The 71,031-nt window shown below is 47.9% G+C and overlaps 2 protein-coding genes across 3 annotated transcripts in view; one reads left to right on the forward strand and one right to left on the reverse strand.

Annotated features, from left to right (window-relative positions):
* The window catches only part of Aifm2 (apoptosis inducing factor mitochondria associated 2), a 20,310-nt gene extending 10,065 nt beyond the window's left edge, over positions 1-10,245 (forward strand). The window contains exons 2-9 of one of the 2 annotated variants that reach the window (XM_028776863.1): positions 1-142; positions 466-581; positions 1,673-1,792; positions 2,167-2,259; positions 6,073-6,181; positions 7,713-7,865; positions 9,102-9,302; positions 9,880-10,245. The exon at positions 1-142 is cut by the window's left edge and continues 57 nt beyond it. In XM_028776863.1, coding sequence (XP_028632696.1) covers positions 1-142; positions 466-581; positions 1,673-1,792; positions 2,167-2,259; positions 6,073-6,181; positions 7,713-7,865; positions 9,102-9,302; positions 9,880-10,031 — 1,086 coding nt within the window. In that variant the 3' untranslated portion in view covers positions 10,032-10,245. Of the gene's footprint in view, positions 143-465; positions 582-1,672; positions 1,793-2,166; positions 2,260-6,072; positions 6,182-7,712; positions 7,866-9,098; positions 9,303-9,879 lie in introns of both variants that reach the window. The other variant, XM_028776862.1, reaches the window with a different exon arrangement.
* A 2,116-nt stretch (positions 10,246-12,361) lies between these two features.
* LOC114628888 (core histone macro-H2A.2) lies at positions 12,362-55,656 on the reverse strand. Its single transcript, XM_028776864.1, has 10 exons — positions 55,505-55,656; positions 31,030-31,260; positions 26,407-26,513; positions 25,035-25,232; positions 23,082-23,192; positions 21,329-21,428; positions 20,351-20,440; positions 15,530-15,704; positions 13,031-13,210; positions 12,362-12,987 (listed from the first exon to the last, which is right to left on the reverse strand). The coding sequence occupies exons 2-9, from the start codon at positions 31,199-31,201 to the stop codon at positions 13,045-13,047; spliced, it is 1,119 nt and encodes a 372-aa protein (XP_028632697.1). The 5' UTR covers positions 31,202-31,260; positions 55,505-55,656; the 3' UTR covers positions 12,362-12,987; positions 13,031-13,044.
* Between the last annotated feature and the right edge of the window lie 15,375 nt (positions 55,657-71,031).

Raw genomic sequence — 71,031 nt, forward strand, 5'->3', positions numbered from 1 at the left:
CATGTGGTGATCGTGGGCGGGGGCTTTGGAGGGATAGCGGCCGCCAGCCAGCTGCAGGCGCTGAATGTCCCCTTCATGCTGGTGGACATGAAGGACTCCTTCCATCACAATGTGGCAGCCCTCCGGGCTTCCGTGGAGAGCGGTGAGTTGCTCCTTTGCAAGCATAGTCTGGTCTGTGATGGGTATGATGTCAGGGCTGGGGCCATTTTCTCTGTATTAGGGCAAGTTCCTCCAGGCTTTGGATTCATTCCGGAGAAGCTCAAGCCACCAGTCTTAAGTGTCTCCTATAATGAGGCTTTAGAGAAAGCCTGGGTTCTTCTGAGGACCAGACGGGCACTTCAGGACAGAGTGGACTCCTGGGTATACCCACTGGCCTGGCTGTGGCCAAGAGCACCCTTGTGGGTATATGGCTGGGGAATTCTTCAATCCTGTTCTACTCCTGACATCTTCTGTGCCCATTCCCAGGGTTTGCCAAAAAGACATTCATTTCTTACTCGGTGACCTTCAAGGACAACTTTCGCCAGGGCAAAGTGATTGGCATAGACTTGAAGAACCGGATGGTATTGCTCCAGGGTGGCGAGGTGAGTATGTGGGGGTCGCTCTGGTGGGATTGGGTCCTCTCAGGGTGCAAGAGGAGTTATCCGTGGGCTCCAGGCCTGCTCGCCACTCAAAAGTACATTCTTTATCATGTTGGTCACAGCAGACCTAAGAAGATGGTGGCTGGGGCTGCCTGAGTCTTTCCTACATGCCAGCAGGCACTGTCCTGAGCGTTTACATAAGTGCTATTGTCTCCTCTTTGACATGATAGAGGGAAGGTTCTAAACGATCAGAGAGAGGAATTGGGATGGGGCTCCATTAGCAGAGTTCTTGCTAGCGTGCATGAAGCCCTGGGGTTGGTCCTCAGCATGGAGCACGGTGCATGCCATGTAATTCCGTGTTACATGGGAGCCGGAGGCAGGAGGTTAGATAGTCAAGGTCACATCCTTAGCTACACAGCCTGGGCTACACAAGACCCTGTCTCAAAAACAAAAGACCAGGGCTGGAGAGATGGCTCAGTGGTTAAGAGCATTGGCTGCTCTTCCAGAGGTCCTGAGTTCAATTCCCAGCAACCACATGGTGGCTCACAACCATCTGTAATGGGATCCGATGCCCTCTTCTGGTGTGTCTGAAGATAGCTACAGTGTACTCATATGCATAAAATAAATACGTGAATCTTAAAAAAAGTCCAGAAGATTCCAAATTGGAGGTGTAAGTCCTGCTTATTGGCCCCTCCCCAGGCATTCTGCTGGGGGGGGGCTCTCTCATCCCACACTGGCTAGCTATCCACCCCATGTTTCCTTAGGTGTTTCTTAGCTTCTGGTACCTTACACGACCCCCATCAGTGTGGTATTTTCTTGTCTTCTAACAGAACTGGCCAGAGCCTCGTCTCTGCAATGCTTCCTGACCACCGGTGTCCTGAGGGTGGAGGAGAGGCCCGGTCACTCCTTCCTGAGGACCGGTGTCCTGAGGGTGGAGGAGAGGCCCGGTCACTCCTTCCTGACCACCGGTGTCCTGAGGGTGGAGGAGAGGCCCGGTCACTCCTTCCTGGCCACCGGTGTCCTGAGGGTGGAGGAGAGGCCCGGTCACTCCTTCCTGGCTTACTCTCACATTTCTTTTTCCTTATCTCCTCCAGGCCTTGCCCTTCTCACATCTTATTCTGGCCACAGGCAGCACTGGGCCCTTCCCAGGCAAGTTTAACGAGGTGTCCTGTCAGCAGGCAGCCATCCAGGCCTATGAGGACATGGTGAAGCAGGTATGTCATACTAACAGATGTGAGGCAGGGTGGGCAGGCTGGAGCGCAGTGGGCCACAGCCAGGGCTCGGTTCGGGAGACTGTGGGAAGACATTGCTGCTGGATAAACAGCCTTGGAGGAAGCCCAGTTGCAGGGAGATTCTCCCAGAATTCCTGTGTGTGATGTGCTGGTACGTCACCAGCTTGTCTCACCTGCTACCCCCTTGTATAGGCATGTCTCCCACCTCACCTGCTTTGTGTGGCTCCATGCGACCTGGTTCCCCAGTGATCTTTTGAGGTGGGGAGAAGGTCCACCTGGAGCCCAAATATGGAGAGAGTTCAGCCCTTCTTTGGCCACGAAGGTGTGTCGGTGTTTCACGGTCCCTCCTTCTGCAGATCCAGCGCTCACAGTTCATCGTGGTGGTGGGAGGCGGCTCTGCTGGAGTAGAGATGGCAGCGGAGATTAAAACCGAATATCCTGAGAAGGAGGTGAGGCTAGACCCCTTGGCTATAAACTCTTAGCAGACAGCTGCTTTGCTTGCTTTCTTTTTATTTTTAGAGAAAAAAAACCCTATGTATTATGTATGTTTGTTTGTTTATTTATTTAGTGTTGTGTGAGTGTATGTATGTGTACATGCACAAGTGCCATTGTGAGTGTGGCAGTCAGAGGATAACTTGCTCAAGTCGGTTTTCTCCTTCCGCCTGGTGTACCCTGGGGATCGAACTCATGCAGTCAGGCTTGGGGGCAAGCACCTTTACCCGACCAGCCATCTCGCCACCCCAGCAGGACCAGGACTTTGCCAAGGCCCTGGGAGACTGTAGCTCTGCTTGCATAAGCAGAATATGTTTCCCATCTTGTACAAAAAGCAATTCTGCGAGCCATTTTCCCACGCAGTGAGGGAGAGCCTCCTGCTTAGACTCTTGGCTGTGGAGAGCCCTGACTGTGGGGAGAGGAGGGCCAGGGAGATGTCCCATAGGCCCAAGCTCCCACGTCTCCCTTAGGATGATGCCTGGATGTTCTTTGATAACCTCTTTTTGCTGTGAGGCTTCTTGGTGTGTTTGATTGACAGCCCTCACCCTGGACAGCCATGTGGAGGTCCATGCTCAGGGCATTGGGAGAGCTACCCACACCAGGGAAGGACTCAGTCTCAGTTTCTTCTACCCATGGAACGGTGGCAACAGCTTCCCCTGACTCTTAATGCTGGAGAGATAGGAACCAAGCTGGCACCTTAGAGAGAGAAGGGTCTAAGCTTCTTAAATGGTAAAGGTTAAATGATAGATGTACTTCTGCAGGCCAGGGCCTCCTGGTACCTCATGTGGGTCAGCCTCAGCTCATGTGGGTCAGCCTTGGCTCATGTGGGTTAGCCTTGGCTCATGTGGGTCAGCCTTGGCTCCTGTGGGTTAGCCTTGGCTCCTGTGGGTTAGCCTTGGCTCATGAGGGTCAGCCTTTTCGAGCCACACAGAGCCCATGAACAGCACTCTCCTCCCTCAAGAGAGCCGGTTGGCTTTGAAAAGGAAAATCAATCCGGGGTAATTGAATTATATGCTTACTCTCTGACAAATGGCTGGAAATTATGGTGACTGATGGATGTAGTTAAAGTATTCATTTTGATGCATGAGTGTTGTGTAGGGGAAACGCGCCGTCTGCTGCTTGTTCTCAGTGCTTCTCTGGTGAGAAGAGCAGGTCTCTCCCAATACTGACCAGTCCTCCTAACACCAGTGGGTTATCCCACAATGCTCTTCAACTCCAACTCCCTGGGATCAGCACATACCATAGATCAAGCCCCACAAGGCTGTTTGCACCGCAGATGACTGTGGAGTGGTAGGTCCCAGGCTTACCAGCACTGCCGCCTGACCCAGCCATAAATGGGAAGTTCCTCCCAGCGGGCTTTACAGTGGCCAGAGTGTCTTATAGACCCCAGAGATGCAGCTTGCTTACTGTCTTCGGGTGTCATTACTGTGAAGAGACATATGGCCATAACAGCTTTTGTGTTAAGAGATTTTTTTTATTTGTATTTTATGTGTATGGGTGCTTTGCCTACATGTATGTCTGTGCACCATGAGAATGCAGTACATGTGGAAGCCAGAGGCGGGCCTAGGATCCCCTTAAACTGGAGTAATAGACAGTTGTGAGCTGCCATGTGGGTTGTGGGGGAATCTAACCCAGGTCCTCTATAAGAACAGCAAATGTTCTTAACCACCGAGCCATCCAGTGAGCCTCTCCAGACCTGACCACGACAACTCTTATAAAGGAAAACATTTAACTGAGGCTGGCTTACAGTTCAGAGGTTCAGTCCATTGTCATCATGGCGGGAAGCATGGCAGCATCCCAGGCAGACATGGCGCTGGAGAAGGAGAGCTGAGAGTTCTACATCTGGATCTGCAGGATGAGATAGTGAGACACACTTGGCCTGCCTTGTGTTTCTGAAACTTCAAGACCCACCCCCAGTGACATACTTCCTCCAATAATGCCACACCTCCTAATAGCGTGAGTCCCTGAGTTTATGGGGCCATTTTTTATTCAAACTACCACACTTAGCATTGCTGACTTACCTACCACAAAGGATGTTTTAAAGGACACAGATGGGGCTGGAGAGACGACTCAGTGGTTAAGAGCTCATTGCTTATGCAGGGGACCCAGGTTTGGTTCTCAGCACCCACATCTGAGGCTCACACTGCCCGTCACTCCAGCTCCAAAGGATCTGATGCCCTCTTCTGGACTCAACAGGCACTGCACTCAGGTGCACATATCCGCAACCAGACACCTATACATGTAACTAAAAATTAATAAAGTAAGCCTTTAAGAACATAAATGAACAGCCAGATAAAGAAGACCCAAGCACAGGGGCTTCTTTCTCCCTCAAATTGGGGTGTGCCACCTGGCCACGGTCATGCATGTAGAGGCCCTCTAAGCCCTGAAGGCCTAATTGGGAAGCCATGATGGACCGTGGATCTCCCAGATCTAGCTCCCTTCTGTCTCCTGGGGGATTGGGGTAGGGACTGGAAACTCCCATCATGGTTTGAGTCTGAGGCTGTTGTCTCATCAGAATGAAGGATGAGTCTGTCACTCTGGAAGTTCCAAGGCATTCAGCAGTTTTATCATTCAGAGAATCACAAAGAGCTCAGAAGTTCTGAGTTGGGAATTGCAGCCAAATATCAGAACACACGGCGTTCCCAGCACCAGCAGGGCTTAAGAGCTCTGTGCCAGCGGCCAGGGACAGATGGGGTTATTCTTGCCAAGCCTCAGGGGCAAAGACTGAAGTAGTACATTTCAGCTAACTCGGTATGAGATCTGTGTTGCATAGGTAGGCATGGAAGAGCCCTATAGACCCACCCACTGTTGTGGGGTTGGCGTGTACCAAGCTACCTTCTTTATCATATTTTTATTTAGAGCCACGCACAGTGGCACACACCTTTAATTTCAGCACCTGTGAGGCACAGTCAGGAGGATCTCTGAGTTTGAGGCCAATCTGGTCTACCTAGCTAGTTCTGGGACAGCCCGGGCTACATAGAGCAGTGGTTCTCGACATTCCTGATGTTACAACCCTTTAATATATTTCCTCATGGTGTGCTGACACCCAACCATAAAATTATTTTCGTTGCTACTTCCTAACTGTACTTTCGCTATTGTTATGAATCATCATGTAAATTAAATATCTGATATTTCTGATGGACTTAGGTGACCCCTAAGAGTTGTGATCCACAGGTTGAACCACTAACACAGAGAGATCCTGTCTCAAAAAAAAAAAACAAAATAAAATAATTTAAAAGTTTTACTTAGCTGGGCGGTGGTGGTGAACACCTTTAATCCCAGCACTCAGGAAGCAGATTCAGGCAGATCTCTGAGTTCGAGGCCGGTCTGGTCTACAGAGTGAATTCCAGGACAGCCAGGGCTATACAGAGAAACCCTGTCTTTAAATAAATAAATAAATAAATAAATAAATAAATAAATAAATAAGATAAGCAAGCAAACAAATCAATAGATAGAACTTGGTTAGTGTTGCTATCAGGCTGGTACTCACATTGGAATGCCAGCAGCTTATGTGGTGATTATACATTTGTATATCCTGAAAGAACTGTCCCTTTGCCTTAGGTGAGGTGTGGGTTTGTACAGGGACACATGGCTGATCCTCTGCTTTAGGGGCACTGAGTAATGGGTACTGAGGTGGGCTGGGGCCCTGAACCCAGCAGAGTTCCTAGCTGATGCTCGGTCTCCTCAGTATTACGTGGGAAGTAGAAGAGGAGACGCAGAGGCTTCCCTCTGAAGCCCTGTGGGTTGTTTTTTTTTTTTTTTGGTCCCAGGTCACTCTTATCCACTCCAGAGTACCCCTGGCTGACAAGGAGCTCCTGCCCTGTGTGCGGCAGGAAGTGAAGGAGATCCTCCTCCGGAAGGGTGTTCAGCTGCTGCTGAGTACGTGAGACTTTGCCCCTCTTGCCCAGCTCCCCCACCCCCAGCCCCCTTCTCCAACTGCTGATACATTGCCCAGAGCCCCAGCCATGGCTGCTGGTAGGGGTGGTACATCCACACAGGCTCCGTCTTTCCCACTGTATCTGGAGAGCAGCAGGCATCTCAAGCATCAGAGTCTGCTTGAGCTGTGTCCACCTGGAGTCACAGGGTGCAGCAGTTCCCCGCTGTTACTTAGGACAGGGACAGGTGGATGCTATTTACTGACTGAGTTATGTTCTTCTAAAGCATTGGCCCATGTTTTCATTTTTGATGTCTCTGTGTAAGAGAGAACAGACTTGTAATCTGAGGCATTGCGTGTGTCTTAATTCCTTCCTTCCTTCCTTCTTTCCTTCCTTCCTTCCTTCCTTCCTTCCTTCAAGGTTTCTCTGTGTAGCCCTGGCTGTCCTGGAACTCACTCTGTAGATCAGGCTGGCCTCAAACTCAGAGATCCGCCTGCCTCTGCCCTCTTAAGTGCTGGGACTAGAGGTATGCACCACCACTGCCCTTCTTGAGTGTGGCTTTATGTCCAGAGCTGGAAAAGACAGAACTTCCCAGCGTTTGGAGTGGGATGACACCTGGGTGTCACCTTCATGTCCTCTCTGAAGGCTGTGAGGCGGTTGCCGTGGAAACCCCTCTCAGCTATCACAGCCTCCATTGGTAACTGGTCATGGAGGACTGGAAGCACTTTACTTTCAGACAGGTTTCCTCACTTTCTCTGCTGTTTGCCATCCATCCATCCATCCATCCATCCATCCATCCATCCATCCATCCATCCTTTAGTAATTTTTTTATGTTTTGTCTGTGTACCATGAGTGTTCCTGGTGCCTATGGAGACCAGAGGAAGGGATCAGATCCCCTTGAACCGGAGTTACAGATGGTTTTTAGCTTCTGTTTGGATGGTGGGAATCAAATCTGGATCTCCTGGAAGAGTACCAGTGTTCTTAACCACTGAGCCCTCTCTCCAGCCCCGCCATATATATGTCTATATTTAATTTTGAGAAAGAATATCTCGTGTAGACCACTGTCTGGCCTTATGGCCTTAAACTGTGTAGCCAAGGAGACCTTTGAGCGTCCAATCCTCCTCCCTCCATTTCCAGAGTACTGGCATACACTATGCTTAGTTTATGTCGTGCTGGAAATAGACACAGGGCTCTCTGCATGTTCTTCAAGCCCAATACCAACTGAGTCCTTTCTCTGCTTTCTGGTGTATGTTGTACTGAGAGGCCTTCTGCTTAGGATGGGCAAGCTGTCGTTCCGAGAAGGAAGGGGCCTTCCGTTGAGTGGTGTTTCCTCGAACGTGGGAAGCTTGGCTTTGCTTCCCTCTCACAGCTTCCTGGAACTTTCCTTCAGAAGGATCCCTTGGGGACATATGTCCAGATCCTCCTGCTCAGGAGAGTGGATGGAGGGAGAGTCATGAGGGAGTACTCTCTTTCCCCTTGGTCTACCGGGGTGTGTGCTGGCTTCTGCCAGCTTCCTGTCACGGAACCCTCCACAGGTGAGCGGGTGAGCAACCTGGAGGAACTGCCTCGCAATGAGTATCGGGAGTACATCAAGGTGGAGACGGACAAGGGCACGGAGGTGGCCACCAACCTGGTGATTGTGTGCACCGGGATCAAGATCAACAGCTCTGCCTACCGCAGTGCCTTCGGTGAGTGAGTGGCCCAGCGGTTGCTCTCTAAGCTGCTCTGGCATTTGCAGTCCTTGCTACCTGAACCAGCACCCCGTGTCTCTTCCTTTTATCCTAGAAGTTCATTAGACCTAGAACTTTAAATTCAGGTGAGCCAAGCCCAGCTGCCCCTCACCCCCAGCTTGGAGGCCAGAATCCCCCGAGATGAGTGCTTCCCCCTAGTGGGGAGAGATGGGAACAGGCTTCAGAGAGGTGAGAACAGCCTCTCTTTTCCTGTTGCTTTCGTTGAGGAAGCCCAGGAAGTCCCAGGTCAGGCTTTTCTCCAGCCACAGGTACCCTGCCCTCTCCAAATCCAGATCCAGGCCTTGGGCCACTTCATTCTGAACCTTCGTTTGGAGGAGTCAGGACCTTAATGTGGCCTCATCTCTTAAAGTTCAGTAGTTAGACAGTGGACTGATGCATATTTAAGTATCTACACAGGAGAGTAAGACTCGGGGGCCAAGCTCCATGGTCGCTCGGCATCTCAGGTACCTGTCATTCACTGCCAACATCCTTCCCTGATCAGTCTCTGCCACATCCAACAGGAAGTTAGTTCTCAATCCAGAAGGAAGCCAGTCCACAGGGGTAGTGGACAAAAAACCCAGGGTTTAGCATCTCATTATTCTGTTGTATTTCCAAAGCTAAGTTCTTTTCAGTCCCTTTAAGGGAAGCTGTTTGTCGTTTAGGAAAGGGTTATGTGTGTTCTGAAATTGTGATGGATGTTCCAAAGGCAGTTAAAGACTTAGGAAGCCGGGGGACTTGCAGAGTTTTGTGGTTTGTATTGTTTTGTATGAGGGGGTTTTCCAGTGCTCTGTCTCTGTTCTTGTGGGTTAGGCTTGCTTCGGCAGGCAGGGTCTTGGGTGCGGACTTCAGGCTGGATAACAGCAGGTGGGGGTGTTACTTCTTCTTCTTCTTCTTCTTCTTCTTCTTCTTCTTCTTCTTCTTCTTTTTTTTTTTTTTTTTTTGGATTTTTCAAGACAGGGTTTCTCTGTGTAGCCCTGGGTATACTGGAACTCACTCTGTAGACCAGGGTAGCCTCAAACTCAGAAATCCGCCTGCCTTCTGCCTCCCAAGTGCTGGGATTACAGGCGTGTGCCACCACCACCTGGCTGGGGGGTGTTTCTTCTTACCATATATTTCCGAGGTGACTGGACCCACTCCCTACACTCATCCCTCTATTTCGGAGGCGACTTAACATGGCATCATTTTGTCCAGCAGAGAGTAAGCTGGCCAGCAACGGTGCTCTGAGAGTGAATGAGTTCCTCCAGGTGGAAGGTTACAGCAATATTTATGCCATTGGTGATTGTGCTGATATCAAGGAGCCCAAGATGGCCTATCATGCTGGCCTGCACGCCAACATTGCCGTGGCCAACATTGTCAACTCCATGAAGCAGAGGCCCCTCAAAGCCTACAAGCCAGGTGAGGAAAGCGTGGGTACCTTAAGGTTGCTGAAGTTTGGGATTAGATATGCAGAGGGTTTTGGGGTCTGTCGGGTGAATGACCACTGGATTGCAGGCCTCGGTACAAAGTCTCTTTAAAACCAAACATGCCATTGGCTGTAGCTTGGTGGTAGAATTCTTGCCTGGCACACTGAAGCCCCGGGTCTCACTGGTAGCATTGCTAACAAAAGAGGCTGGGGAGATGGCTCAGTCGGTGAAGTACCTACAGGGAGGATCCTAGTTTGATGCCTAGAACACATATTAAGAAAAAGACAAAAGACTTGGCCCTTGTGATCAGTAGAAAAATAAAATCCAGTTTTAAAGAAAACCGTGAATATCACCTGAAGAATGACAGCTCAGGTTGTCCCCTGCTCTGCACTACACAAACACACGCACCAAACATCTGATTTGCTTTCTTAAGGGCATGCATGGTTGCTGTACACACACACATACACACACACACACACACACACACGACTTGCTTTCCTAAAGGGTATTATGCATGGCTGCCTGCTGGAGTCTCAAGCATCATCTTGCTTTGTGTGTCTGCCTCCTAGGTGCACTAACATTCCTCCTGTCCATGGGCAGAAATGATGGCGTGGGCCAGATCAGTGGCTTCTATGTAGGCCGCCTCATGGTGCGGCTGGCCAAGAGCAGAGACCTTTTCATCTCCACAAGCTGGAAAACCATGCGGCAGTCTCCACCATGACGGGGAGGCTGCATGGGAGTCGAGGTACCGCTCGGAGGGGTGACAGACTGCTTGACAAAAGGACACCCTTCTGACAGGTGCCAAGGGCAGAGCTCTTTGTCTGGATCATGGTGTCAGTCATGTGCTGGCTGGAAATACAATTTGGGGTAAAGCCGGGAATGAGAGACAGAGAGTAAAGGGGGGAGGCATTAAAAAAGAAAAAATTAACCTAGAAGATTCGTTCCGGGTTTGGAAGGTCCGCCTGAAGCTGTGCTAGCTAAAGGGTCTCGGGGAGGCAGAGGGAGCTTCCCGTACTGTAGGCTTCTGTCTGTGTGTACACACAAAAGCATCGGGCTTTGGGAGAACTGTTCAGAGCTCTTGTTAGGCAGAGCTGGGCTCCTCTAGCTGGCACGGCATCTGTAGTATAGTAAAGAGAGCCCGGAGCACAGGACCAAGGAAGGAAGCTCCAACCATGGAGCTTGGCCCCTGAGTCTATGTAGTCTATGTGCTGGGGTGGGGAAGCTTGTATATCTCACAGTAAGTAGGTTTTTAACTGGGGCCTCATTTTACTCTCCCTAACTGTGGTTAGCATCTGCACTCTGTGCTCTCTCTCTCTCTCTCTCTCTCTCTCTCTCTCTCTCTCTCTTCCCCCCCCCCCGCAACAATACTCACACAGCCCCCACAGTGTCTACTACAATATTCAGATTGGCCTCAAACTCCTGAGCTCAAATAATGCTCCTGCCTCAGTCTTTTCTAGTACCTTGGGACCGTCTTTGTTTTGCTTTGTTTTTGATTTTTCAAGGCAGGGTTTCTCTGTATAGCCCTGACTGTCCTGGAACTCACTCTGTAGATCAGGCTGGCCTGGAACTCAGAAATCCGCCTGCCTCTGCCTCCCAAGTGCTGGGATTAAAGGTGTGCGCCACCACTGCCTGGCTTATTGGGACTGTCTTTAACCTTCATGAGCCTTTATCTCCATGTTCGGCTGACTGTGTCCGAGGTATACTTATGAAGAGTCAGACAAAATTCCTCTCTAGCTCACTCATCTGTTGCTGAAATCTATTTGGAAGGGGTGGGGTAGGGTGGGGACTATAAACCACATCTGTCCCTTCTCCTGAGGTCTCAGTGACAAACTGAGGCAGGGTTCTATCGAACTTTAGGAAACCAGTGAATTTATTGGGCTTCCTTACTGGCTTCTCCCAGGACAGGCCAAACTGGAAAGCTTTAACCAGCTGGGATAAGAGCCTCATCAGTCCGAGGCAGTAAAGATGGAGCGCCTCTCTCCCTAGCCTTCCCTAGACTCCATGCCCAAGCCCCTCCTTGAGGCCAGATGCAGTGTCATTAGAGCAGAGTTGTGTACCACAGATGGTAGGGAGCCGCTGGATACACAGATGAGTCTCCTGATTCTCCGCACCAGTCCACAATCAGATAAAATAGCCAGCAAGGCCCGCTGGGAGAATCCTTTTAAAAGGGAGAGCGCTGAACTGCCCAGGATGGTGGTTGCTTGACTGTGGGGACAGTCACTCAAACACCATCCTCACAGGGTGAGGTTTATAAGTCTGGAGAGGCGGAAGCCCGGCTGGCTGCAGGGATCCCAGGATGGAGACCTGTTCCTGGGGGAGGGTCTAGCCCGCTTGATCTCCAGAGACCAGAGGGGCATCTCTGGATGATTCCTAGTGATTTCCTGGTTACCAACAGGCTGCTGTTGGGGGGTGGGGGTGGGGGAGCTATGCTGCTCATTTCCTGGCCAGCTCCTGTCACTTGGGCCCTCGTTGGTCACCATGTCTGCTATAGGTCGCTCAGGTGTATGAAGTATATGAAGGACTTCTCTATCCGAGAATAGCCACTTGTGCATGTGCTAACGTGAATGCCTATAGCAGAAGAGGCTGGGAGTCCACTCCAGGGATGCAGGCATGACTCTCCCCACCCTACCTCCTCCTGCTTACTTTTTGGGCCTTGGCCTCTGGTTATGGGTGGCAAGAGTCCTTGAGATATCAGCCTCTCTGGTGCTTCCAGCCCATCCCCATTTCGGCTGTGACCAAGGTCTGTTCCAGACTGGAGTTGAGACTTGACTTTCTCTCCCAGAGACTGACCACCCGCCGGCAGCTTTGCTCCCTGGCTCCACTGTCAGCAGTCCGTGGATGCCAGCCAGCAAGCTCGCCCTCCCTGAGGGGCAGGATTAACTATCTGCAGGAAGCCTGCCATGCTGCTGTCTGGCCAGGAGCTTTACAGAGCATACCTGGACTCTTCAGTGGCAGGCCTTGTGTTATTTCTTTACCACACTCTGGATGAATCTATCTGTGGGGACACAGTTTTCCAAGAGGAGGAGAATATCGCAATAAAGGGCTATGTTATAAGAAAGACGCTGGATCTTTTATTTTTTTTCTTCTCATTTTTCTTTTTTCTTTAAAAAAACAAAAAAAATGAACAAACAAAAATCCCGAAGCAAAACCCTTTTAGGCGTAGTTACAAATATTTTAGGCATCAGGGAGGGGACCCTATAACAGGAAAGCACCCCATGATGTTTTTCTCATCTTCTCTCCACTGAAGGAGACAGCCAGTATACCTAGGTTAGACAGTCACGTCCTTTTCACTTGGAAAAAGGAGGAACCAAACACGTAGGAACTTTGAACGGATTTTGTGTGTGTGAGAGAGTGTGTAAAAGTCAAAGCTATAAATCTAAACAAGGTCTATTTTTATGTTTGTTTGTTTTAAAAAAAGTTCTAAAACAACAGGAAGAAAAACACATGAAAAGAAACCCCTGGTGGAGACCTGGTTAATTGTGGAAGAGAGGCCCTTTGTAAAGAGAATATAAAATGCACTGGGCCCCTTCCCCAGGCAGGCAGGACCTGTTCCGGCTGCCTCCGCTCTCCCTCTCAGCCACCCGCTCTGCTCCCATGCCCCGTCACCCTTCTGCAATCGTTTTTAAAAAATAAAACCCCCGCTCTAGTGACGTCACACTGATGCGCCTCCTGCCCCGCTGGAGAGAGCTACTTGTGACGTCACACTGATGCGCCTCCTGCCCCCATGGAGAGAGCTACTTGGTGTCCAGTTTGGCCATCTCCTGCACGTAGATGCCGATGCTCTCGCTGTCGAAGAGCAGGAAGTACACGTTCTTCAGCGAGGACGAGCTCGAGTCGTCGAAGTGGGCAGAGATGGCCTTGAGGGTCACCTGGGCGGCCGTCTGTTTGGGAAAGCAGTTTCTATGTCCAAGGAAAAGAAGAGCCCGCGTCATTTTGGTCCCTGCACCCACTGGGTTAATTCTCTCCTAGTCTGGGGAGAGGGAGATCAATCGGCCCCTTTTAGTTTTTGTTCTGACAGGGTCTCGCTATATAGCCGTGTCTGGCCTGGAACTCACTGTGTAGACCAGGCTGGCCTCGAACTCAGAAATCCACCTGCCTCTGCCTCCCAAGTGCTGGAATTAAAGGCGTGAGCCACCACTGCCCGGCGGAGTCCAACCTCTTCCACCGAGCTGCAGTGAGAGCCTCCACCGCTCCCGGTTCAGTTATCAAAGACCCAGGTTCTTCCCTTCCTGTCCTGAGCATTCCCTGGGGGGTCTTGAACAGGTCTGGGGTCCTGATTTATAACCAGGGGCTGCTGCTGCTGCTATTGGTGGTGGTTCAGAGACCACACTTTGATTAGCCTGTCTGTGAGCCTGGGGCTTTCTGATTGTGTGTTCTACCTGAGGGCCAAAGGTGGGGCTGTGGGGTTTGAATATAGCAGGTTTTCAGAAACAACCATGGGGCGTGCTGTGGGGATGGCTCAGTCCGGTCACATAAGCTTAGAGATCTGAGTTTGATTCTTAGAACACATATACCATGGAGATGCGTGATTGTAAAGTTTGTAGTGCTGGGGAAGTGAAGACAGGTGGAGCCCTGTGGTGGTTTGACTAGACCTGGCCCAGGGAGTGGACTACTAGGAGGTGTGGCCTTGTTGGAGGAAGTGCATCACTGTGAGGGTGGGCTTTAAGATCCTCCTAACCACATTGGTGGGGGGGGGAGGGAAGCCAGTCTTCTCCTAGCTGCCTTCAGAACAAGAGGTAGAACTCTCAGTTCTTCCAGCTCTATGCCTGCCTAGATGCTGCCATGTTTCCTACCATAATGATCATGGACTGAACCTCTGAACCTGTAAGCCAGAGCCAATTAAATGTTGTCCTTATAAGAGTTCCTGTGGTCATGGTGTCTGTTCACAGCAATGAAACCCTAAGACAATCCCTGAGACTCACTGGCCAGTTGGCCTAACCTAATTGGTTAGTTCAAAACCAACGAAAGACTCTCTCAAAAATACAAGGTGGTAAATCCAACATGGCAGCACACACCTTTAATCTCAGCACTAGAGAAGCAGTGGCAGTCAGATCTCTGTGAGTTTGAGGCCAGCCTAGTCTATATATTGAGTTCCAGGATATCAGGAAATCTCCTTTTTTTTTTTTTCAATACAGAGTTTTTCTGTGTAGTTCTGGCTATCTTGGAATTCACTCTGTAGACCATGCTGGCCTCCAATTCAGAAAGCTGCCTACCTCTGTCTCCCTAGTGCCAGGACCAAGGGTGTGTGATACCACCTCCAGGAAAGACCTTATCTCAAACAAACAAACTTCAAACTAAAATAACAGCAATAAAAAACCAAGGTAGTATACATCTTTAATCTAAGCACTCAAGAGACAGAGTCAGGCAGATCTCTCTGAGTTTAAGACTATCTTAATTTACATAGTGAGTTCTAGGTTAACCTGGACACAGCAAGTCTCTGTCTCAAAACAAAAACAAGATGGATAGCCTGGAGTCATCTGAGAAGAGAAGCCCCGAGCTGAGGAACTGCCCAGATCAGATTGGCCTGTGGCCATGTCTGGGGGAGGGGATTGTCTTGACTGATGATTGATATGGAAGGGCCCAGCCCACTGTGAGCGACACAATTCCTTAGGCAGATGATCTTGGGTTGTATAAAAAAAAAGCTATCTAAGTATGAGCCAATGAGTGAGCCAGCAAACAGCATTTGTCCAGGGTTTCTTTTAGACAAGCTCCTGCCTTTAGTTCTTGCCGAACTTCTTTCAAGGATGGACTGTGACTGTGAATACACGCTTTGCTTGCCTATAAGTTACTTTAGGACAGTATGTTCTACCACAGCATAGGAGGGCACTAGCTGAGGAATGACACTGGCCTGTACACACACATGTACATACATGACATACATGTGCACTCACAAGTACACACAAAACTAAAGTGCCACCTGGCCTTACCCATGGTGTCTACTTTTCTGTCTGGACATGGATATCATCAACACAGTGGGAAAGCTGGCCCCAGACATGGAGTCCTGCCATCCCAGACCAGGGGCCTATCTGTGTTTGGAAAGTAGGAAATTAGCTTTCTACTAAAAAATAAAGCTTTCTCTCTACTGCCTACCTAACATTCTGGCAGTGCTGGTGAACCTTGGCTGCATCTTCTAGAATGGACCAATGGAATGTGGACATGTTGGTGAGTAGCTGATTCTTAACAGAAAGGCTGGAGACCTCAGCTCAGGAACTGTCCTACCTGCCACTGGGGAATGGTGGGAAGGCGACAGATTTAAGCTTCTTGTCCTCAGCTGCAGACAGGCAGTTTTTGATGGTCTCTTCCAGCTGTTCTTCACATTTGTCGGAGCCCCACTGGGGGATGTGACAGTGGATGACAAACTTGGCTGCGAGTCCACTGGATTGGCTGACGGCAGCTGGGACACAGGAGAGAGATGCAGTAGGTTATTTCCTGAGTCCCACCTTTAAGCCAGGTGATTAGGCCAGGCCTCCCAGGTGACCCTGAGAGATCCTGGAGGACTAGGAGGTGACACATCCCTGCCACTGTGAGGCTGGTTTGGCAGAAAGCAGAGCTTTAGCCTTTAAGTGACAGCTTATTATTTTTGGTGGCTGCCAGCAGGCCCCAGGTCAGGGATATACACAAAGAGGATCCTAGGGATGGGGACACATCAAAATCACATCTGGCAACTGTGAAGATTAAGTAATGCCATTTCCAAACAACAGAGTCCCTGGGTTCTTAACTGTTCCCTGACATGGTCAAGGGCACACTATGACTGCAATTAAAGATACAGGGGATGGACTGTCAGGGTTGCCACATTGCTTACGTTTCATTGGTGGCATGCCAGAATGGTAGGATTAAAGGAGTGTGCCACAGTGCCTGGCTGGTGGCTTTCTCTCCCTCACCCCATCTCTCTGTCTTTGATTTTTTGAGACAGGGTTTTTCTGTATAGCCCTGGCTATCCTGGAACTCACTCTGTAGACCAGGCTGGCCTCAAACCTGGAGATCCACCTGCCTCTGCGTCCCAAGTGCTGGAACTAAAGGTGTATGCCACCACTACTTGGCAAGATTTAATTTAATATGTATGCAATACCCAAGGAGACCAGAAGAGGGCAGGTCCCCTGGAATTGTAATTAAATATGTCTGTGAGCTACCACATGGATGCTGGTACTTGAACCCAGGTCCTAGCGCTCTCTTTCTTGCCCCCCCCCCTCTCTCTCTCTCTTTCTCTCTCTCAGAACTGTTTATTCACCTAAACTGGCAGGGTCTTCCAACATACATCTGTTGCCCACACAGCCAGAGTGACAGTGGCAGATCTTATAAGAACATGGTTACATAGGAGTTTGAGGGAAGTCCTTGTGGCCATCAACCATCAGAGGTAGCTTTCCTGTTACTGCGCTTGGTTGTGTGCTTCACCCCCTGAGCCTTCGCCATTGAACTGGGCGGCCTGGTTAAGAGATGCACAGTGTGACCCTGGGATGCTCACTTGGCTGTACGTCTCTTCATTCAGGGCCACACCCACATCCACAGCACAGCACACATGGCAGAAGCTCAGCACGGACTGGCCCAGATTGGAGAACACGCATGGCGGCACCTGGGCTCCCAGGCACGTCTGGCAAGGATAGCGGTATAAGGGCTATTTTACCAGTTCCAAGAGGTTAATATTTTTCACAAGTTTTAGTGTCTTTGAGAAGGCACACATCTGGGGTGGGGTGGCGTGGAGGGATGGCTCAGCAGTTACAAGCAATGGTTGCTTTCCCAGAGGACTCAGGTTCAATTCTCAGGAGCCACCGGAAGACTCAGCACTGTCTGTAACTCAGTTCCAGGGGATCTGATGCTCCACTCTGGCTTTGTGGGCACCAGACGTGTTAGAAGACCTTGCTATTGAGGTAGTCGTCCATGTTGTCTGGATAGCTCCCAGAGCTCTGTGCAAAATGGAGCAAGGTTCCCCTTCTTCACTGACCTTATCTGGAGAGTTAGTGTCTCAAGCACAGGTGCCTGATCTTATCTGGAGACTGAGCTGCACAGAGCTTCCTGCAAACGCTGCACCATTCAGCACATACAGCCCAGCTCAGCCTTTCTAGAGTATGCTAATGAGGTACTGTGTTATAACCAATCAGCCCTTACCACCCACCCATATGGTAATTCGGAACCACGTTATGACCAGTCAATCCTTTCTGCCCATAACCTCCAAAACACTTATACACCCTACCCCAGGAGCCATAAGGAGAACCGTCTCACTGAAGGGTCTCCAGAAGTCCTTCCGTCATGCTCATGGCACTATGAACCCTCGCTATCACTTCTGCTTCCTCTGCCCTGGCCAACGACCCCCAGGAGAAAGGAGACCTGCAGATATGCAGGTGATACACTTACATACATGTAGGCAAAATACCCATACATATAAAATAAAAAAACAAAAGGCATATATCTCATAACTGCCCTCAGCCTGCAGGAGATGGAAGCTCTTAAAGAAATAAAATGCATGTGGTTCTCTGCCTCCTGAGGTCAGATCCCATGAGCCTCTCTGTGTGGGTCACCAGTCTTCAGAAGCGCTGGCTTGCAACTCTCGTTCGCTAGCATGACGTATTTTCCTCATCCCACTTGTGGTGGTTTGCACGAGAACAGCCTGCTACAGGCTGTATGTTCAAATGCTTGGCCTCCAGCTGGTGGAACTGTTTTGGGAAGGGTTAGGACACAGGACCTTGTTGGAAGATGGCATGTCAATGGGGACAGGCTCTGAGGTTTCAAAAGCCCACGTCATTCCTAGGTGAACATTCTCTCTGCCTCCTACGTGTGGATCAAGATGTAAGCTCTCAGCTCCTGATCTGGCACCATGCCTGCTCGCCTGCTGCCATGATGGTCAGACTTGCCTTGGAAACTGTAGGCCCTCAATAAGCTCCTTCTTCTGTAAGTTGCTCGACTGTGGTGTTTTCTCACCAAGAGCGGAACTTGCTGCTCTTCTTGTGAGGTGAGGTTGGTTACCCTCAATTTGAAAATTTAACTTTTCTCTTTCTGAGGGAAAATTATATTTGTATGTGTGTGTGCACGCACATGTGCATGTGTACATGCATGCACTAATGTATGCAGGCCACAGTACACACACATCAGAGAAAAACACAGGGCAGTCACTTTTTGCACTAAGAGGGTCCCAGGGGCTGAACTCAGGTTTTTAAGCCCACGGTGATGAGACCATTCACTAGCTGAGCTTTCTCGTCGGCTCAAGCCACCAGGTTATTACAGATTATTACAGGTTATTACACCTCTCCTCTCTGACAGCTTTAAGGACTCTTCTTGACCTCAGAACTCCTGACCAATCTCTGTGGCAGGCCAGGTTCAGGATTTACTTTCATTTGTTTTGCCCAACCTGAACTTGCATTTAATTCTGGAAAGTTCCCTGATAAGAACCCTTTAGCAGGGGCTGGAGAGATGGCTCAGTGGTTAAGAGCACTGACTGCTCTTCCAGAGGTTCTGAGTTCAATTCCCAGCAACCACATGGTGGCTCACAACCGTCTGTAATGGGATCTGAACATGCAGATAGAGCACTCATACATAAAAAGAAGAAATAATAATAGTAATAATGATAATAATAACAACAACAATAATAATAACTACTCTTTCGTTACTTCACCATTCGCTCAAAACTTCCAAATTCTGCTTAGAAACACGTCAGAGCTACTTGTCCCGTATTCAGTTGCTTTTCTCCCACATTTCCAGGCACCTCCTGGGAGCCTCCTCTGACCCTGCTCTGACCCTGCTCTGACCCTGTGACCACAGAGCCCCACAGAGGGCATCAGATCCCTTGGAACTGGAGTTACAGACTGAGCTGACTGGAGGTTGCTGGGAATTGAACCCTGGTCCTCTGGAGCCATCTCTCCAGCCCTGGCTATGGGAGTTTTACTCTGGCTTTCTCCCCTAGTGATGGGAATTGAACCTGGGGCCTCACACATGCTAGGTGAGTGCAGTACCACTGGACAGCCACCTAACTCCTCATGGGGATCGTCACTGCTTTGAGCAGTGGTCAAGCTTGGCAGCCTGTGCCTTAATCCACTGAGCTATCTGCCGGCTCATGCCACCAACTTCCTCTGCCTCACCTGAAGCCACAGAACATCCAGCCTTGGACTAAACCTTGTGAAATGGAACCCAAGATGAATCTTTCCCCTATGACATTGATTTTCTCAGACATTTGTCACGGTGATGGGATGCTGACACAAATACTATTTGGTCACAAAAAAAGAGGAGAGGGGATGTGATATTCTACAATGTACATGAAATTAAAAAAATACGATGTCACCTTCAAGATGCCACACACAGAGGGCCAGTCACTGTATGACTGCATTTACATGACATGTCCACGTAAATCCATAGGGACAGGAAGTGGTTTCCAGAACCTGGACTTTTTGGTCAGAGGTGGTAAGAAACTTCTGAAAGGAGATAGTGCATCAGGTTCTACAACACTGTAGAATTGTTTGATACCACTGAATTACATACTTTAAGAGGCTCATGGGGTAAATTTTATGTCCTGTGTATCTTGCTGCACACATGCAAAACTAACCCAAATAACCCCAGACACCATTTAGTGTTCACTCTGCTGCTCATGACCGTAAGGGATCCAAGAGTCTCCAGAGCATAGGAAACTACCTACACCCGCTGTTGAAGTTCAGAGCAGTTCTAAAGCAGGACCTGCCCCAACGCTGTGTGAGTGTGTGCATGTGTGTGTGTGAGTGTGTGTGTGTGTTTAGAGGCCAGAGAGAAGACTTAGTGTCATCTTCAAGAATACTGTCCACCTCCTCTGAGATGAACTGTTGCCGGCCCAGAATTCTCCAAATAGATTAGACTAGATTGCCAATGAGCTCCAGAGATCCTCCTGCCTCTACCACCTCAGCATTGGAGTCACAAGCCTATGACATCGAATGTGCCTGGCTTTTTTTTTTTTTTCTTTTTTTAACGTGAGTTCTAGAGATGGCTCATCCTGTTGTATACAGTGACCATGTGTGGATGTGGGACGCTGGAGGTCTCAAGGATGGGGTTGAGCCAGGCTGAGATGCAGCCCCGTCCCACACTCACCTTCAGCAACTTCCAAAGGGCCTTGGGACTTGCGAAGCTCCTTTACTGTTTCCAAGAACTCTTTTCCCCCAGCCTTTTCCAAGGCTTTACCTGCAAAGGAGAACGGTGGGGGCCGTGGTGAACGCCTACCAATAGCATCTCACTGTTGGGCATCTTAGGTCAGGAGAAGCGTAGATATTAGGAGGACATGTCTCGTTTGTAACGCTGGTTTGCCAGTGGTTGCTGGCACTGGTGGCACGGCACAGAGGTCTGTGCAGGTTTGTTAAAGGATCCCCATCCCCCACCCCACCCCCACCACTCCCACGTCTCTCTCTCCCTCTCTTGTGTTGCCGAGTATGGAACCTTAGACTTCCCTCTTGCTGAGCATATAATCTTCCACAGATCCACATCCCAGCAGGGCAGAACACCCCGATCTGAAAAACCCCAATTAAAACCTTTCCAAATACCAACACAACATGGCCGGTGCAAGATTCCACACCCGGTCTCATGTGATGAGTGGGTCACATGAGGGGACCCCCATCTCTCTTGGGAGCGTGGGGAAGGTGTCGTGTGTTGCTAAAGCACTGTTCAAATCTGTTGTAGGCACTATCAGTATTAATAATACGTTTTTCTAAAAGGCATTTTAAAAATTCACCTATTCTTTATGTGTATGGGTGTTTTGCCTACGTGTACGTCTGTGTACCCTGTGCGTGCATGGTGCTCACAGAAAGCTTCTCCCGAGGGGTGTTTTCTGCTCTATTTTTCGTAATGCAGACAGAGGGGAGGACATGAAAACGCAGCAGCAAAGGCGAAGTGACAGTAATGGCGGCAGCTGCAGAGCCGTTGGTGGGGTGAGCTGCAAAGGCTCTGATGGACAGCTAAGCTGTTTGAGGGCTAGTTGTTTCTACCTGGGACCTCAGGCAGAGAGACAACTGAGTCCGAGAGAGCTGTCTGGACACTGGGCTACACCATGTTACCTCTGCAAACCCCAGGCCTTACCTATCTCTTCCTTGAGGTCGATTTCGGCTGTGGTTGGGTGGACGATGCCCTCCACCCTCATGGAGCCAATATGGCTGATGTCACTCTGGGTCAGGGACAGCTGCGTTAGGAAGAAAAGACGGTGACGACAGGAAGGAGATCAGCTTCCTCACTGAAAATCGTCTCAGAATAACGCTCAGAGTAGCTTTTCTCAACCATCCAGGTTGAGGGTCAGCACAGGGGTTCATGATCTTTTTTATTTCTTTTTAGATTTTGTTTTATTTATATGAGTACACTGTAGCTATCTTCAGAGGGCATCAGATCCCATTACAGATGGTTGTGAGCCACCACGGACCTCTGGAAGAGCAGCCAGTGCTCTTAACCGCTGAGCCATCTCTCCAGCCCAGCACAGGGGTTCAAATTCCCAATTATTTCTTTGGTTTTGAGATAGGGCCTCAGGTAGCTTAGGCTGGTCTTGAATTCACTTAGGAAGCCAGTGTTTGCCTTCAACTCCTTTCTGCCTCTGCCTCCCAAGGCTGGGGTCACAGGCCTGGGCTTCCATGCTTTTGAGACTGGCAGCCTTCACTGCCCGGAACAGACATGGGCTCTCCCGTCCTCTTTCTCTCTGTCATTTATGTGCCTTTTGTTCCTCACCCCAGTGGCCTGGGTCACCTGTGGCACACTTCAGTAGCTGTGTGGAAAGCAGCCCATGGCTCACTCTCTCCTTAAGGAGTACAGAACTCTTGGGAAGAGGTCTGTGGTCTTGGTGGGGAGGAGTGGCTCTGAGTTCACACCCTGTCCTTACCTGTGACAACTGCCTTCCCCCAAGCCCTCTTCTGTGCTATGGACCCATTCACGGCCTTGTGTGTGCCAGGGAAACACTCTATCCTTGAGCTATATTCTCAGCCGGAGTACCACATTCTTGGGGCTGCCTTATGTGGTTTTGGCAGAGTAGAAGGAAGAGCATTTCACAGTGTCTTCCCCAGGGAGCGAGAACTTTCTGATTCTCTAGATAAGTTTGGGAGAATGTCCACAGCCCTGGAGGAGATGGATGTGCCACCTCTTTGTGTCTCAGTTATTATTATTATTATTATTTTTAATATCAGAAATGACTAAGGAACCTGCCACTCTCTGCTCCCTGGAGACCTTGCGGTCCCCAGCTGTCTGGATGGGGATACATCTCACTCGATGCTGGCTGAAACCAGGCAGCACGCAGAGATCCGCCTCACTGGCTACTTCCCCGTGTGTCTTATTTCAGCCCTGGGTTGGCTCCGTAGATAATATGTCTGCTCAGTGAATTTGACACGCATAGAAATGAATTATTTGCATGTCTGGCAGGATGCTGAGAAAATGCTGGAATACACCCTGTTAGGTTTTTATCTTTTTTTTTCCCCCTGCAGCTAAGGAAGGCAGGCAGACTGAATTATTGACAAATAATTCATTCCTAGCACCCATCAGATTCAAGAAACATATATTGCTATCTTCTCTCTCTGTTAAGTGACATTTAATCATGGAAGCTAGGCCTCTTCAAGTTTACAGTAGATTTTTCTCAGTGGGTGAAGACAGAGTTGGGGCTTGGGGATTTCCCAGGAGAATGAGGAATGCCATCTTATTGTCCAGATTCTCTAGGAAGACTAGGTTGGCCTTAGGTTGACCTGCACCCAGTAGTCTTGCTCTGGGAATATATACAATGCCTGGACGGAGGTGGCTCCGTGGCTTGTGAGCAGTGGCCTGTATACAGAGGAGCTTACTGCAGCCCAGTCTGTGTTATTACCTTCTGCCCCAGAACGAGGCTCTTCGAAGACAGGATGGTGAAGCCATCCCCTGGCCCGTCTTCGGAGGTGGAATTTGATGTTCCTTCTTTATCGCTGTCCTTCGCTTTGGACTGTGGGTGGAACCAGAGGGAAAGATGAGAACCGGTCCAGAGAGCACCCCGCCTCCTGGGATTGGGGGACAGTCCTCCCATGGCCACCACCAACGTGGGTATAAAGGGAAGTGGTCAGGCGGCAGACGCTGGATGATTTGTTCTGCAGTGAATGTGAGTGTCACGTGTACTCTGCCACCAAGTTGCATTCCTGGTCTCTCTCTGCTCCCCTCCCTCTTCCTCTCCCTCTCTCCCTTTCTTTCTTCTTCCATCTTTTCACTGGCGCACGAAGTAGAAGGTTTCAGTTTGACATTCATATACACCTATTATCATGCTTTGTTTACCCCTTTCACTATCAGAGGGTGTCTATGGGTTGAACTCAGGAGGGCGTCAGCTAATTACTTGCAGTTACTTGCTTCTGAGCCACACCCCAGGCCAAGGAAACAGTAGACAGGAAAGAAACGGCTAACACAGTATGGGTGGCGATACAGCTCAGTGGGTAGAGCGCCTGCCTCACACACAGGAAGGCCTGGGTTCAATCAATAAATGGGGTATAATGACACGGACACTGCAGGATCAGAAGTCCAAGGTCATCATCCTTGGCTACATAGACAAGTGAGGCCAATGTGGGCTACGAGAGATACTGTCTCAAACAATGAAACCAAACCAAACCACACCCCCCAGTATCATAACAATGATTACAGGAGGCCACAGGCCCCTGTAGCTGTGTTCATCCAAACCTGGATACAGATACATTATTTTTGGCTGTTATGTTAGTCTTTCGTGTCTGAGGTTTACAATAAGCACCTAAGCCAATGGTTCTCAACCTGTGAGTCTCGACCTCTTTGGGGTCAAATGACCCCTTCACATAGGGGTTGTATATCAGATATCCTGCATATCAGATATCTACACTGTGATTCGTAACAGTAGCAAAATTACAGCTATGAAGTAGCAACAAAAAATATTATGGCTGAGGGGTCACCACAACAGGAGAGTCTGTAATAAAGGGTCGCAGCATTAGTAGGATGTTTGAGAACCACTGAAGTCCAAGCCAAGCGGCTGGGTCAAGAAACTGCACTGATGCTAGGCCTCCCTCCTCCCCAGGCTTGTCCTGGGACCGGGTGGGAGTGGCGTGAACCCTTGTGTGATATTTTGTTATCATGGAGATCTGCAGAGTGTCAATCTAAGCTCCCTGTTGTTTAACCGAACAGCCCATGATGGAAATGTTTGGTATCTCTGCTGCTCAGGGATACTGAGCATGTGAAAGGTTGCTTAGGGTATCCGAGGAGCCAAGCTTTCCTTTGGAGCTATTACTATTATTATTATTATTATTATTATTATTATTATTGTCGTTGTCCGGAGAAAGCCTAGCATCTTCCCCCCACCCCCCCACATGCTGGGTGATGCTCCACACGAATCCATAGCTCCATTTTAATTTGTTGTTTGAGACAGGGTTTCTCTGTGTAGCCCTGGCTGTCCTGGAACTCACTCTGTAGACCAGGCTGGCCTCAAACTCAGAGATCCGCCTGCCTCTGCTTCCCGAGTGCTGGGAGTGAATTAAAGCAGTGTGCCACCATGCCCAGCTCCAAACTCCTGCCACCTTGACTCCCCGCTCTGTGATGGGTTATACCCTTGAACTATGAGTCAAAATAAACGCCTTCTCCCTGAAATATTTTATTACATCATTGGGGATGGGGAAACTCAGGTGGACACTAACCCTGCATGTGAAGGATATGTCTCCATGATGTCGCCACTGCTCAAAGGTTCCACCTCCCAATCACATCCCTTGGGGCTTAGGTTTCCAGAGAGAAGCGGCATGCCTCCTATGGGACTGCCTGGCTCCTGATAGGCTCCGCCACTCACCTTCTTGGACGTCCGTGGCTTGGTGGCCTTGGATTTCTTACCCCCCTTCTTGCCTGATGCAGCCTTCCTTCCTCTTTTCTCTGGGGGTGGGGAGAGGATCGTTTCTGACTTGCCTTTGGTCCCTCGCTTTTTGGCCAGCAGTTCGGGGTGAATTCTCGGCAGGACACCCCCACTGGCGATAGTCACTCCTTTCAGCAGCTGAGAGAGAAATGTAAAAAGCTGCTCAGGCCTGCACAAGCTAGCTCGGGTCTCCACATCGGCCAAATAAGGCTTGAGTCTGGCTTCTGCTCAGCTAACAGAAACTGATTATCACAGAGCTACCGGCTCGCTCATCCTACGTTTGCAAAGCGTTTCCCGGTAGGCATCAGGTTTTCTGTGGTCTTACATAGAAAGCAAAACAAGGTGGAATCAAAGGGTCAGAGAAGTCAAAACTGGCACTATGTCCAGGGCTCTGGAATTTCAGATGACAGTGGAGAGCAGAGAGCACAGCTGGTCAAACCTGAGTTCAAAGGTTAACTCAAGAATCCAGTGGCTTGTACACTCTCAAATCTGTGTCCCATTAGGGACATACACTTGGCCACGAACCTCCCAATGGACATACACTTTGATCAACCAGCCCACAGTCGTATAGTCTGCATATTCTAAACCAGAGAGTGATCTGAACCCACAGCTCATCCAGGAACCACTAGCCGTCTATCCGTTATTAGAGCGGCACAGACACCTTGAGAGTCTAGAAACATCTACAGCAAATAGACAGTTATTACAGCATTTTCTTTTGCATGCCTTTGTTTTGAATTTTTCTAGCAATCAATTTTTATCACTTTTTGGGGGGCAGAGGGGAATCGATCACTCTATAATGGCCTGGCAACTTTGAAGATTCTTTCGTTTGAGAAGACTGAGATTGGAACATAAATACAGATAGAAATTCTCATACTATTTACCCCCCAGCTTGCCTACTGATGTCCAGGAAGACATCCACTTGACTGTGGAGTCCATCAGTTCTAAAGCACAGATAAGGAGTCTCCTATTCACACCTCATTAAATCACCCACGGGCTTTGAGTTAAGCAATTGCCGGGAATAATGATATGCATGCGATGACTTGTTTTTAATAAGGTGACAAAGTCTTGAAGGCATGGCAGAGTCTGTTTTAGACGGGATTTGGTCTTGACTCTGAATGCAAAGCTATCAAGATCTGCTCGTCTTTGCCTGGGCTTCATGAGTGCGCATGCGTGCGAGCGAGCGAGCGCGCGCAGACGGGACTGAGAACCATCACTGGTATGACTGATGGCTGGCTGGCTCCACCCAGGAGCATGCCTGGCAACGCGCTCCCCCTGCCCCCGACACACACCTGAGCCTAGGGTGCGGACCTACCTGGTTGAGTTCCTCATCGTTGGCAACGGCCAGCAGGATGTGTCTGGGGGCTATCCGGGCCTTCTTGTTGTCCCTCGCAGCGTTCCCAGCCAACTCGAGGATTTCCGCTAAATACAAGAGGAGGTTAATAGACAATCGAGTTATATTATTACTGGAGAGGGTGTGTGAGTGTGTGCATTCATCCCCGTGGAGATCAGGAAACAAGTTTGTGGTGCTGGTTCTCTCCTCCCACCTTTATGCGAGTTCTGGGGATTGGGCTCAGGTCAGATTTGTACAAGTGCCTTTACCGCTGAACCATCTTGCCCATCCAAAAGCTTGCGATTTCTGCTTTGGGCTGTGTTCATAGTTATCCAGGGCTGTGTGTGTTTCAAAGGCCCCAGGTTCGATATAGCGGGTACTTTATACCATTTTTCCCCGTCATTTCTTTTTTCTTTTAAACGTGTGTATTTTGTGTAAGTGTTTTGCCTACATGGATGTATGTGCACACATTGTGTGTCTGGAGACTTGGAGAGTTCAGAAGAGGGTGCTGGATCCCTTGGAGCTGGAGTTAAGAGATGGCTGGAAGCTACCACGCAGGTGCAGGAATCAACCCCAGATCCTCTGCATGAGCGGCCAGTGTTCTAACCACTCGGCCATCATTAGCTCCTTTTTAAATTTCTCTACAAATTTGTCAGTGTGTGTATGTGGGGTGGGGGTGAGCAGGCCACAGTGCCCTCGTGGAGGGCAGAGGACAACTCTGTGGAGTCCATTGTAAAGATGAGTTGTAGGGATTGAACTTGGGTTGCCTGGCTGGCATGGCAAGCCATGCCATGCCAATATACCATCTCCTTGGCCCTTGCTTTTTCCCCTTTTTCTGTTTGTTTCTTTGTCTGAATCAGGGTCTCATTATGCAGCCTTGGATGGCCTCGAGCTCAGAGATTTGCCTGCCTCTGCCTCTTAGGTGCTGGGATTAAAGATGTGAGCTACTTTTCTTTCTTTCTTTCTTTCTTTTTTTGTTTGCTCCTTTTCTTTCTTCTTTGCTTTTATTGTTGTAAAATTTTATCTCATTTTATTTTAGATTTATTTGCTTATTTTATGTATACGAGTACACTGTAGCTGTCTTCAGACACACCAGAAGAGGGCATCTGATCCCATTACAGGTGGTTGTGAGCCATCTGAATTAAACTCAGGACCTCTGGAAGAGCAGTCAGTGCTTTTAACTGCTGAGCCATCTCTCCAGCCCTGATTTGTTTTATTTATTTATTTTTTTTTGGTTTTTCGAGACAGGGTTTCTCTGTATAGCCCGGGCTGTCCTGGAACTCACTCTGTAGACCAGGCTGGCCTCGAACTCAGAAATCCGCCTGCCTCTGCCTCCCGAGTGCTGGGATTAAAGGCGTGCGCCACCACCGCCCGGCTTGTTTTATTTTTTAATTAAAATTTTCTTTTGCTTTCTCTTTAGTTGTGGAAAGATGCTTCATTTGCTTTAAAAAGTGTGAATGAGGAGCTGGAGAGATGGCTCAGAGGTTAGGAGCACTTGCTGCTCTTCCAGGGGACCAGAGTTCAGTTCCCAGAACCCATGTCAGGCTGTTCACAATCTCCTGTAACTCCAGGATCTAGCGCCCTCTTCTGGACTCCATGGGTACCCACATACATATGGGATACGCGTGCGCGAGCGTGCGTGCATGCGTGCGTGTGTGTGTGTGTGTGTGTGTGTGTGTGGGTGTGTGGGTGGGTGTGGGTGTGTGTGTGTGTGCAAACAGACACATGCATAAATACAGTAAAAACAAGTAAAAAAAAAAAGTGTGTGACTAAGTTTGGTGTAGTGTCTGGTTATGAATGGCTGAAGCAGTAGGATTCCAAGTTCCAGGCCAGCCTGGGCTACATACACCATGGGACTTGACCAACCAAACACACACACACACACACACACACACACACAAATGAAAAAAATAAAAGAATGGTTTTAAAGAGAAAGGTATTTAGTAGAAAGCGGGATGCAGTGGCCCAACGTTTCACTGAGGAGGAGAATAAGGATGGGTGCACAAATGTTCTGTGTGGAAGTGTGCGGACAGTTGCTGGGTTTCAAAGGCATCTGCTACTACAATGGCAGTGTAAATACCCAGGCTTGAAATGAACAGGGAGGAGATGCTACATGCAGCTTCTCAGTCAACCTCATTTCAAACAGAATAGCCCATAAAGTTGCTATCATCCAGAAGATCGACAGCAGTAGTTGAAACTCAGTTCGAGTATGCCATCTTAGCCAGGAAGATGTGATTAACAAAAACATCAGGATAAAACAAACAACAGAGTTAAATATTTATATGGTGTTTCCAGAATGGAAAGCATTAACAGACCATAAATTCTTCTCAAATTCAGCCTTTCCTGGTATACCCAGCAATGGCTAGCAAGCTTACTAACAGTTCATCGACAGTGACTAGTGCATGAGTGTGTGTGTGTGTGTGTGTGTGTGTACATGCTCATGCACGCCTGTGCAAAGGCCAGAGGTTGAGGTCAGGGGTAATCCTCTATTCCTCTCTATCATACTTTTCCATAGTGTCTCACTGAAGTGGGAGCTTGCTATTTCGGCTAGACTGGCTGGCTTCAAGGATCTGCCTCCATTCCAGTGTTTGGGGTGCAGGCTATGCATGGCTTTTGCATGGGTGCTGGGATAGTAACTCAGGTCCCCATGCTTGCATAATAAAAGTACTTGCGTACTTTTATTAACTAAGCCATCTCGACAGCCCCACGACCTCATTTTCTGCATGGCTGGGGCACTGTAGTTTAAGAAATATGAACATATCCATTAGGTAGATGGGACAAATATTTTGAAATCGATGCCATGTTAGATTACCTGGCATGTGGTTTTAGGTTGATGCCCAGCTTTTGTTTCTTTTAAAAATTATATGTAGCTCTGGCTGGCCTGCAATTCAACTCTGCAGCACAGGCTAACCTCAAACTCATAGAAATCCATCAGCCTCTGCCTCCTCAGTACTTAAATTGCTGGGAGGCTTTTCAACTGGGTAGAATTCTCCAGGCACTGAACCCTGGCGTGTGGGAGCAGGAAATGACAAACTAAGACTTTGTTAGAAACATTGTTACTTGAGATAAAATGACCCAACAGGGTCTACTCTCACTTAGTTATCTAAGCTTTTGTATATTTTCCTTGCATAGATTTGTTTTGTTTGTCTGTTTTCCAGACAAGGTTTCTCCTGTGTAGCCCAGACTGTCCTGGAACTGCTCTGTAGACCAGGCTGGCCTCGAACTCACAGAGATACACCTGCCTCTGCCTCCTGAGTGCTGGAATTAAAGATGCGCACCACCACACCCAGGTGCATATGTATATATGTCTTCCTTTCTTTCTTTCTTTCTTTCTTTCTTTCTTTCTTTCTTTCTTTCTTTCTTTCTTTCTTTCTTTCTTTCGGTTTTTTTTCTCTCTTTTTTTTTTGAGACAGGGTTTCTCTGTGTAGCCCTGGCTGTCCTGGAACTCACTCTGTAGACCAGGCTGGCCTCGAACTCAGAAATCTGCCTGCCTCTGACTCCCAAGTGCTGGGATTAAAGGTGTGCGCCACCACTGCCCGGCGCATATGTATTTCTTAAAAGGCAACCATACCATTGTTGTGTTTCTGCTTAATACATGAGAACAACTTAAACGTCAAGCAGAGTTAAGTGAGAAACACACAGAGCACCTCTCCTACTGCACATCTGTGATCCCAGCACCCAGAAGGCTGAGGCAGGAGGATCAAACTGAGTGTGAGGCCAGCAAGGTGAAATAGTGAGTTCTAGGCTAGCCTGGGCAACAGAGTGAGGTCCTGGTTCAAAACCAAATAAGCCATTCTTGTCCCAGCTGGGGATATGGCTCCGTAGGTACAGTGTTCACCACACAAAGATGATGACCTGTGACTATGTTCTTGAATGTGTTTGTATGCCCCCTCCCTTCTGTGTGTAAGGTCAATCTCAGATGTCATTTCTCTGGGGCTAGCCATCTCATTTTTGAGACAGGCTCTCTCACAGGGACCTGGAACTTGCTGATTGGCAGCACTGGCTAGCCAGCAAGCCCTAGGGATACACCTGTTTACACTTCTCCAGTGCCAGGATTTCAAGTGTGTGGCACGGTGCCCAGTTTTTACATGAAGTCTGGGGATCAAATTTAGGTTCTCAGGATTGTCTGGCAAGCACTTTACCAAATGAAGCATCCCCCAGCCCTCCTACCTTAAGTATACCAAAAGCAAAACAAACAAACAAAACACACACACACACACACACACACACACACACACACACACAGGATTTAATGAACAATTTGATGCAAAGTGAATAGTGCTCTTCCTTTACCAGAATCTTCTCTGCACTTTCTTGGTGCTGAGATAGGCAAATGCAGCATTTTCTAATGTAAGCCACACTTTGCGGGGCAGATCTAGAACAGTTTAAATGTGCGTTCTCTGTTCTATGTGGACTAACTTTCCAATGTCTTCTCCCCCAAAGCCTGTAGAAGCCAACCTTGGCCAAGCAGACCAGGAAAAGCCCAGTTATTATCCAGAAGTATCCCTGGGTCAGGCATTGGGAGATTCACAGCATCCTACCCCAAAGTGAAGGACAGGAAAAGGTGAGGACCTGTCTGTGGGGTCTGTTACATGCTGGAATTACCTGCCAGGTACTCAATGACCGCGGCCATGTAGACGGGAGCACCCACGCTGATCCGGTACTTGAAGGTTCCCTTTTTCAGGTAGCGCATCAACCGCCCTACCGGAAAGATGACACCAGCCCTGGCTGACCGGGACAGCTTGGACATTTTCTTCTTCCCACTCCGGCCTGACATCTTGCCTCAGTTTTCCTCTCAGCTTGCTGACAGAGTGGTCTCTTGGCACTTACACAATACTAGAAAAGAAAGAAGGCAGGATTGAGGTTGGCTGGAGATGTCAGAGGCACATCAGTGTGGCCTTAGGACACACTGCGACATTTCTGGCTGCCCTGATGAGGCAGCTGAACCCTGGCTGCCAGCACAAGAAGATGCAGGCATGAGCTGGGCAGGGCCTCTGAAGGGCATCTTCGACCCCCACATAAACGTCCCTCCCCACGGGGCAGCCCCAAGCAGCAGAGGCCAAAGGAAACTGTCACAAGTTATACTCCTGTACCCAGCTGTGCAGTGATGGCCAGGATGTCATTTCCTTGTCCCCAGACCTTGTGAATATTGTTCTGTATGAAAAGGGGATTTTGCAGATGTGAATATTTTTTTTTTTTAAATACAGATCCTTATATACTTGGGACTGTCTGGGAATTCCTCATTCTATTGCCTCTACTTCTAAGTGCAGAGATTACAGGTGACAGCTGCCACACCTGGCTCCATGTCTTTTTGAAAGACAGAGTCTCACTGTGTAGTCTTGGGTAGTCTCACATTCACTATGTAGATCAGGCTGGCCTTGAACTCACTGAGATCTACCTGTCCCTTCGTCCCCAGTGCTGGGACTCAAGACGTGCACCACCACAGGCCGTAGCCTTAAGTGATGTAAATAAGCTTACACATGTTTCTCAAAAGGAAGCTTGTTCTAGTGTCTCTAGTAATGAAGTCTTTTTTTCTTTTAGCCTGGGTCTCAGGTAGCCCAGGCTGGCCTGTGACATAGCATGTTTTGTTACTTGGTGTTTTTTTTTCTTCCACCCTCTTTCTTCCATCCTTTCTTTCTTTCTTTTCTTTTTGTTTGTTTTTTCGAGACAGGGTTTCTCTGGGATCCCTGGCTGTCCTGGAACTCACTCTGTAGACCAGGCTGGCCTCAAACTCAGAAATCCGCCTGCCTCTGCCTCCCAAGTGCTGGGATTAAAGATGTGCACCACCACCACCCGGCTCTTCCACCCTTTCAACCCAGCACTCGATAAGAGAGACTAAAGGGTAAAGGGAAAAGGAAAGACATCCCTGCATAAAGCCAGGGGTTGGAGAGGGGACAAGGTTTGTTAGATTACTTCCTGCTGAGTGCCAAGTTCCTTGCAGCAAGTTTGATCTTTGAAGTCAGGTTATCTAATTTCTTCTTCTTTGCACTTAACAAATCATGATCAATAGTGACCAACAGCAAACAATCAACAACCAAACAACACCTCCCCCCCACCCCCAACACTGCCTCTCAGGGCACTAGCATTTATATATTCTCTGAAGAGGTCCCAGAATTCAAAATGTCACACACTCACAGAAACTATCTGCAGTGGGCAAAGTCATGCCCCCGCTAGAGCACGAGACAAATCACAGTCAGCTGCTGTGGTCAGTCCAAAGCAGCCTCATATCCCACACCTGGGATTATAATGAAAACATATTCTTAAAATACTTCTGTTTTTTTTTTAAAGAAACCAAAATTCCAAAATTATCACTGTATTGGAAGTTGATGTGTAGTTGAGGATGACCTTGACTGATCATGCGATTCTCCTGCCTCCACAACCATGACAAGTATACATGGTGCTGGGGATCAAACCCAGACCTTTATGCACACTAGGCAAGCACCCCATCAACGGGGTTACATTCCCAACCTCAGTATACCATTCTTTAAAACAGAAGCCTTCCAAAACGGGCAGTGTTAATGGATTATGTTGCTGCCTAGCAACTAGACAGCAAACAGAAGTCACAGCAGAACCGAGTTTTGCCCCTTGGGATGGGGAATCCAGGATGACTTGGTACATTTGAAGTCAGCACAGAGAGGTGGATTCTGTGTAACGTATCAAGGGACAAGGCTATAATTAACTGTCCTTTACGAAGCCATCTTCTGAGTGAATCGAAAACAACTGTAGCATCCTATACACAGTTTTGCTCATGTTCTTTTGAGACAGGGTCTTTTTATGTAGCCCTGTGCAGCCTGCGTCAGGTTGGCCCAGACACAGTCTTTCTAAGGCTAAAAATAATTGTTAACGGACTGGGTTGGTCTCAAGCTGTTAGGTAAGGGAATATTGTGACCAAAAAAAAAAATCATATACTATTTATAACTTATATAGTATAGATCATACTATGCAACAAAATTATAACAATATATAATTACGGGGCAGCATAATTCACGGTAAGTAAATTGCATAGGACAAACAGAAGGAGAGTAAAGCCATCGGCATTTCTAGGAAACAAATCAAAGCTCTCTGCTCCAGGGTGATGGCATTCCCTTGTTGATACAAACGAGAAAGTAAAAATAAACTGACATTCTTTCTGCCCTCCGAGGCGGCAGCTCACATTCCCACGAGGCTGCCTTAGCCGAAGCCCACGTGACAACGAGAAAGCCAAAGGCTCAAAGGATGATGGGAGACTACTAAATGAATGTCCAGCCGCTGGGAGGTACACAGCTCGGGTTACTGAACCAGGCACAGGTCATTTTCTTTTTATTTGTGTATGTATGTATGTACATATATGTGTTTGATGTATCTGTAGGTATGTGTGTGTTTGTGTGTATGTGTAGTGGATAGTTTTATGTCAACTTGTCATGGGCTAGAATCATCTGAGAAGAGGGAACCCCAGTTGAGAAAATGCCTCCATAAGGTTGGGCTGGAGGCAAGCCTGTAGAGCATTTTCTTAATTAGTGATAGATGGGGGAGGCCCCAGCCCTTTGTGAGTAAGGCCATCCCTGGGCTGGTGGTCCTGGGTTCTACTAGAAAACAGGTCAAGCAAGCCATAGGAAGCAAGGCAGTGAGCCTCTCCATGGCCTCTGCTTCAGCTCCTGCCTCCAGGTTCCAGCCCTAGTTTCCTTCAGTGATGGACTACAACGTGGAAGTGTAAGCTGAATTAACCCTCCCCCCCCAACTTTCTTTTGGTCATGGTGTTTCATCGAAGCAATAGAAACCCTAAGACAATATGTGTGTATCTGTGTGTGTATATATGTGTGCATGTATGTGTGTTTATGTATGCATGTGTGTATGTTTATGTATGTGTGTATATGTGTGTATGCATGTGTGTATTATGTGTGTATATATTTGTGTGTGTGTGTGTAGGGGGTGGGGAGCTTGCATGAATGGCACTCCACAGGGCACTACTGAATTCAGCTCATCAGGCTTACTGCCACTTGCCCTTACACACTGTGTCGCCTATGTGTCACCTTGTAGGCTTTAATTTCCTGTTGCACCCTAACATCTGTTAGGGTTGAGATGTTTTACACATCAACTATGGAATTAAGAGTACTCAGTCCTGAGACATTTCCTTCCTTCCCCTCTCTCCATTTCTTTTTATTCTGATTTTATGTGTAGGGGAGTTATTTATTCGTTTGTTTGCGTGGCTGTTTATCTTTTTTTTTTTTTTTTTGGTTTTTCGAGACAGGGTTTCTCTGTGTAGTCCTTCCTGACTGTCCTGGAACTCACTCTGTAGACCAGGCTGGCCTCGAACTCAGAAATCTGCCTGCCTCTGCCTCCCAAGTGCTGGGATTAAAGGCGTGTGCCACCATCGCCTGGCTTGTAAAACAGATCTTACTGTGAAGTCTTACGCTAGCCTAGAACTCACTGCGTAGCTCAGATTGGCCTTGAATTTGAGATAATCCTCCTGTTTCAGCTTTCCAAATGATAGGATTAGAGGTGTAAATCACCACACACACAAACCTCACACACTCTACGGAGAACTGGTTCATTTATTGGGTGGAGAAAGGGGTACTTATACCCTTGGGGAGGTGGCCATGGTCTCTGGGGCAAGCTTTGTGTGGCTGTGCACCACTGGCCAGGGCAGAGGTGTTGGAAGATGCTTCATGTCCATATTCAGGGGCTGTAGGGTCTGAGGAGGGGATAGGAATGGGACACTGGGGGTGGGGGAACCTTATAAGGTCAAACAAGGACTGAAGGTTGGTAACTGTCAGGGTAATACATTTTTACTAGGGTTGATGGAAGAACAGCTTTCTGGTGCCAGATTGGGAGTGGGGAGAGAGCCAACTCCTGCCGTCCTCATGTTTAAAGTATCTGGGATTAAAGCTCCCTCGATCCTTCCTCCATAACCCTGGGTCATCATGGTCCCACAGAGGGTTCCTTCAGGGTTTTTTCTTTTGCTTTTTTTTTTTTTTTAAAAAGAATTACTTATTTTATGTGTATGAATTGTCTGCATATGTGTGTGAATACCATGTGAATGCCTGAACTTGTGGAGGTTGGAAGAGGACATCATATCTCCTAGGAATGGTGTCTCAAATGCTTGTGAGCCAGCATGTAGGTGCTGGAAGTTGAACCCAAGTCCTCTGCAAAAGCAACAAGTGCTCCTAACCACTGAACCATCCCTCCAAGCCCTTCAGGTTTTGACACCAGCAAGGAAACTTCAAGTGTTTCCCTAGAAAAAAGGCACAGCGGCATTAAGAATGGGTCTTCAGGCCGGGCGGTGGTGGCACACACCTTTAATCCCAGCACTTGGGAGGCAGAGGCAGGCGGATTTCTGAGTTCAAGGCCAGCCTGGTCCAGCCTGGTCCACAGAGTGAGTTCCAGGACAGCCAGGGCTACACAGAGAAACCCTGTCTCAAAAAAAAAAAAAAAGAAAAGAAAAAAAAAAAAAGAAAAGAGGACATGGGGGTTTGCGGATCATTTCAAGTTAGTTCTGGGAGCTGGAGGAAAGGTCTGGTGGTTAAGGGCATGTACTTCTCTTCCAAAGGACCTGAGTCCAGTTACCAACACCAATATCAGGTGACTCACAATTGCCTGTGACTGCAGCTCCAGGGAATCCAGTGTCTTTGGCTTCCATAGGCAAGAGTACAAGCTCACACTCAAGACACACATAATTAAAAAGAAAACTTTTTTAAAAGATGACTGCATCGAGGCTCTACCTCTGTGACAGAATATTTGCCTAGTGTCCAAAAGGGCCTGGAATAGTTACTACCCGCTCCTCCCCACCTTGAGACAGGGTCTCACTGTGTAGCTTTGAGGAGTTTGGAACGCAGTTATGTAGTCAGACTGGCCTTGAACTTACATAGGTCTGCTTACCTGTCTCCAGAGTGCTAGGATTAAAGGGATTCCTGGCATAAAGGCCCTGAAATGGATCCCTAGCTCCACAAAATAGAGTTGGCATGATTAACAGATTGTAGTGAAGGAAGCGGGGGGTGTCCACAGATTGCTGGGGTCACGATCCTAGAAAGATGAGTATGAAGCTAAGTGTGGTGATGTAAGCCTGTAATCTCAGCACTCAGGGCAAAGGGAGGAGGATTCTGGGAAGGTTCCTGGGCTACATAGTAAGACCCTGTTCAAAAAAAGAAGTAGGAAAAGAAGAAGAGGAGGAGGAGGAGGAAGAGGAAGAAGAAGAGGAGGAGGAGGAAGAAGGGAGGAGGAAGAAGAGGAGGAGGAGGAAGAAGAATAAAAAATAGCAAGGCATCAAAGAATGAGACCAGGAAGACAAATCAGGCACACAGTGAGATAGATCTTTAAGAAGATCTGGAAGGCCACACCCAGGCAGAAGGAACAGAAAATGTCAATGTGTTGGTGAGTGAGTTTGTTGTAGAGTGGGGACAGTGGGTTCAACACAGGCGGTGACATCATTGCTCTGAAGACAGCAAATCTTGGGGCCCTCGAGGTGAAAAGAAGAGAACCCAGGAAAGCTATGATTAGGAAGCAGTCCAGGTAGACAGAGGCCAGGTCGAGTGGGTAAGGTAAGATCTGGTGGACAGAATGACTCCTCTGAGGGGACATCTGGCCATTGGGCAGCTTTAAGCAAGACAGGAGTGAACTCCTGGCCAAGGGGAGGAACCTGATGGGGAGGCTGATCTGTGGTAGACTCTGGCCGTGAAGGATTCTTTGGAACAAGAAGTCTGGGCTTCTGGAACTGGATGCTCCCTGATAGAGTCGGTACCTCTCTCAGGTCAGGCCTGAGAATCTGCACACGACGGACTGGAGTTAATTCACAAAGCGGCTCCTGCAGTTCTCGTGGAAGCTGAGAAGCATCCTGGCTGAGGTTGCAGGCTGAGGTGCCCGGCACTGGGCTGGCTAGAAGACAGCCTCGCAGCCCGGACAGCTCCCCACAGACTCCACGTTTTGTTTTTTTTAAGTTGCTGGATGGAGGAATGTATCAGTGGTTAAGAGCACTGGCTGCTCTTCCATGGGACCTAGGTTCCATTTCTAGCAGTTAAAGGTGGCTAGCTCCAATTCCAGGGGATCTAACGTCCTCCTCTGGCCTTCATGGGACACACACACACACCCTATAGGGTGGCCGGGAATTTCCTACCGAGTCCAAGCTGACCTGAAACTCATCATCCTCCTGTCCTCCTGCTTTGGCCTCCTCGTGCCCGGGATGATAGGCATGTGGTATTATGCTAAACTCACACCCACCATCCCTGAGATGAATGAAGTAGGTTTGGGGTATTTTATCACATAGTTCACCTACATTATTTTAAAACCCTTCTACGTCATTAATGCGTTCCTGTTTCACGTGTCACTTTCCCACTAAGTATCTAGGTATTCCTCAGAGGAACGAAAGCAGGGACGGCCCCAGGGTACCGTCTCGGATGGTGACACAAGATGATGTTGAATACTGAAAATGTCCATGATTTCTGCATCCGTGCTGGCTGAAGCTGCTGACCTCACACACGTCTTGCGAGTGCGCTCTGAGCCCGTGGAAACCAGAACTGCAGGTTGGAAGTGTGAACATCTGACAAGTTGAGTAGGAGGGGTCAGGGGCCGGGACATGCAGGGAGCACCAGCTGTCACTGGCACTGTCCTAGGAGCTGGGCACTCAGGACAATATTAAATGTCCCGGCCATCTCACTGTGGTTGTGTAAGTCAGCGGGTGGTGCTCAAATGCACAAGCAGGAGGCTTTGCGCACCCCTATGTTGTTGGCTTCAACCCCTGGAACCTCTTTGTACAGCAGGGAAGGTGGGTCATGGCTAATGGCGTTTCGCTCATACATTCTAATTTTTTTTTTTAATAAAATACACTTTCATATAGTTTTGGTCAAGAAGTTTAACCTCTAAATGAAGTCAGTTCTAAACTATTCAGAGAGGCTGATGGTGGAGGTGTCCACCTGTAATCCCAGCTCTCCTCAGGTGGAAGCAGGAGGATTAGGAATTTAAGCCCAGTTTCACTCATGTATGTATGTATGTATGTATATATGCATATATGTATGTATACATATGCATGCATATGTATACATTATATATGTATGTATATATGCATTTGTATATATGTATGTGTATATGTATATATGTATGAATGTATATATGCATGTATGTATATCTGTGCATATATATATATGTATTTTATATATATGTGTATACACACACACACACGGAGTTCAAAGCTGCTCTGCATTACATGAGACCATGTCTCAAACAAACCAACCCTCCAAACAAACACATAAACAAAACACCAAACAAAACTATACCCCCTCAATCAGTTCAGGGTCAGTTCAGGTTTACAAAGATGCACAGTGAACCCACTAAGCCAATTACACACTTTTTCAGTCACTGTTACATGAACCTCCTGCCCCGCCCCCAAGGGTTAGTAAGTCTGGTTGCCGAGGAAACCAACTGAAAGGCCAACTGTAGAATAAAACATATCCTGTGGATATGCTGTGTGCCAAATGGACAGAAACACCCCACATACAAACACACCTATACCCCCCCCACACACACACATCTTTCTAACACAAACCAGAATAGTTAGGCTTGTAAGATAACACTACCTCGGGACTCCCCAGGATGAATCAAGACAAGTCAGGCCCTGCCCTAAAAGGAGAAATTAGGATTGGTAATAGCAGAAAAACAAGTGACTTTAGGGGGACTTTAGGATGCTTAAAATACTCATGAGGACAAATTAGCCGAGTAGGGAAACTGGAGGTGAGACGCCACAGGGAAGTTGGTTCTAGACTGCGAATGGCTGCTAACTGCAAGACTCCCGCCAGCAGCTACAGACTTCCTGTTAGTCACAGCTTGGCACAGAGCAGGGGGAAGCAGGGCAAGGTGAGATCTGTCTGTGAGAGGCCCTCCTTATAGGCTTTACCTAGGACCAGAGGGTTCTTGGTGTTAGGGAACATACCTTCTTAGACGGGCTGCTACCTCTAAGCAGCCCGATGCCTCTGAGCAGTTGGAATTTGAGGGCTGAGACAACTTGCCTATTGCTAGAACCTACAGGTAAAGTAAGGGGCAGGGGGCTTCTGGGAGTTGGCAGGGTCCCAAATTCACCAGGAAAGAGAACCTCTCAATTCCTGACCTCTGGAAAGCCCCTGCATCTTGGGATCACCCCTCCCCTGTGCTTATTCCCACCCTGGAGAAATCACCCTAACTTCTGCCTTTGCCAGGATTCCTCACTCCACTCTTGGAAAGAGTGAGGAGTTCAAAGTTTGAGTGAGCTTGTACCCACAGCTTGTGAAATTAAGTCTGGGGTGGGTGGGTCTACCGTCTACAGCAATGGTTCTCAATCTGTGGGCTGCAGACCCAAGGACCATCAGAAAACATAGCTATTACATTATGATTTGTAACAGTAGCAAAATTAACAGCTACAAAGTAGCAATGAAACTAATTTTATGGTTGGGGCTCAGCACAACAGGAGGAATTGTAGGAAGTCTTGAGAACCACTAAGCTAGAAAGAAAGAGCCATTAGTGGGAAGATCCATTGCTATCTGACTAATAATAGTTAAAAGTTTACACTTGTTTACGGTCCGCTCTCAAACAATCTGGCTCCTGCCTGGCATGGCTTTTGGATGACAATCTACTCTGTTTGTTTATGTATTTGAAGAAAACCCTGGGTTGACTAAGAGCTCAATGTGAAATGAAATTGACCTCCCAGGGTCCCCTGGGGCTCCCATTCTCCAGGCTACACATGGGGGGTCCCTTAATGAACTTCAAGAAAGTCCTGATGTAAAAACACATCTGGTTTGTCCATAGCTGAAAGACCAGCGGCACTGACTCTTATCACAAAGGGGCACTTTGACCAGGATAGTTGTAAGCATACCCGCGGGCAACCAGGAAAACTCAAAGAACGTCACTTGGGAGTATGCTGGGAAGGGAACCTGAAAGTCTATTGTTCTGGTATTGGGTCCATAAGGGCACTTATTAGATTTTGTAGATAATTCAGGACAAATAATAAGTTATAGCCCTCCCTCAATCACAGGCAATAGACTCGATGGGCCTAGTCCAGTAACTACTGTATTTCACGGACTTTATGGTGAACCTTTGTTTTGAATGTATTTGCTGTGTGTGGGTGGAAACAATGTGTCATCACGGTATCAATGAGACACAGTACTTCTGGGTTATTTGTTATTGTGCAGGAAACTGTATAGATGTTGTGAAATTTATACCTCCCTGTCCTTAAATGTTTTCCATGGTATCATAATAAAGATAGTAACTTCAGGGACACAGTGGAAGCTTCTAGAAGCACTCTGGGAAAGCTGAGGGAGTTTCTGGTGTCAGCTGGGTGTGGTCACTTTTAGCTCATCATGGCGGGGGTCTTCAGATGATCTTTTCTTTCAATTTTTCTTCCTTTCTTTGTGTGTGTGTGTGTGTGTGTGTGTGTGTGTGTGTAAGGGTTTATTTGTGTACAAGTGTGTGTGTGTGTGTGTGTGTGTGTGTGTGTGCATGTGGAGAACAGAGGTCAACACTGGTCATCTTCCTCAATTACTCTCTATCATACTTTTTGAGACAGGGTCTGTCACTTAACCCAGAGCTCCCCAGACCAGGCCAGGCTGGCTAGTGGATGAGCTCCACAGATCCTCTGTCTTCACTCCCCCAGTTCTGAGATTACAGGCATACATTACTGCGCCTGGCTTTTTACATGGGTGCCGGGGCCATAACGCAGGTTCTCATGCTTGGTAGTTAAGGATGTTACTGAGTGAGCCATCTCTCCCTCCCGCCCCAAGTGTCTTCCTTTCCTGCCTGTGGCAAAGTGGGGTTCTTGAATTGTAGCTGTCAATCAGTGGTTCTCAGTCTGTGAGTTGCTACCCCCTGAGGGTTTCGTATCAGATACTCTGGACATCAGATGATGAACATTATGGTTCAGAACAGTAGCGATGTTACAGTTACGAAGTAATTTTGTGGTTGGGCGTCACCACTGTGTGAGGAACTGTATTAACGGGTTGTAGCATTAGGAAGGTTGAAAACCATTGCTATAAATCAAACTGCCAGGTAAAGGTTAATACAGAAGGAGAAGGAGGCTGGCAGCATCCAATCCAATTCTACAGCTTGAGAGTGTGTAGAGCACCCAACAAGTGCATGTGTCTTATTCATCACTCACTGTGGTTACGGCATACATGCTTATTAAATTCTTGGGGCTTAACCATGTACTAAATGGAGCAAACATGCCTTTCTTTTTATAGCAGCCTCCCTGGGGCCCCTGGGAGCTATGGAAGTCTTGGGTTTCTGTGTCAGGCTCAGCATCCACCAGCATAAACATGTCTAGACAAGCCTCGGCTTACAATGGCTCTTTGATTTATTTTATTTTTATTTTTTTTTGACTTGACAGATATGTGACAATTTCATTTGGAAATTGAATCTTGCATGCAGGCAATAATACAGTTCGACGCTCTCTTGTGTTGCCGGGCTATAGTGAGCTACAGTTCCCAGTTTGCCATGTGGTCACAGGGGCGAAGAAACCAGTTCTGCGAAGTGTACTGTGCGGCTGAGCTGGGGCTCTGGGGAGGGCAGGCGACTACAGTACCTTTCCACATGGGCTATCTCCAACTCGCTATAGGACTACTGGAACCTAACTCTACTGTAAGATGACAGACACCTGTAGTTATGTCTTGTTCAAGGTGCTAAGTAAGGATGGAAGCCAGGGTACCACGTGTACTAAGCAAGTACCCTACCACTGAGTAGCACCCCAGCCCCATGGCTCTGTTGCCTGTGGGCTTCTGTATTAAAGACGCCCTTTTAAAATACATACTATGTCATTAGTACTGACCTCATTGTCTGGAGTCCTGTAAGTCAATAAGGCATTGGGTAATCAGTGTGGAGAATCCTCCAAGAGCTCATTAAGGAGTCACCTCTTGGTAACAGACAGAGACCATGACAGGAAACAACAGCCAATCAAAGTACATATAGACTGTGGATCCCAGTCCCAGCGAATATACCTATAATACAATTCCTGCACCTAAGGCTCGGGTGGGAATTGTTGCGGGAGTGGGCAGAGAGACTGTAAGAGCCACAGTCGTGCCTCCTATGGCTAGCAGAAGTCACAACCATGACGTCTCATCAGTATGATTACGTTAACACAGCCGGAACAAGGACAACACCAAGAGACATTCGAAGTGGGAGGCGGGAAGATGGAGAGGCCTCAACCCTACACAAAGGACCACAGGCCTCTAAGGGATGCTGAGGGCAGAAGAAATGGTCTTCCCTAGGGAAGTTATCCAGTACCAAATGGAAAGCCCTGGAAGTCCTAAAAAGACACATATAATAGCCATTATACAGACTAAGTAGGTTGTATTTCTGCATTTAGGACGACATATGCACGCACACACGTATCAACAATAATAGAAGCGAGGCCATGAATTTGAAAGAGAACACGGTGAAGGGCAAACAGGAGGGTGTAGAAGAAGGAAAGGGAAGAGGAAATGATGTAATTATATCATAGTCACATAAAAAAATTAGGGCTGGAGAGGTGGCTCGGTGGTTAAGAGCACTGGCTGCTCTTCCAGAGGTCCTGAGTTCAATTCCCAGCAACCACACGGTAGCTCACAACCATCTGTAACAGGGTTTGGTGCCCTTTTCTAGTGTGCAGGCACACATGTTGGCAGAACATGGTATACATAATAAATAGATAAACCTTTAAAAAATTAATAGGAACGATCTCACTCTCTTCCCATTCTTAAATGAAAATGACACTTTTGAGCTGGGTACACCAGCTGGTATACAAGTGGGTGAAAGGTGGACATCACTGGCTCCAAAGTGAGTTCCAGGCCAACCTGGGCTACTTGATAGCTTGCTTCTACAAAACTGGGGGTCTGCGAGATAGCTCAGTGGCTGGAGGTGCTTGCCACAAAGTTTGACAATCAGAGTTCAAGCTCTCATTTCCAGCATGCAAATAAACAAGTACACAAATAAATGTGATAAACAGTTGTTAAAAACAGAAGAAAAAAGAAAAAATCTTGCCAGGCAGTGGCGGCCGCACACCTTTAATCCCAGCAATCAGGAGGCAGAGGCAGGGGGATCTCTATAATTGAAGCCAACACGGTCTACAAAGCTCCAGCCAAGGATTATAGAGAGAAATCCTGTCTCAAAAAAAAAAAAAAAAAGAAAAAGAAAAAAAAAAGACAATTTTCAAAGCAGTTACACTTCTTCCAAAAGGTATTTATTTTTTTCTATGTTACTTCTTTAAACAAAAAAGAATTTTTTTATGAGTATGAGTGCTTTGTCTATATGTGTGTGTGTGAACCATGTGTATGCAGTCCCTACAGAGGCCAGAAGAGAATGTTAGATACCCTGGGACTGGAATTACAGACACTTTTGTGAGCTGCCATGTGGGTGCTGGCGATTGGACCAAGGTCCTCTGGAAGACCACCTCGTGCTCTTTGCCACTGAGCCATCTCCCCAACCCTCTTATTTTGCTCTATTTGCGACGGGGTTTTGGTGTGTGTGTGTGTGATTGTGTGTGTATACCGAACCCAGGCACTCAGTAATGCTAGACAAATATTCCACCAATGAGCTACACCCTCAGCATCCTCAGCTGGTGGCTATTAAAAAAAGACTAGAGTCAGGAAAGAGAAAGGATGGTGCTAGCTGTAATTGCTGCTGCCATCAAATCCCAGGTCATGTCTGTTCATGTGTCTTGCAAAAGAACCTAAGATCCTAATGCTGTTTAAAGTATTCTTTTGGGATCCTTTGCTTCAGAACCATACAAGTCAAAATTCCCCTGTGCTATCTGAAAGCAGGAAATAAAAAAAACAAAACAACCTTTAAATACTGTTTTCTGAGACATTTTCCAACATGAAAATGAAGCACTGTCCCTGGTGGGTCAGTGGACTGTGTTACATTGCGCTGGCACCTGTGGCATTTCCCACCTCCGCGCTCCAGAAGAGTGTAGATTGTAAATATTTATGGAAAAAAAAAAACCGAAGCAGACGCCACTGGGATGTAGCTGTCTCTGTCAGTCCATAGCTGTCCTCTGAGAGAGTCAGATGAGATAAAATGGAGCTAAATGGGACATAAATGAACTCGATATAAAAATATTAACTATATGCAACACTGTGTTTTAGAGGGTATGAAATAGGAAACGGCGCCTCGTGACAGCTCCCCGCCTAATAGAGTGCTAACATATTTTGGTGTCTTACTCTTGGGTGCTGTATTGAGATAATAATAGTTGGTTAGCATTATTCTGTAGCTGTGAAACCCATTTTCAGTGATACCAGCTAAATCACTAGCTCTATTACACTTCCATTTAGGGACTCCAAGGGCAAGCGATTACGGCACAAGTAATACTTTCCACGACATTTCGTCTTTTGAGTGACTGAGAACAGTCAATAATTTCACCATCCCATACGTTAAACCACGGTAACCATTTATCACGTAAAGAGCAACACCAAATGCAGTTTTATCAAACGACACGAGGGTCAAATTAACCACATTAACCAACCATGCACATGAAAACCCAGCATTAGCCCAATTGATTCAAATTATACTATTGGAAAACAAATCACTCCCCTTTTTTTAAAAAAACTGCATTTCCATTCATGCAGTGGAGTGGGAAGCTCACGTGCTCTTTGTAATTCAGAAGCAGAGAAGGTGGGCCACCTGGGTCATTCCAGCGGATGTCAAAAGAGATGAGGCCCACGCGAGTGGATTTAAGAGTTCTTCAAGAGTTGAGGGCATTGTAACTCGCGCTAGCTATGTATATTTATATGTAACTTATACTGTGGGTGCGTGCGTGCGTGCGTGCGTGCGTGCGTGCGTGCGTGTGTATGCACCTCGAGTGCGCAAACACGAATGTAAGTTTGTGGGTATGTGTGCACAAAAATACACATGGAAGGCAGAGGTCACTTCCAAGTCTCTTATCAGGAGCCAAGTGTCTTGTTTTTTGAGACATATGTGGTCTCCTGGTCTGGAGCTCACCTATGTGAGGAGGTGGCTGGCCAGCACGCCCGCCCCAGGGATCCACTCAGCTCACCTCCCAAGCACAGAGATTATATGCTTGTACACGCCACCAAGCCAATTTTTTTTTTTTAAAGATGTATTTACTTTTATTTTATGTGTTTGGTCTGCATGTATCTCTATGCAACATGTACATGCAGTGCCTATGGAAGCCAGAAGAGGGCATCAGATCCCCTGGAACTGGAGTTACAGACAGTTGTGAGCTGCCATGTGGGTGCTGGGAATCAAACCTGGGTCCTCTGGAAGAGCAACAAGTGCTCTTAGGCGCTGAACCATCTCTCCAGTCCCAAACCTGAGTTTTTACGTGGGTTCTGGGGATTAAACTCAGGTTCTTGTGCTTACAGGGTAAGGACTTTACTGACCGAGCCATCTCTTCCAGCTCTATGTGGTGACTTTTAACACATTCATTTTCTTGTCTCCATCAAACCAAAGCTATGGTTTTCTTCAACAAGAGAAAAGCAGATGTTGTTGATGTGTTTATTTCTTCTTAGGTATTCATATGCTGTTTTAATATAAATAACATTTGGCCCTTAATGATACTAGACGGATGAAAGATGACTAATAATTTTATTTGTTTTAAAACCTGAGTTAAAAATGTACCCCAGAAGAAAGCCAATCAGAAAACGCACCAGTTTGCCTTTTGGATGTATTTCCTTAGCATGTGTGCTTGGGGGCTGTGATGGTTTGTATATGCTCGGCCCAGGGAGTAGCACTGTTAGAAGGTGTGGCCCTGTTGGAGTAGATGTGGCCTGTTGGAGTGGGCGTGGCCTTGTTGTAATAGGTGTGACCCCGTGGGAGTGGGCTTTGAGACTTTCATCCTAGCTGCCTGGAAGCCAGTATTCTGCTAGCAGCCTTCAGATGAAGATGTAAAACTCTCAGCTCTTCCCGAACCATGCCTGCCTGTAATATTGCCATGTTCCTGCCTTGATGATAACAGACTGAACCTCTGAAACTGTAAGCCAGCCCCGATTAAATGTCCTTATAAGAGTTGCCTTGGTCATGGTGTCTGTTCACAGCAGTAAACCCTGACTAAGACAGGGGTATATGCCATGGCATGTGTGGAAATCAAGAGGAAAACTCTATGGAGTCCTTTGTTTCCTACTTCCCTGAAGCTCTGCTCATCAGGCTTGTATAGGGTAAGTGCCTTTACCCACTGAGTCACCTCACTAGCCCCAGTCTACTTATTGATGAAAAACAAAAACTAAAAAACCAACCAATCAAACAAACAAAACCCTCTGTGTGTTTAGCCTAGTGCCTGCCTTTTTGTTCTTTAAGGATGACAAATGGGAACTGTGGACTAACTGTCCCGTTTTCTCAAACTCTGACTGATTTCAATTAGTAATGGAGTTTCTTGCGAGCAGCATCCTCTGGGCTTCTCCAAGAAGGGGACTGGTGTTATCTGAGCCAAGATAAGTTGCTCAAGGGATTGGAATGAGGGTCCCAGGTAGCTGGTGATATCTGACCCACCAAGGGTTTCCCCAGACGTGGGACTGTCTGCTCTCAACCAGATAGTCTGAGCTGATAGTCTCTGGAGTGTCCCTCCCCGACCTCATTTCTACTCTCACCCCCTACTCTCCTTCCTTTTCCTCGGAAGTGGCTGGTGGCAGGTAGTGTTTGCAGATTAGTATGTGTGCCCGCTCCCTCCCCCCACCCCACCTCCTCCACCTCTTCCCTATTCCCTACACAAAAAGGCAGGCAGGAACTAGACAAAACACTTTGAGGGTTTTTTGTTTTCTATCAATAAATGTTAGCACTGTTACAACAGTGAAGCTTCTACTGTTCTTATCATACCATTCTCTCTGTGGTCTCAGGGAGACCCAATGGCGGTAGAGCACTGGATTATTTCTCAACGACTACCTGCGGGTGGTCCTCAGGCCAATCAGTAGAGTCTTTAAAACTCCTCTTTGGCTTGCACCAAAGCTTACAGGAGCTTTCATTATAGAACAAGATGGGTGAGGGCCGGGAAGGGGAGCCAGGTGCCTGGAAACCTGCTCCAGACTCTGTGCGAGTTCCACCTGGTAACATTGTGTCTACTGACCTTAGCAGCTTCCTCCAGAAAAGATGTTCCACAAAGATACGCCACAGAGGATCCTATTACAAATGCTGACACTGGGAAAAGCCAGGCACATGCCCAGAACTTACTTTTGAAGTCACTGCTAGGTTGCTTTTGATAATTGCTGAAAAAGAAAACTGACTTCAGGGCTGGAGAGATGGTTCATTGGTTAAGGGCACTGACTGCTCTTCCAAAGGTCCTGAGTTCAATTCCCAGCAACCACATGGTGGCTCATAGTCATCTGTAATGGGGTTTGATGACCTCTTTTGGTGTATCTGATGACAGCTACAGTGTACCCATATACATAAAATAAATAAATACATCTTGAAAAAAAGAAAGAAAAGAGAACCAACTTCATTGAGCACCACAACAGCCTTGTCTCCACCCACCACGATGGTGATACACTTTTGTCAGTCTAAGAACAGAAAAGGTAAACTTTCCGTTTAGGGCAAATATTCCATTTAGGGCGATGGCTCAATTTGCAAGCGTGAGGACCAGAGTTTGTATTCCTAGCACCCATGTAAAAAGTCAGATGCTGTGGTATGAGTCCATAATTTCTTGCATGGGGAGATATAGGATACAGAAGAATCCTTGGGACTCACTGGCTACCCAGCATAGCCAAATTAGAAAGATCCGAGAATTTTTCTTAAAAATCAGGTGGTGGTGGGATGGAGAGATGGTTTAGCAGTTAAGAGCACTGACTGCTCTTCCAGAGGTCCTGAGTTCAATTCCCAGCAACCACATGATGGTTCACAGCCATCTGTAATGAGATCTGATGCCTTCTTATGGGGTGTCTGAAGACAGCTACAGTGTACTTACATATAATAAATAAATAAATAAATAAATCTCTGAGCTGGAGTGAGCAGGGTGGAGCGAGCAGGGGCTGGAGTGAGAGGGAGAAGGGAAGGGGGAAAATATCAGGTGGTGGGCCGGGCACAGCTACACATGTCTACAGGGGGTAGGGGGAGGCGGACACAATCAGATCCCTAAATTCAAGAACATCTCTCTGAGTTCAAGAACAGCATGGTTTACAAACTGGGTCCCAGGCCAGGGAGGACTATATAGAAAGATCTGGTCTCAAACAAACTAGAACCAGGCGTGGTAGCACATGCCTTTAATCCTAGCACTTAGGAGGCAAAGGCAGTTGGATCTCTGAATTTAAGGCTAACCTGGTCTACAGAGTGGAGTCTAGGACAGCCAGGGCTACACAGAGAAACCCTGTCTAGAAAAACAAACAACCCAAACCAACCCAAAAATCCAAAAGCCATGGAGCCAGGGCTGGGGCTGGAGCGGAGCTGGGGCGGGGCTGGGGGCAGGGGCGGGGCCGGGGTGGGGCCAGGGTTGGGGTTGGGGCTGGTAAAGGCACTTAATGCCAAGGCTGATGACTTGAGTTCCATCCCTGGATCCTAGACGGTGGAAAGAGAGAAAGCCTCCAAGCTGTCCTCTGACCTCTGACGCCTACATACAAACATATGGGCAGATACACACCCACCCCAAATAAATGTTTAAAAAAAAAATTGGTCAGCCTTTGGTCTCCACATACACATACACACATACACCTACACACATGTAATTACATATCACACGGACGTACATGCAGAGTCCTGGGCCCAGGATTACTTGAATTGATTAGGTCTTGACTGAAATTCTTCAAGAATAATCCATTTGCAGCTTTCCTGTGCTGATGGGGACCACACTGGATTATCCTCTGACCCAAACATTTACGCCATCTATCCCGGAAGCTACTGCCTTGACCTCTCCGTAGGCCACCACCACTGCTTAACTTTATGCTTTATTGAGCAGCAAGAGTTGTGGAAAATGTAAGTCACACTGTTCTGTGTATACATCGCTCACAGGATTTCCCAGCAAGCACAGGCCTGGGGTTCGGGAGAATTGGATTTGACCTTACCGTGTTTCTGCCTAATTCTCATGGAAACAACCAAATTGAAGCATACGAATTTATATCTCTAAAAGGACATCTCATATCCAGAAACAACCCTCAGATCTTGAGGCAGACTGAGTGTGCCAACCTGACCACCCAAGTATGATCCTTGGCACACATGGGAAAGGAGGCAACTGATTCCAGCAAGCTGTCCTCTGAACTCTACAAACTCTATGTGCACTACAAACTCAGTGGCACGTATGTGCAGTAGCATGTACACACACTGGCATGTGTACACCCACATACATAGAGACACACAATAAATAAATGCTGAAATTAAAAAAAAAATGAACAAGTTAGTGACTCTTGTAACATCAAGAGATTAGCCAAGGTGATGTCCCCTCGCTGGTGGCTCGTGTGTACGTCGGGTCCCTATTTATGTCAAAGCATGGGAATTTTGACCTGAATTACTTACTCCATTCAAGGCCCAAATTGGCAGTGCCAGTCAAATAAATCGGGCAAAGTATGACGGATGCCAGGATGGATAAGTGAACATCGAGGACTTCAGAGACAGTACCAGATTTATCTCACTTAATTCTCTGTGACATGACAGTCTAAAGCACGGCTCTAGGTGACTCTGTCAGACTCTCTTTATCTTTCATTTGTCATGGCCCCAGAGGGGTTTCCTGGCAGTGATGCAATTAAGTTTTATAAATAAAAAATAAAAATTTTCATCCTTCAGAAAAATCTGCAAAAGTCAACACAGAATCAGTAGAGTGTTGAGAGCACTATTTTTTTTTTTTTAAATACACGGATAGAGAGTGCTGGCAGGCTTCCTGGGCTGGAGTCCCTTGACACCTCCTCAGCCTTTCCTTTCTTTTCTGAAGGGCAGGGATAGTCACATCAGCAGTCTGTGGCGCCTCGGTCAGAACTAAAGGCGTTCATTCATATCAAGTTATCAGAATAGAACCTGGCTGGCACTGCCCATGTATTCAACACAGACTTTTAAATTGTTGCATTTCAATTATTACTCTGTCTGTCTGTCTGTCTGTCTATCTATCATCTATCTATATCTTTCTATCATCTATATTTCTATCTACTTATCACTCCATCTATTATCTATCATCCACCCACCCATTTAGCTGTCTGTCTGTCTATCTATCTTTCTGTCTGTGTATCTATCTATCTATCTATCTATCTATCCATCCATCTGACTATCATTGTGTGTATTCATGCAGGTACCATGGGACTCGTGTGGAGTACAGAGATTCCCTGCAGGACCTGGGTCTCCCCTACCGCCACGAAATCAGTCAGGTCACCAGATTCGGTAGCACGCTCTTTGTCACTGAGCTGACTTACTGGCCCTCAACATGAACTCTTTGGTTTGTTTCTTCAAAGGAAGCCATTACAAAAAAAATTTTAAATTATGTTCCTTTATTCACGAATGCGTGTGTGTGTGTGTGTGTGTGTGTGTGTGTGTGTGTGAGAGAGAGAGAGAGAGAGAGAGAGAGAGAGAGAGAGAGAGAGTGCATGCCGCAGATAACAACTTTCAGGAGCCAGGAAAAGTCTTGCCACAGCTACACTGTGTGAAATCTCACCTGGAACCACCCCCACCCAACCCCCCGCCACTCCCTAGTTCCTGGATCTTTCGCCTTCACTCTGTTGGAAGCATCATCTCTTACAACTCCTTGTACAGTGCTAGGGACACAGTTGACATTTAATAAATATTCCTTAAATGAGTGAATAATTTAAAAAAAATGACTTAAATACTTTGCTTTGAACGATTTTTTTCTTTTTCCTAAGTCAAAGACCTCCTCCTCCCTCCCCCTTTAAAAACTTTATGTATGTGAGCACACTGTCGCTGTCCTCAGACACACCAGAAGAGGGCATCGAATCCCATAACAGATGGTTGTGAGCCACCACGTGGCTACTGGGAATTGAACTCAGGACCTCTGGAAGAGCAGTCAGTGCTTTTCAGCCCTTCAAAAGCATTTTCAAAGCCAGCAAGATGGCAAGGTAGGAAAGGGTGACTGTGGCCAAAACCTGCAGACCCGAGGTCTAGTCCCATATGAGGGAGGAGGAAGCCGAGGATCACTGCCTCTTGAAAGTGCTCTTCAGACACCCAAAACAATAACGTGAATATATTTTAAACCTTTTACAAAAGCATTTTTAGATTTCCTCTTTATTTTGTGAAATGAAATATCTTTTCAAATAGCCATCATCCCCTCCAGTTTAATTCCTAAGAGAAATTCCCTGCCTCCCAGCTGCCTCTGGAAACACGGCCTTTCTGTGCTGCCACTGGACTCCCGGGCTCCGGATGCGGCTCAGGTGGCTCAAGTGGCTCAGGTGGAGGAGTGCTGTCCTAGCATCCTGAAGCTCTGGCTTTGAGTCTCAGTGACTGTATGAACTAGGTGAGGGGGGTCCATACATGTAACCGGGGGACCTGAGAGGTAGAAGGGTGAGGATCAGGGACTCAGGAATGATCAGGAAAATCATTCTTGGCCAGAGTTCAAGGCCAGCCTAGGCTAAAATAAAAGAAACACCTACTAGCCCTTTCTTCTTCCTTATTTCCTGCTTTCTGCTAAACTTCCCATGGACCCGTTCAATGAAATGTCTTGGGTGTTCGTTTAGTTCGTCCTTCAATTGGAAGCTGGTAGTCCAGGCCTGAACTCAGCCTTGCTGGGATGTCACATAAAATCCTATTGGAGATGGAGGAGGAGGTGAGGGAGCACCTCTTGCCTCATCTCTCAGCCGCTTCCACCCAATCCTCCCACCTTCTCTAGCAAGCCTAGCCCTGCTCCTCCCTTCCAGTCTGAAATCTCTCTCCTTCCTTTAAATCTTTTGGCACTCAGTGGGTTTTCATCCTCGTTATCCGGTATCATTTCCAAATGACTCACTGTGTGTGCCTGGCCAAGCAATCCACGGATTGACCAATGCGTACAATGCCAAAGGTCACGGTGGCCACAGTAGCTGTGACCCAAGGCTCTTCACAGTCTTTTGACTGCCTTTTTCACACTTTCTACCTATTTACACGGTATTTTTCATTCTACCTATTTACACGGTAGAGAGCCACAGTTTATCTTTTTGTGTGTCTGCAGTTTGCCCCTCTCTTTCTTTATTGATAGCACACCTTGGGTGATCTTTCTCGGTATACACACGCTGACTTTATTCTTTTTTATGGCTGTCTCATATTCCAGAACGAAGGTGCGTGAGGGACTATGTACTATATTCCTTACTATTGGCTGTTACCGGGTTTTCAATGTTGAAACTACCAACGCTCTGCCATGAATGTCTGCACATACAGAGCTCACTGTCTGCTTCAGTAGGATGTATACCAAGAAATGGAGTGCCGGGGAGATGGCTCAGAGGTAAAGGTGCTTGCTCTCAAGCCTGAGAACCTGAATTTGATCCCCAGGACCCACGTGGTGGAAGGAAAGAACCAATTCCAGCAAGCTGCCTTCTGACCTTTACCCGCATGCTATACACACGATAAGTAAATACAACAGTATCAGAAAAAAAAAAACCCTAACTGCTACTTTACAGCATGGACATATTATATATTTAGTAGCCAGGCTCAGGGCTACGGAGACGGCTCCTTGGGCAAAAGCTCTTGCCATCCAAGCATAAAGACCTGAATTCAGATTCTTGAACCTACGTCAAAGTCCGATGCATAGAGTATTTGTAATCCCAGTAGCTCTTCAGAAAAATTTCAGCCACAGTCAGAATTATCACAAGCCCAAGGGCAGAACTGCCAAAAGCTGGTATGGCCTATGTGAAGGATAAAAAAGCAAAGAGACTGTTTCAAACAAGGCCTGGACGGATCCCTGGGATTGTCCTCTGGCCTCTACATGGGCACTATGGCAATGCATCCTTTACACACACACACACACACACACACACACACACACGTAAAAAACAGTGCCTAACTGCCATGCAGTCTTTGTCGACAGGCACACAACCCTAAGCAATAGAAGGTACCCAATTTCCCAGGGGCATAAGTGATAATAACACTTTTGTTTTTCCTTGTGTTGGCTGCATTGTTATTTTAGCATCTCTCCAGGCCTGAAGTGGGATGCTCACAGAGCGCGGATCCCCGGTTTCTGTTTAAGAGTTCATGCCCAGAGAACGCTGGCTGGCTGATCCCCAGCAGATCATCTGTCGTTTTAGCTCATCTCTACAACACACACTTTTTCAAAGGCACTTATCAAGACAACTAACTTTAAGGCTATTTCTTACGAATAATAATAATAAAAAAAAAAACAGTCTTAAGAGAATTCAATTTTTGTACCGGCCTCTCTGTGGGTGTTGATATCTTCCATTTAAAGCTGTCTGCCACAGAATTCACCTCCTGCTTCCCCGGCAGGAGGTAAAGAAAACAGGGTTTGGTTGTCTCAGGTCGTAATCAGCAGGGGGTCTGGCTCGCTGTGGCACAGCAGGCCATAGGCATCCCGTAAGCCCTACCATCAAGGCGGAATACGGATAGGGTCAGAATCTTTCTGGATCCACAGAGGTAAGTAAATGCTTTTCATGGAGTTCTGAAACAGCAGAAGCTGTGAATCACATCTAACGGCTAAGAAGAGTGGATCCAGGTGAGGCAGAACCACAGTAAGGGCAGGACAAAGTGGAGGAGAGGAAGACAGTGTTTTAAGAGGGAATTTGGATGCAAGGACAGAGGTCTTGCTGATATGAGTTATTTTATTAAGATACAATTTCCTACAGAGGGATTCCAATATCTGACTTCCTGCATTTCAGTATTTCTGAAAACTCCAAGGCACCGTCTGCGGGTTCTGGAGTTTTGAGAGTTCTCTTTCAGTCTGGCAGACGAAGCGGACTGGGGACTACGCACAGTTTAGTTTGTTTTGAGACCATATAAGCGAAGACATTTGATTCTGAATAAGGTTTGCTCCCCTCCCCGCTACCACTGAACGGTTTTAATTCAACATAAACAGGCGATGAACCAAGACGGCTGTTCCCCATAGGATTGATCTCGCCCTAGGGCTCCTGGGGTGTATGGCCTCTTCCTGTGATTTCCCCTGAAGCTAGGATTGCCAGCTCACCTGGAGAACTGCTTTCCAGTCTGGGCTACTGGAGATCAGTTCCCACTGCATCCGTCCACTCTTTGGTTTTTTCCACTTGGCCCCTTCCTTACTGCCCTCATCCCAAGAGAACCACAGCCCAAATGCTGCAGTAATGGCCACCCGTGGCTCATTTGAAGCCCAGGCACAATCAGTAATGCTGAGATCCTGAAGAAGGAGGCTCAATTGGCGTTGGGGGGCGGGGGTGGGGTTCGATACCCCTTTGGCCATTGTTGAGAGGAACAAAGAGGGCAGGAGCTGAGGGCGCCCCCAAGAGGAAAGGCGTGTAAAGCTACTCTGGGGAGCCATCCTAGGCTAGCGGGGCTGGAAAGCAGTGCACCTGGATGGCGCTCTGGCAACCGGGGAGGCAGGGCTGACTCCTACCCGCGGCCTCGGCTGCCGCCTTTTCCTGACTTGACTTTGACCCCCCTCTTCTTGATATTGTTATTATTATTATTTTCCCGCGCAAATTAAGCAGCTGGGACCGGTAGGGCGAGCCGTTTAGGGGCCGCCATTTGCCGGTGGAAGCACCGATCGCCCCGGAAAGGGAACCGGAGGGGAGTGCTCGGCCCCGCGTCCTCCTCCTCCGCGGCGCCCGCAGCATCCCGGCTCCGCGCCCGCGCCGCCCGGGCGTCTCTGCGTCCTCCTCCATTGTCAGCCCCGCGCCCAGCTCGGCACCCCGGAGGCCCTGGTCGCGCGCCCTCGGCCCTGGCGAGCCAGCGTCCCCCTCCCGGTCCCCTAGGCGCCCGGGCGCCTCCCTCCTCCCTCCCCCTCGCCCCGAGCTCCGCATCCTCGAAGCCCAGGGCTCCCGGCACCGCCAGCCGGGCCGCGGGACCCCGGATTTTTGCATCCTCCCTGCTTGGCCCAGGGTGCCCCGGCCCCTCGCCAGCGGCGGGCATCGCGCGGCGTCTTCGGCAAACCCCCCTTTTATCTCCCGAGGAAGCAAGTTGGGCAGATCGATTTATTAATTTCTGTGGCAGAGGTGGGTCGGTGACCGGGGTGCGCCCACAGGGCTGCAGCGGGGAGGCGCCGTGGCTCCCTTCGGCCCCTGCACTGCCCGGGCAAGAGGGTTTTGTTTCCAGACCCCCGGCGCCCCCCGAAACAATGATGCCACGGGCATGGCGGGCTCACCTGGTGCTGCACCGCGGGCTCCGGGCGCCCGGTGGCCTAGTGCGCGCCAATCCCGGCCGCAGGTTCGGCCCGCGTGCCGCCGGTACCGGGCAGGACCCTGCCTTTCTTGGGGTTGTATCTGTGCGTGTCAATGGCGGCAAGCGGCAGTTCTCCGGGCCGCGGATAGTAGCGGGGGGAGGAGGAGGAGGGAGAAGGGATTGCTCCTTCTCCACATAACCACCTCTAGGAGGAGTCGCTCAGCCTCATCCCCCGCCAGCCCAGGCTCCGCGACGGGTCCGGGGGCTTTCGTGGGGCTTGATGAGCTATTGTCCTTCTGCAGTGGAACCACCGGGCCTGCGCCTCGCGGAGCTGTTGGCTGCGAGGATCTCGCTTCCCTAGAGCCCGGCACGAAGGCCTTGTGGTCACCAGCCACAGCAGATAGCTCGACCCACCTTTGCTGGGAGTAAGAGGTGTGGGCGTTCATCTGCCCGTTACGAGATGAGAAGGTGAATACACACCACACACACACACACACACACACACACACACACACACACACACACGCCACCTTGGATGCAGCCCTGATCTGAAAATATTACCAAACACATTACTGTGTCGCGCATGGCGCCAAAGGAACCGAGAATTTATACTGGTGATCCGCTATCCAGATGTGCATCTTGGTGGATGAAGACCGTGTGTCCCAGCATCATTTAAAAACTGGGTTGCTTTAATTTGACATCTCCCAACCGTTACTGAGGTTAAGCACAAAGAGAAGTGTCTGAAGAAGCAATTTTTATTAGTTTCGGGAAAATTCATTGTGATGGCAGTGCACTGGACAATATCAGGTGACACTGGGCATATGTAGTTGCTTGGTCCCTGATGAAAAACCATGCTGTCTTTTGTACTCTGAAGCTTGTCAAAGGCACATGACTCTAGGGCCAGTCACCATAAGCATTAGCTTGAATGGACCGTCCAGGTAGCCTCAGATTTCTCCTGGATGAATCAGAGGACTCTGAGAGGGAACCTTCTGATCGCTACAAAAAAAAAAAAAAAAAAAGTAAAGCCAAAGTCTTCAGCATTGACCGAATGGACGTTGCCCAAACCTGTGACCTTTTGTGTGTGTGCTTGCTGCCACAAACTATACTTGCATCTGTGTACGCAGTGGGACAGGCAGTGGGGCACTTTGGGGGCACTGAAGGCCTGTGGTTGCCTGCATAGAGAGAAGTTAACTACCCAACCACCCTCGCCATTTTATCAAGCCGACAGCTGGCAATTATAGACAGTGCTTTCCATTGAGAATGTATATTTTAAGCTTGAGTGTTTTGCTGAGAACCAGCCATCTCTTCTCTCCTCACAAACCGTGCATGGTTCGTTCTGCTGTAAACATATCTCCCGTGGTAGGGACCCCACAGTATGAGAGAGGGGACCACAGCCTTGAATCTCCTACATAAACCCCTTATGCTTTCTGGGGATGGCCCTCCTTCCTGTCTTTTGTTTTGGAAATCCTTACCAGGCCAGAAGCTCAGACAGGACACAGTCCTCTTTGCAGAGACGTGTGTTTCCAGGATTTCAAATGGCTGCTGAGATGTCTCCTAGTGGCATCTCTGCACATTCCTAGAGGGAGTACCCATTTTTCTTATTAAAAGTAAAATGAAATAAAATAAGCATTCAAGATGGTTCTAGCACCTTGCAGGAGAACTTGGCAATCACTCCCAGGCCGAAATCGGCCAGCTTCACAGAAATGTAATGAATTATTCACTGGAACATAATAGTCACATTCTTTGCAATTTCTACTAAAAATGATGGTATATGTGGCTAGGCATGGTGGCACGTGCCTTTAATCCTAGCACTTGGGAGGTAGAGGCAAGCAGATCTCTATGAGTTCAAACCCAGCCTGGAGACCCTATATCAAAAAAAATGCCATGTTAATATGATTAAGTTTTATTTCATTTTGATTTTTTTCTTCTTCCTTTCTTCCCTTTGTATTTGAGACAAGGACAGGGTAGACCAGGCTGGCTTGAAGACTGACAATGTAGACCAGGCTGGCTTCAAAGCTACAGAGGTCTGTCTCTGAGCACTGGGATCAAAACTTGTGCCACCATGCCCGACTTCCTTTTCTCTTCTTTCCTTTCTTTTGACATAGTCTCAAGTAGCTCAGGCTAGCCTTGTACTTGCTGTGTAGCCAGGGACGATCCTGATCCTTCTGTCCCTAAATTCAGGGGTTATAGGCTGGATTTGTATCACTCCTCTGCAACTTGTCTCAACTAGTGTTTGATTATATACTATCCAGAGAAAGGATGCAGCTGAGAGGTGTTAGTCCGTTTCTACAAATACAGAGGCTCTTCCCATTTAAGCTGCAGTTGCATCTCTGTGAGCCAGTACAAGCTGAATAAGACATTAAGGCTGAGCACAGTGCCCGGTGGCATACTGGTATCCTTTTGTGCCCTGCTCACCTGGCTGACTTGGACTAACGGCTCTTCATCCCTCTCAGCATCCCACAAATACGCACCTACCGCCCGAGCATCACTGATCCAGACGTGGAGATTCAAAACTCCAGGAATGGCTTCTACTGAATGCTGCCGCTCTCCGGCCGTGGTAAAGCTGAGAAACTGGAAGTTGGGGACCAGCTGTAAATGATGCAGTCACTCAGAGTGTGTGTGTCACGGTGTTCATCAACTCCACGATACACTGTGTTTAGCAGCAGCGTCAAAACACAGATAGATTCGATGGCCCAGCCAAGGCCAATCAGCAAACCATAGACAAAGAGCATTCATAACATGTGGAGAGACCCAGCCAATGCAGTCTCTACAAGCTCCAAAATTTTCAAGAAATATAGGGGACAGATGTACAACTTCCGATGTACAGATGATGTTCAATAGGTGATAATATTAGGTTTTAACACAGAACCAGAAATCTACCACCGAGAGCTATCTATTCTTATTATTTAGAGCGGTTTCCTGCCAAGGGAAACATTCTTTCCAAAGGGCGAGCTGGGGTGGGGGGAGCGGGCGGGCGCTGGGGAGGGGGCTCATCAGACTCTGCGGAGTAAACAAACCCGACATGTCTGGGAAAGTTGAAACTTTCAAGATTCAGCAAGGCCTCTCTCCAAGGTTATAGAAACAGTTAACAACTTGGAGGCAGGAGATACTGACCAACTGCCTTGCAGAGATACTTCTCTGACCTGTTGTGTGGCCTGCATGTTGGGCAGAGAACTCTAGGGTTGCAGCCTTTGTGAAGGTTCGCTGGTGTGGACTTTTTGGTGATGTAGCTGCTTTTGAGTCAGTCCTCTACGCACCCCGTCCCCATACTCCTGTTAGTGACCCTAACAGTTCATTGGTTGGCCAAGTTTGACTTTAGTGTAATTGTTACTAATTGTTCCTTGGATCTGTCCAGGGTTCCCTTCCTGGGATAAATAGACACCTACTGCCCCACCCCTACCCATGTGTGTGTGTGTGTATTGTGTCTCCCCAGGAAAATTCTTTCACACAACAGTGTATAACTAGTCTACATTTGAAACAATCTACAGACAGGGATGCGTTCCAGTGGTAGGATGTTTGCTTATCTTGCCCGAGGCCCTGGGTTCACTCTCGGTGCCTCTTCCTCTCCACCCCCCACCCTCACCCCCCACCCCCCGCCCCGACCCAGTGCTACAAAACCACAGGACAATTAATTATTGATGGGACCATAAATTTAAATCTAGAGGGCAGGCTAGCTCAGGGAGCCTGCTGTCAAGGAAGGTGTGGAGTCACAGATAACTTGAACCCATCCTTACCGGCTCCATGTGAGTCGCACTGAGCCGTGCCCGGCACCTCTGCTAACTCACTCGATCCTTGCAGGCGTTCCATGATCTAAGGCAGAGAGTAAGTGAGAGGTGGCATCTGATTCACACTCGGTTGCCACCTTAACTGGAGGTCATGGGAGTACATTCAAGCCAAGGGAGTTTAGCACTCGGGTCCTTTGATTGACAGTCTCTTGGATCCTTCCCAAGCTGTATCCTCAAGAGTCCTCACGTAGGAGGTGGGTTGCTGACAGTTTTCATTGGGAACATTTTCTTAACCCTTGACCTGTGTGTGTCTAACGTGATGAATCCATGTATTGATTCTGAGTTGAGGCCATTAGTGACTGGGGTGTGTAGGGTAGAGAGCTAAGGGGAAAACACCCTGCCCCTGGCTTAGCAAGACTTGGTGTTGGCTGTTGATGCCAACTTAAAGGTGGCTTTCCCTGCCATGTAGAGACTCCTCTTGTAGACCCCCCCGCCCACCCTTGGAGACCTCCAACCACCAGGCTTTACTCCCACACTTCTCTGGTGGCCAGGCCTGAACCCTTGAGGCCTTAGTGGCCAGCTCTCAACCCCCAGGAGCTCCAATGACCAGGCCCCACCCACAGACATTCCTGAAGTTAGCCATTCCCAGCAACCTCCTACCCCACCCCCAACCCCCAGAGTGGCCAGGCCCTGCCCTACAGAAAAAAAAAAAACCCACCAACCCCTGAGTCTGCCTCACGGTCAGGCCACATAATCCCTCCAATCCCAGGCCACCTTGGAAAGCTCTGTCTCTGCCCCAAGAAACACTATATAAATCCTGTCTTTGGCTGGATTCTCTGCTGCTTCTCACCTGAGCAAAGGCAGCCACCTTTCTGGTTTTTTCCTCTCCCAATAAATCTTTTGTTTGAGGTTTGCTGTGCAGTGTGACTTTGTGAGATTCCTTAGCTTGAACTGCCAGGATACCTTTCCCATATGAGCTGTAACGCTTGGAAATCCCTGCCTCCCCCCATCATGGTTTAACAGCCAAACAATGTTTCAGAGTTAACTGTCAAGCCATGCTTTCAGCCAAACCCTGCTTTTCTACTAGCCCACTGCGCATGCTCCAAAGACCCTATAAAAGCCCGCCCTTCTGCCCAGTCCTTTGCCGTCTCTTTGCATGTTCGGAGGCAGCTGCCATTTTGTTCTTCCCAATAGATCTCTTGTGTGAGGTTTGCTGTGTGTTGTGACTTTGTGGTATTGCTTGGCACCCGATTGTCAAGACACCCTTGTGCCAGAAAAAAAAAAACAAAAAAACCCGTGTTGTGACTCAGAGAGGCTCTCCCGGTGCCTGTGCTCCCTCCTGGGGTCTGAGCTTGCCTTAGTTTGGGTTTTATAGCTATGAAGAACCACCATGACCAAGGCAACTCGTATAAAGGCAAACATTTAATTGGGGCTGGCTTACAGGTTCGGAGGTTCAATCTATTAACATCATGGCAGGGTGCATGGCAGCATCCAGGCAAACGTGTGGAGAAGGAGCTGAGAGTTCTACATCTTGATGCAAAGGCAGCCAGGAAAAGACTGTCTTCCAGGCAGCTAGGAGGAGGGTTTCAAAGCCCACGCCCACGATGACATACTTACTCCAGCAAGGCCACACCCACTCCAGCAAGGCCACACCCACTCCAACAAGGCCACACCCACTCCAGCAAGGCCACACCCACTCCAGCAAGGCCACACCCACTCCAACAAGGCCACACCTCCTAATGGCACCACTCCCGGGGTCAGGCATATTCAAACCACCACAGAGCTCCATTAGAACTCTATCCCTCATCTCCAGTCCACCTGCAACAAACTCATTGTCCGGCTCCTCGATAGCTCCACACTCCCACCTACCAGCAGTAGTTGGGTATGTTTTCCCTTAAGTCAGTGTAAACGCTTCTGTGAGTCCACGGAAGTGACTGTTGAGCTTCCAGAACCCCTCCGATACTCCGGGAGGTGGTCACCTGTCAGTGAGCGTACCAAGCGGTTGGCCTCTGGCCTGATTGGAGCACCCAAAGAGTTACAGCTCTCTGAGGGGAAGCCAGAGCAAAGCAGGCTGCTGGGCCTCATCTAAGGCTACCACTGCCCCGCAGTTGGTGGCAGGCAGCGAGCAGCAGCGGTCAGCTAAGGGCCAAGGTCGAGGCCACCGAGCTGGAAGTGGCTGCAGTCGGGCTTTGCACACCCGGGTGGATTGGCCCAGGTCAAGGTCCAGTGACAAAAGCTTCAGGAGAGAAAACTCTTCTCTGGAGTGTTACAGCTCCATAAGACAGACACTCTCAGATGGTCTTGGGCGGAATAACGCATGCCCTTTATCCCACGTGAGCAGGACCTTGTAAACATTTGGGGGGGGGTGGGATCTAGAGGCAGATGCGTTCCATCGGCTTGGTCTGGGATGCCAGGGATGCCTCATCTGCATGTGGAAAGACATGTGGTCATGACCGATTGTCCCAGTCCTCTCAAAGGGGTATCATGGTCACGTGTTCCAGAACAAGAACCTGGTCAGGAGGGAGTAGATTTAAATGCCTACCCAATTACGATAATTGCTGGGGTTTCTGAATCCGCTCGTCCTTACCAGGTTTTCTGTCTAGTGGCACAGTTCGCTTTCCCACAGTCATCTTCACCAACCCCGTCATCCCCTACCCTTGGCACTGAGATCCTGCAGCTTCCTTCGGGCTGTTGTGACCCTTTCCTCCCTACTCCCTTTTCTCTCCCCAACCCCCAGATGCCTGGAGTACCACAGCTTCTCTCTGCCCTGTGGCTTCTAGAATCTATTGGACTCCATTCCTCATCCTTGTTCCTGAGCTAGGTTTTTCATCACCTTCTGGGAAGCTTTCGGGCCTCATCGAAACCCTGGTACCAGGCGTAGAGTCTCCTTGGGCTGTTTGCTCTGAACTCTGCTGAACCCCGTGATGACACATTAAATGGCTTGGTCTTTGTTTGGTCATCCCTGAGTCCTCGACTACAAAGGTGTCCTCTTTTGACCCCCTGCCCCCTTGTCCTTCTCATCCAGGGGACCACTGTCAACTATAACCTCTCATTCCCCCTTGGGATACCTCTTTACCTGGCACTTGACTTGAAGAGCCCCAAACTGATTCACCTTTGCAATCAAATTTGGCCTCAATATCCCTTAGATAACCAACCCAAATGACCGCCTAGATCCAAGTGTTATTCGGGACCTTTAGAACTCCAGCAAGCAATCAAGGAAACGGGAAGAGATTCCCTATGTCCAAGCTTTCTCTTCTTACCTCTGATCCAAGCTTTCTATCTGCTCTCCCTGTTCCCCAACCCTGCCCCTCCGAGGCACAAGGCCTGAACCTGATGATGCCTGCATTACGTTCAGTCCTGCTCACCAGCCACCCCACATCCCCCATATTGGCCTTAACCCACAGCTCCCTCTCTTCCTCCAGTCCCTTTGGTTTCCCTTCTTCATCCCCAGCAAAAGGCCATCTGCATCAACCCTCTGTGGCACCCACTTTTCAGCCCACTGGAGCCCTTGGTCTTCTGGCTACTTGTTGCCACTCTGTCATGGGATCCCCTCTGCCTCTGTCTACCTGGCTTAATCTGGCCTAACGGGGCCATGTGTTTTTCTTTGCCAGAAGTTGCCAGGGTGGACAGCCTGGTCAGGGTACATGTCCCCTTCTTGTTAAGCAAACTCTCAAATAGAAAAGTGGCTAGGGTCTTCCAGGCTAATTCCTCTACCTTCATTAAAGAATTCCAATATATTACCTAGTCTTACAAGCGCAACATTCATGACATCCCTATGATTCTCACCAATAACCTTCTCCCCAAGGAACAGGCTAGGGCACACCCAGATGAAATTCATCAAACTAATGCTGCCTACCCAGTGGAGGCCAAAGTGGTCTGTAACCAGACCCTGAATGGAACAACAATACCCCAGGGGACATTCTATTTAGGGATCAATTTATCCCTGTAAACTCTGACTGGTCTCTGTAAGGCTGCCCTTAAAGGAGTAAATTATGAAAAAAGCCAAAGAGGTGGTCTAGAATAAACATAAACACCCAACTCAGTTCCTAGACCCCCTTACAAGTGCCCTGTTACAATATACCAGTCTGGATCCTGAGACCTCAGATGAGAAACAACTCCTTATGACCTTCCAGAGTTTCCCTGACATTAGGGTCAAACTTAAACACCCAGACAGGGGACCCCTGACTCCACAGGCAGAAGTTTAGCACTGGCCTTTCAGGGATACCATGAGAGAGATGAAAATGCCTGGAAACAAAGACACCTGATACTAACTAAGGCCTTTCAGCTGGCTGTAGCCACTTCCCAGACTCTCTCCCAAATCCTGAGAACTTCTGGGTCCCTGCTTCAAATACAGTCAGAAATGTCACTGGGCCTGGGCCTTCACAAGCTCTCATAATCTACCTTGACCATGGTCTAAAGTGCCATCAAAAGGGACAACAGGCTGTTCACTGTCCCCATGCCCCTCATGGCATGTGGACATCTGGCCCAGATTGTCCTCTAACTGACCTCTGACCTCTTAGGCATGGACAACTGAGGAAGTCTGGGCTTCCTTGGCTGGACCTCCGCCATTTCTATCAGGGAGCCCTGTGTAGTCATCATGGTATCAGGGTAATCCGTCTCCTTTCTTCTGGACACCGGAGTCACCTTCTTGGTCCTGACTGAGTTTTGGGGACCCACCTCCCCTTCTGATACCCCTGTTGTTGGCGTGGAGGGGTAGCCTCCACCACTTACTTGAATCTTTAGGGGTATCCCCCTTGCCCACCCCTTCCGAATGGTACCAACTTGTCCTATCTTCTTGCTTGGGAAGTATCCTGTAGCCAAGGTGGGAGCCTCTGTTTCCTTTGCTACCCCCACCCACTTGACCCTAGTCTTGCCCATTGTTCCCCTCCTTCCTTTCCTCCAAATCACTCAGTCTGACACACCTTTTCCCTTGCCGGCCTTCCCCGGTGCATCTCCGAGTATGGGACACTCAAAACCCCTCTGTAGCCAAGCTTCATCCCTGTCTCAGCATCCAACAACAAAACCCTTTCACCCGGTCCAAGGAAAGAAGCAGGGTTGCCCACCATCTTGTTCTGGTGATTTGGAAAGTTTTGTCTGTTTTGTGAGTACAGATGGGTCTGTGTTTTCTGGCATGTCTTCAAGTCTTGTGGCAAGCAAGCATGGGAGCCGAGGCAGAAGTGGGTCAGGTTCAGTTGAATATGTGAACGATGCTGACTATTGCTTGTTTTGTTTCTGACGGTTCTCCTTTGAGAATGTGAGCTTTCTGTGTTCTGAGTTGATTGGTATTTATTTTGCTTTCTCTGCTTCTGCCATCCAGCACCCTTATCATGTGGCTCATCATGGATGCTTTGATGGCCAGAACTCAGAACTTACAAAGTAAAAGCTTAGGTAAGTTCTGAGGGTCTAAGGAAACGTCTGAGGTTGTGAAAGCTAGTGTTTTAAAGTGTGTAAATGCAAGTTGTAAAGATATAAGGCAGTAATATAAAGCAATGAAGTATGTTCCAGGTTTCTCCCCCCTCTGTTTTGAAGGTTCAGAGTTTCAACATTGATCCATGGAATTCTGATAAACACTGACTACCATTACCAGTCACAAGCTCAAGATTTTAAATATCCTCTGGTTGTCTTCTGAGGATAGGCTTAAATGTGTTTCTCGTCGTGCTAAAAACATCTCTGTCCAGTCTAGATGTCCAGCTCTTTGGACAGAGGAAAAATGCGCATGCTTTTAGCCCAAAGCTTTCACTGGGACTCAAAGGCATGCCACCTGTTAGCGGCATTTTCTACAATGTGGATTTCAGGACAAACAGCGGGAATGATGATGTATCTAAAACTTTCATCTCTTCTTGAGAACAAAAAAGTTCGTGTAAGCTTCAGGAAATTGAGGGCGTCTTAGGACTTGGATTCACCTCCTGGAGGTTAAACAGACTCCAGATAAGTACAGTCTAAGACTCCCCAGCTGCCTGTTCTGAGGGAGCTCTCTCTTTTGGTCTTGAGACTCTTCCTCCTCTCCCCCAACTACCAGGACTATAGGCCTGAGAGTTCCAAATGCATACATTTGGAACCATAGTTTTCCTTTAAGTTCCTAAACTTTTACTAGTCTGTATCTGTTTCAACAGATTTTCACTCACTTGACAGACACCATCCCAGGATGAGCTGCTGCGAGCCCAGGGCTTGTTGAAAGCTGATGTGGACCAGTCCAGCCGGTGTGATCGCTTCCTGTCTCTTCAGCTCGGTCAGTGAACCAGATGCTTCTGGTGAATGCCCCATTGTCTGAATCCTCTCCTGGTCATTGATTACATTCCATCCTCCCTGAACAACGATGTGGCATCCTAATTTCAGCAGGAGATAATTACAGAAGTGATCACGTCATCCTGATCACCTATTAAAGGCTGGAGTGATAGGTCAAAAGGAAACTAAGTCTCCTGCATAGGGACAAAATGACTGCTGATAGTTGCCCAACGACACACTTGGAAAGTTACCTGTTAAAATCACATAGACCCAACCTATCAACTGAAATATTCAGCTGAAATAGTTCTACGATATGAAAGGGCCCTCGGCCTGCTTAATGCAGGAAAAGGAAGTTATTGTGCGCGGAGACTCGTGTTCTGTTGGATCTACTGGAAATTGATCCACAAGTCATTTGTTTTCTTTCATACATCAGTGACATTTGTATGTCTGGTATATCTGTGTGTATGTGTGTCCATATGCTATGCTTCTCATGTGGAGGTCTGAGGTTGACGTGAGGAAGTCAGTTCTCTCCTTCCACCATGTGTGTTCCAGGGACTGATTTAACTCAGGTCATCATGTTTGGTGGCAAGCCCCTTTAGCCACTGAGCCATCTCACCATCCCCAAGTCATCTATTTAAAAAGTAACTTCATCAATTCTGCCCTTTAAAATCTTCCTTTCCTTCTCTCTCCCTCCTTTTATTTTGAGACGGATCTCATGTGTCTTGAGGCAGCCTCAAACTGGTCACGTGGCTAAGGTGAGCCTTCAATTGGATATGTAGCTGAGGCTGGCCTTAAACTGGTTGTGTTGTGTAGCTAAGGCTGGCCTCAAAATGCTGATTCTCAGCTGGGCAGTGGTGGTGCACACCTTTAATCCCAGCACTTGGGGGCAGAGGCAGGTGGAGCTCTGAGTTTGAGGCCAGCCTGGTCTACAGAGCAAGTTCCAGGACAGCCAGGGCTATACAAGAGAAACCCTGCCTGGAAAACCAAAACCAAAACAACCCCTCCTTCCTGCATCTCTCCAGTGCAAGGACCACGCTCTGGCTTGACCCTGTTCTTTTTTTCACAACCCAATGCATCATCTTTGAATTGAGTAGACCTTAGTTCTGACCAGTGCATGATACACACACAACTGGCGGTTAGTTTTACTTTTCTAGGATTTATTGATCTCTCTGCTTCTTCCAGTAGGACCATGTTCCTCTAGCTATTTCTATATTCGTCTATCTATATGTTTATATATTTACAGTTGGTATACGGCAGTGCACATGTGCAGAATTTGTACATCCAGATGACTTCTTTTGTGTTTCTGATCTCTTTTGAAGAAAGCTGAGATGTCCCCAAGAGTGTCATACAGGCAGATGCAGCTCATTTGGGAGAATGCTTGACCAGCATACACGAAGCCCTGGGTTTGATTTTGACCCCCAGCAAATTAACTGGGCAAGGTGGTGCACAGCTGTAATCGCAGGACATAGGAGGTAGAGGAAGGAAGATCAGAATTTCAGAGTTTTCCTTGGCTCCAAATCGAATTGAAGGCCAGCCTGGGCTACATAAGCAAGCAAGGGAACAATCCGTTGTATTATGGTTCCCTCCAAATTTAAAGATTTCCTCGTAGAAGGAGGCGGGAGGCTGGGGAAAATCGGAAGGTAAACGGTCACGTGACTGCGACTGGAAACCGGAAGCTTACGAGCCTGGGGGGAGTGTGTGTGTGTGTGTGTGTGTGTGTGTGTGTGTGTGTGTGTACCTAAAAACAGCAGGGAAGGAGGTGTGTGGAAGAGACACTGACCAGTTGAGTTGCAGAGAGATTTCTCTGACCTGTGGAGGTTTGCCCGCAAGTTGTGCAGAGCCCTCCAGGCCTACAGCTTTCCTGAGCCGCCACCATTGTTGGCTGGGCTTTTTGGTTGATGCAGCTGCTTTTGAGCCTCCCCCGGTCCTGTAAGTAATCTATCACCCATACTTCTCTTACGGACCCGAACAAAAACACATTGATTACCAAGTTGGACTTAGGTACAAATCCTAACTGGTTTGTGGTAAATTCTCTTCCTGGCGTAAGAGCGCTTGTGTTTTTTGTCTCACACAGACAGGCATATGGACAGATGGATGGAAACCACTGGACGGAAGTGTACTGGCCTGGCTGCTCCGTGAATTCCATTAATGTATCAGCTACCGTCACTCTCAAGAGCAGTCTAGGGGTCTGAGGTTGTGAATGGAACGCCAAGCTCAGCAATCACTTTAAAGAATAAATACAGCTTTTGAAAATATCTTACGGCTGAGGAATACTGGCCATCAATCAGTCTTGTTAATGTCTCTTGTTTTTAAAGCTGAGAACATGCAGAGTCTCTCGGGTCGCTACATTTTGAATGGTGGGCATGATTAATGGTAAACTTTTATTTTCTTGCTCAGAGCTGTGGACTTTAGGATCTTAATTGTTCATGGAGGGGGATAATATCCTTAAAAAAAAAAAAAAAGAATACGAGCAATCATTGTGCAGGTAACCCCTTTTCCAGCTGTGGCTGGAATTCACATCTTGGTATACAGGAGAAACATTTTACCAGTCCTGATTCTGAAAAACACTAGTAAAAACCTGTCCTTTTCTACCAGGCCTAACTGATGCAATCCACTATCCAAGGCTCACAGTACATGGGGACGGGGGGAAGTAAGATTGTAAGAGCCAGAGGGCCGGGATACCTGCTACTAGATAGTGTCTTCTAGCCACAACGGGGTAGAGCTGCACCCATGAAATTTCAACAATACGCAAAATGACCAGACTGGTCGACTTGTCAACACAGGTGGAAATTGTACAAGGTCTACTCCTAGATGCAGAACTACAAGCGGAAGGGACTCTGGCCAACTCGGGCGTGTTGAGCGTGGCTCTGACAGGCCTTGCTCTTCTCCCCCATTCCCTCTGCTATGCTAAAAACCGTTAGATCACATTCCTGAAGCCAGCCCCCAAGGTCTGTTTCCATATTGGCCACTTTCTCCTCCCGAGACTGACTACTAAGGTCCAATGATCAAAGTATTGAAGTCCAGCAATCAAAAGACTCCTTTAGCTCTCTTAAGTAATATGCCCAATTAAAATTAAACACCTCACCCTAATATGGAATTTCCTCATGTACCTTTATAAACCGTCTTTCCTATGTGCCACCTCTGTCTCCTGCCTATCCAAAGGCAGTCCTTTGGGAATAAATGTCCCTGAGAGACAAATGTCCCTCCTCCTTCTCCCTTTCTCCCTCTCCCTTGTTCTCTTCCTTTTCTTCCCTTTCTATCTCCCATCTTTGTCTCTTATCCCTGCCCTTTGTCCCTCTTGGGCAAATAAATCTCCTTTGTGCTGAGATCTTGGTGTTGGGCATCCTGAGCCTTTACTGTTTCTTAGACATGCAATGGCTGTTGAGAGAGAGAGAGAGAGAGAGAGAGAGAGAGAGTCCGTTTTCTCCAGGGACAAAGCCCCTAACAGGGTTATCCAAGCCCGAGTTGTCAGCACTACATGGACTTAATATGTTTTGTGTGTGTGTGTGTGTGTGTGTGTGTGTGATAGTTTGTATATGCTCAGCCCAGGGAGTGGCACTATTAGAAGCTGTGTCCCTGTTGGAGTAGGTGTGTCACTGTCACTGTGGGCGTGGGCTTTGAGACCTTCATCCTAGCTGCCTGGAAGCCAGTCTTCTGCTAGCAGCCTTCAGATGAAGATGTAGAACTCTCAGCTCCTCCTGCACCATGCCTGCCTGGATGCTGCCATGCTCCCACCTTGATGATAATGGACTGAACCTCTGAACCTGTAAGCCAGCCCCAATTAAATGTTGTCCTTATAAGAGTTGCCTTGGTCATGGTGTCTGTTCACAGTGGTAAAACCCTAACTTAGACCATTTATATGTGTGTATATGTGATATATATGTATATTTATGTATATATATATGTGTGTATATGTATATATACATATGTATGCATATATGTGCATATATGCACATGTATATATATATATGTATATATGTGATATGTATATATATGTGTGTGTGTGTGTGTATACATATAAAACAATAATAATTAAAGAAGGGGACATGAATTTGAGAGGGAGTTGGGGAGGGGAAAGGAAGAATTCAGATGATGTAAATACAGTACACATCTATGAAGTTCTCAAAAATTAAATTAAAATGCCTAAGTATTGGCAGCTTGAGGAAGTGCTCAGTGGTTAGAGGCACTTGTTGCTCCTGCAGAGGACTCAATAGTGGCTCGCCACCATTTGTAACTCCAGTTCTAGGAAATCCAGCGCCCTCTTCTGGTGTTCGAGGGCACTGCATGCATGTGTTGCGCAGACATACACACAAACACATAAACACATAAAAGAACCCAAACCCGTAAGTTATGTATGAACATGACAGATGGAAACCCTTTCTGTGGTAATTAAATAAAAAGAAAATCTGAGAACAGGGTATTTAGAGTTAGTAAGTGTACAGATACACACATATAAATGCCCATTGTGCGTATATGTGCACGAATGTGTCAGTATTTAAAGTGTGCGTTACATGTGTGCAGCTACAGTGTGCAGAACTGAGACAGAATTAGGCTCAGAGTCAAGGCTGGTCCGAGTTTTTAAAGGAAACGACCAGATATTTAGCATTTAAGCGATGAGCTGTGTTGTAAGGCAAAATGAAGTATTCCAGGTCTTTTAGACGAACACACCATCAGTCTCAATTATGCAAAGTTGTGCTTTGGAAGAACGAGGCACATGGCATCATCAAGTTTAGTGGAAACAGACGTAGGGCTCGTGGGGCGTGCCAGCTGATGGCTCGCTCTGCTCTGGGACGACGTCTCGGAGATCACCCTGCTACCTCTAGCCAGGGCTTGTGATGGCAAGCGGCAGCAGGCCCCCCGAGGATTGGACTCAGCATCTGTCTAGGCAGATCTGTGCGGCACGACACCACTCACACACAGAATTGCCTTTTCCAGTTCAGGCCCGATTCTAAAGAATGAGGGCATTGATTTGTCTCCAAATCTTCAAATGCCGAATGCCGTGGTAAAAATATAATTTATTTATACAAGTGGTGTGTTTATACAAAGGCCATCTGTCAGTTGACTCTCTGATCTACAACAAATCTGTTTGTTCCCCCAGAAGAAACAACATGTCTGTTGAAAAGGATTTATAACCGACAGGCTGCCCGATGCACAGGATTGCTGTAATAGTAACTATGGACAAGCTGTTTACTTCTGCTCCAGTGCCGGGAGTGGGGACTATTACTTCTAAAGTATGGAAATTAATTTTTCATCACAAAGACAGGAAATGGAGCCCAGTTGCATCTATTGATATTACTGCAAAGGAATCGTGTTCCCCCTGGGGAAAGAAAATCTTCTCAATGAACAGCGGTTATGAAGCTAAGCTCACATGTCATGGCTCACTGCCTGGCCGTAGTAGGGAGAAGACTAACAGGTTGAACGTCGGTCCTTAGTTATTTCCTGGAGACAAGATGACACTTTACTGTTATTTTTGTTACATGTATGTGCACATACCATGACATATATGTGGAGGTCACCTCTGATGCCTTCCTTGGAAATTTAATTTTCTTTTCCCTTCCCT

Source organism: Grammomys surdaster, unplaced genomic scaffold, assembly GCF_004785775.1.
Source record: "Grammomys surdaster isolate TR1022 unplaced genomic scaffold, NIH_TR_1.0 273, whole genome shotgun sequence".
Taxonomy (NCBI): domain Eukaryota; kingdom Metazoa; phylum Chordata; class Mammalia; order Rodentia; family Muridae; genus Grammomys; species Grammomys surdaster.

Excerpts from the sequence above, each read along its gene's own strand:
- LOC114628888 (XM_028776864.1), bottom strand. The coding sequence starts at position 31,201 with ATGTCAGGCCGGAGTGGGAAGAAGAAAATGTCCAAGCTGTCCCGGTCA. Across the intron at positions 23,193-25,034 it reads AGCCACGGACGTCCAAGAAG|TCCAAAGCGAAGGACAGCGA; the intron begins GTGAGTGGCGGA and ends TTCCACCCACAG. Across the intron at positions 13,211-15,529 it reads CCACCATTCCCCAGTGGCAG|AAACTGCTTTCCCAAACAGA; the intron begins GTAGGACAGTTC and ends CCTTGGACATAG.